Source organism: Vicia villosa, unplaced genomic scaffold, assembly GCF_029867415.1.
Source record: "Vicia villosa cultivar HV-30 ecotype Madison, WI unplaced genomic scaffold, Vvil1.0 ctg.001404F_1_1, whole genome shotgun sequence".
NCBI classification, from domain to species: Eukaryota; Viridiplantae; Streptophyta; class Magnoliopsida; order Fabales; family Fabaceae; genus Vicia; species Vicia villosa.
The window spans coordinates 374,793-446,881 of NW_026705605.1; the positions used below are offsets into that span (position 1 = coordinate 374,793).

At 38.7% G+C, this 72,089-nt stretch overlaps 2 protein-coding genes across 11 annotated transcripts; both read left to right on the forward strand.

The window, feature by feature from the left end:
* Positions 1-22,186: 22,186 nt before the first annotated feature.
* LOC131634974 (uncharacterized) lies at positions 22,187-25,173 on the forward strand. Of its 8 annotated transcripts, none has more exons than XM_058905598.1 (6): positions 22,187-22,425; positions 22,848-23,394; positions 23,736-23,762; positions 23,922-24,156; positions 24,285-24,310; positions 25,003-25,173. In XM_058905598.1, coding segments are annotated over exons 2-6 (390 nt in total). In that variant the 5' UTR covers positions 22,187-22,425; positions 22,848-23,294; the 3' UTR covers positions 25,005-25,173. The 8 variants fall into 8 exon arrangements, 6 of the variants coding, with proteins under 6 accessions (XP_058761581.1, XP_058761584.1, XP_058761582.1 ...); XM_058905601.1 differs by having other exon boundaries at positions 22,848-23,236; XM_058905599.1 differs by having other exon boundaries at positions 23,166-23,394.
* Positions 25,174-27,118: 1,945 nt separating this feature from the next.
* On the forward strand, positions 27,119-28,688 carry LOC131634978 (uncharacterized). Of its 3 annotated transcripts, XM_058905609.1 has the most exons (4): positions 27,119-27,290; positions 27,450-27,684; positions 27,813-27,838; positions 28,531-28,680. In XM_058905609.1, coding segments are annotated over exons 1-4 (375 nt in total). In that variant the 5' UTR covers positions 27,119-27,178; the 3' UTR covers positions 28,533-28,680. The 3 variants fall into 3 exon arrangements, with proteins under 3 accessions (XP_058761592.1, XP_058761593.1, XP_058761591.1); XM_058905610.1 differs by lacking the exon at positions 27,813-27,838 and having other exon boundaries at positions 28,531-28,688; XM_058905608.1 differs by lacking the exon at positions 28,531-28,680 and having other exon boundaries at positions 27,813-28,524.
* Positions 28,689-72,089: the final 43,401 nt, after the last annotated feature.

Below are 72,089 nucleotides of genomic sequence, written 5' to 3' on the forward strand. Positions count from 1 at the left end.
AAAAGTCCTCCTCTCAAACTCTCGCTCTATTGACTTAGACTGCGATCCTAACTCATAATGTACGCTCTCGCTGTCCCATTAGATTTAGAAATTCTTTTTGAAAACAACAGAATTAATAAAATGCCTTTTTCATGTAAATATTATTTAATTAAAAACCCTCGTCTCAAACTCTCGCTCTGTTGACTTAGATTATGCTAATATTCCCTAACGTACGCTCTCGCTGTCCCGCCGAGTTTAAAAACACTTTTTGAAAATAAATAAATATCTAATCAGTTTTAATACGCTCTCGCTGTCCTTGAAACTAATGTCAAGTGTCTACTATCCGGTTAAATATCTCAAACTCTCGTTCTGTTGATTTTTAACCTTAGTCCAATTCTAAAATCTCAAACTTTCGCTCTGTTGATTTTATAAACTTTTATAAATTCAATTAGACACTAAAACCAGAAAAAGGTGATTTTCAATAAAACATTATTTAGGCCAGTTTATTTCGGATCCCTTCGGTTAGATTAATTTACATATCGATACCAAATTGATTTAACTAAACATACTCATTAAATCAAACATGCATAAATGATAAGTGCCAAATTGTAGTTATTTTGTGTATGTAAGTAGTGGCACTTATCGATACTTTTTGTAATACCGTTTGAATAATTCCCCGTTTTTGTGTATATTTGTATCGTTTGTGTTTTGTTACGTTTTCGTGTAAATATATACCGTTTGATAGTTTTGTTGTCTTTTTGTAGGTATTTATGTCTGTTCGAAGCTTTGAGGAATAAAGTATCGAAGACACGGCGGCAAACGCGTTTTTGAAGAAATAAAAGTTGTTGTTCTGTTGAGCCCGCTTAACGCACTTTTTTGGCGCTAAGCGCGGTCTGGAAATTTTGAAGACCAAGTCTGGCAGAAAGTAGGGTGCTTAGCGCGGGTATGTGGCGCTAAGCGCGCTCAGGAGGTTTAAGAAAAATAAAGGACAGCGCGCTAAGCGCGGTAGGCGTGCTTAGCGCGGTCTGCGATTTTGTTAGCTGAAGATTTCGTTTAGGAAGAATATCCTTTGAAGAATTACAATTCGAAGGAAGATGGTTACTGATGACCATTTCTGATTTTAAAAATGGCTACTGATGGCCATGTTTCGAGAATGTTGGTTTGAGTTGGAGTAAAGATGGTTAGACTTGGAGCTAATTCGAAGAAGGTTATCTTTAAAGACTTAAACATTTTTGCGAAATACGTAAAGTACTGAAGCTTGACGTGTTTTCGTGGCTTTCTCAATTCTGATCATGTTGCCACGCGTCGAAAGAGGATTCAGGCGGGAGGATTTGAATTTCGAAGTAGTTTGTGTAACTGCACAAAGACAGATGGCATCCCAGGGATTCTTGTAGGCAACGTGGCATCAGATTAGTGTAGGACCGTTAGGGTCGAATTTAGTATAAATAAGGATCTTAATGTTAGAATTCCGGGTGTTCATTTTGTACAAATCACTCACAAACCACTCAAGTATCAAGTGTTTAGAGAACGAGTTCGCTGAGAAATGTACGTATGACACCAACGCCAGTTTAATACATTTGTATTTCTTTTTATTCAAGAATCTTTTCATTATTACTGCTTTCATTTACTTCCTGTTATTTACATTCCTGCACTTCTTTATTTTGTCCAACTTTCATTTCGAAGCACTTTGTATTTCTGCATTTTACATTCTTGCACGTTACATTCCTGCACTTTACATTTCTGCAGTTTATACGCTTTTATTTATATTTCTTTGTCGAAAGACATACTTATGTGTATAACAAGTGTTATTTTAAGTAAACATTCACATGATCATATCATAAACAAGTTTTCTCGAAGCCAGAACAAACAAGCATGAATCAAATCATATCGAAAGACAATTGTTTGACTATGTCCTAGGATCAATCTAGTCGATCCTGCGAGTAACCAAAGTATACTTTATAGTTTGGAGGACTAGCAGTTGTTTACCGGAAATCACCGTAAACAAATTGGCACGCCCAGTGGGACAGTGTCAAACAGATTGTTATTAATTGATTGTTTTGTTTTGTCTAGAAAATATCAAGACCTTGTATGAAACTTAGGAACGGTAAGTCAACCAACAGTGCACAACTGATTCCTAAACGAAGGTACAACAAGAAAATGGTCAATGCGGCCAGTGGAGGGGAAGATCAGGATCCCCCACAAGGGTCAGGAACAGTAGCAGCAAATTCTACACATGTTTCGACTTCTACTCAAGAGGCGCAGGCTATACCGGTTTCAACAGGATCTGAACCTATAGGTAGTTCCCAGGCGATACCCGAAAATACTACAGGGATGACAGGGACTGTGCCAGTTTCGAGTTCGACCACCGCGCCTCCATTCATCAGCGCGAGCGAGATACCACCTTTCTCGACAAACGCTGCAAGTCAATTATTTTCCCCAGGACCATCATCCACCTTCGAAGGATGGAGACCCAACAATCCATATGGAATGCCATATTCATATATGACAGGTTTACGAGGACCAGGGCCTACATACACTACAACTAACCCGGCGGCATTTTCGCCGAATGTCAGTTCGATAGGTCGAAGCGCACAGAATACCGGTTTCTCTGCCAAAATACCCCCTTTCACTACAAATAGTCAAGCAGCATTTCGACAAGAAATGGATGCAAGTAACCATGATATGTTAGGAACCCTTGCTAAAGAATTGGGGTCGATTTTGAATCCATTAGCAACAAACATTGCCAGGACTAACCAGGATAATGTGGAAACTTTCCAGAAAATATCATCTCAAATAAATCAAATGGCGGATTTTTTAGGAGTTCCACAAAATAGGCGAAGAAACAACCAATCAACCTATCAGGAAGGGGAACCTATTCTAGAACCAGTTTGAACCGCAATACAGCCACCTAGGCCAACACCTGTCGAACGAAACCAAGTGATAGATTTAGAAACTCGAAGTCAAACGACTAACGTTGGCCAACAAGCAGTTGCCCAGCAACAGCCTAATCTAGTTGTAGTGAGAAGGAACGAACATCCTGACGAAGTTGTGCATAGGGTTAGGAGAGACAATTTGGCAACAGAGAACAATCTCACTGCCATGATAGAGAGAATAATGGCTAACAATGGCCTCAATACTGGACTCCGACGTCCAAATTATACATCCCCCATAGCAGAATATGTTATGCAAACAGAATTGCCAAGGGGTACCAAAGTACCAAAATTCACTAAATTTTCAGGGGACACAAATGAATCAACGGTGGAACACATAGCCAGATATCTAACAGAAGCAGGGGATCTAGCAGGGAACGAAGATTTGAGAATTAAATACTTCCCTAGTTCGCTAACAAAGAATGCTTTTGTTTGGTTCACCACCTTACCCCCAAATTCCATAGATGCATGGGCACAATTGGAGAGATTATTCCATGAACAGTTTTACATGGGTCAAACCAAGATAAGTCTGAAAGAATTGGCTAGCATCAAGAGGAAGTTCACGGAGAATATAGATGATTACTTAAATAGGTTCCATTTGTTAAAATCAAGATGCTTCACGACTGTCCCAGAGCATGAATTAGTCGAAATGGCTGCAGGCGGTTTAGATTATTCAATTCGAAAGAAATTGGATACTCAATACCTAAGGGACATGGCCCAATTGGCAGACAGGGTTCGACAAGTCGAACGACTTAAAGCAGAAAAGGCCAGAGCAAATAAAAGTTACAAGAAAGAAAAAATAGCATACGTTGAGGCTGAAGACGTCGACGGTGAATCTTTCGAAGATTCATACAGCATGGAAGAGGTCGAAATAGACCTAGCGCAGTTAAAAGAAGCGCCACCTTATTCTTGCAAATTGCTCACACCGGCCAATGGAAAAAATCCAGTAGAGAATGATAAAAACGATAGATTTCCGAAGAAAACTTATACATTTGACGTCACTAAATGTGACGAAATATTTGATTTGTTAGTAAAAGATGGTCAGATGATAGTGCCTCCTAATTCCAAAGTTCCTCCGTTAGAACAACGGAAGAAACGAGGCTTTTGCAAATATCATGGTTTTTTAGGCCATAAAACCTCACAATGTTTTCTTTTCAGGGTTAATTCAAAATGCTATCAAGGACGGACGTCTGAAATTCGCTGACAAAACCAAGAGTCATATGAAGGTTGACACAGACCCTTTGAATGTTGCTGGCACTAACCTGTGTGAACCACTTGACGTCAACATGGTGGAAATGTCTGAAGTAGATGTTGTTGAATCGGAGACAATTTCAACTGGAAAGCAGGCTACTGAAAGCCTAAATGACAACAAAGTCTTCAATACTAATGTTGAAGAATCTTTCGATGCAGCTATAACTGAAGATCTAAAAGGAAAAACTAGTGAGGCCACTGAAGACCTCAGGATGAAACTTCAGCAGATACAGATTTCTGAAGCTCCTCCGGCAGTTTTTAACATGGTCAATGTTAGGCGTCCTTTGTCTGAAATAGAAGAACTAGAAAAATGGCTGATAAGTGTTACGACCGACTTTAAATTATAAGTTATAAAACTTAACCTACAGAGTCGCCACCTACGTTTTATTTTATCCTAAGGATAAGGGTAAACATGGAAAAAAACCTAATTATAGAGAAATTGGGTAAGTTGAGAAATTAGGGTTGAGGGAAGGTGTTAGGCACCCTTAACCCTTCCTTAAGGTTTTCTATATGTCTCTAAGGTTTGTAAGAGTATTACAGTAAGGTTTATGGTCTATAAAAAATTAAGGTTAAAAGTAGGGCAGAGAATAAGATCTCAAACCTACTTAATTTTAGAGAAAGGGGACTCGTTCCGGTTGCCCGGATGCCTACGTACCTCCTTAATAGAGGATCAGAGTCAACGTAGTTCGTAGGGGGTTTGTTGGTGTTTTTTATGGGATTGTACGTTATTTTGTATGTTGAGTGTATTTTACGTAGTTCGCAGTTTTACCGTAGTTCGTAGTTATGAAAAAAAATTGGTGTACAATCCCTTTTTCGTAATTTTGTATATTTAAATAATTATGTTAAATGTGTTAATTTGAATCGAAATAATTTAAGTATTTTAAAGGTTGATTAAAATAATTATAATTAAATAAATTGAATATTTAAATTGATTTACGCATTCTTAGCGACATGCATTCGATTATCACTAAAGGCATTAACCGATTGCGCATGATTTTAATTGTGTTTTGCGTAATTGATTGGTACGACATTAGCAGTCGATCAATTCGAAGACGTAATGAAATTATCATTCACCCGCCGTTTTATTCATGATAAGGGTTAAAATATTTTTGATTGAAAATGTTGTTTTTGTTATTTTTTGAATATTTTGAACCTATATACAAATCGAGAATTATCTACGAGTAGTATAAACTTTAGATTTTAATCGGAGAATTAGAAATATTTACAAGCTAATGATTTAATTCAAAGACTTAGAATCTATTTTTTTGTATTTTATTTATCTTGTATTGTTTTTGGTGTTTTAAATTAAAATAAGTGTATTATTTACTAATTTGATTTAATACAAATTCTTGTTCTTCAAAAGAAAAGCTAAAAGACAAATTGAAAAATAAATAAATAAAAAAAGAAAAAAAGAAAAATTCTAAACAACACAAAGTGAGTATGATAGACATTTAGGTGCAAAACCAACTTCTTCCACGTTGCAGCAAAACTCATTACTAAATAATATAATAATAATAATTATATATGTAATGGATGATGATAAATAAGGATAAGAACAAAATGTATCTCTCTTTTTATATCTGTGAGAGCACCAGATCAGAAAACCAAAATCCATTTTTTGCTCTTATAAGTTCTCTTGGTTCTATTTATTTTGTCTATCCACACAATCAAAACAACCAAGCAAATTTCATGAATAAAGAAAAATCAAATAGTGTAAGAACCTGAATGCTATGGCTGACTCGAATGGAGGCACAAGATATTCCGACTGGGAATGGTGGTGGTTGCCTGCGGTGCTGTTGCGTCGGAGCTACAGAGTCAAGTTCTTTTCGGTGTTTTTCTTTTCGTGTTTTCTTCCGTTTTTCCTCCCCCCTTTACTAATGATTTCTTTTGTTTTTATACAAAAAAAAAAAAAAAATGCCTTCAAATTCATTAGTGATCAATTTCCATTAGTGTGAATTGATTTCATGTCGGATGATCAATTGTGAATTTGGAAACATTTCGATTTTATATTTTTTGTAATTACTCTGTTCATAAAGAGTTGATTTTTATTATTTTTTTTATACCGAATCCGATCCTTGTTTATGTACGTGACGAGGTGATGGAACTTTCTCTTTTTGTTTTGATCTAATTTTTAATGCTTACGGAATATCTTTTGTTGCTAATTTTTTCTATTCTTTTGACCCATTCTTTGATGATACTGAGGCCAATTGGTAACAAGAGTGGTATTAAAATAATAATAATAAAACCAATAATATTTGTTAATAACAATGAAAAAGACTAATAATAATTTAAACTTGTTAATTAATACTACAATCTACCATTTCTATTCCTGACAGTGAGAGCTATAACAAGAAATATAGTTTTTTTTTTAATGATTTTTTTAATTAAAAAGGGTGATAAATGATATATATAAAAAAAATAGTGCAATATTTTTTTCTTTTGATAATAATAATGATAAAACTATACAATCTTATAAATAACTCCTAAAAATTAGAATTAATATTTTTTATTTTCATTTTAGTAGTAACAGTAACGTGAGCATAAAACTCTATCTAATACTAGCCTTTAAAATAATCTTATACTTCAAACAAAAACAAATAATTATTTAAGAAAATTTATTCAATAATAACAATAATAATATAAAAATCTAACTTCTAATATATAAATTAAACTGTTAGTATAAATCAAAAATAACTCAAAGAAATTTATAACACCCAATTTTGAAAATCATTTGATTCCTTTGAAAATAAAGCGGTCAAATTTGGGGTATGACAATAAGGGAGAAAGGAAACATTGAAATCCCACCAAGAGGGGAAAGATTGAAAGATTATCTCTGGAATTGTCATGAGAAAAACGGTGGAAAAATGCTGATGTGCCCGAGATGTTCAATCATGCTGAATCAAAGGGTTCAGGCTAATTTTGAAAGGGCCTTACGAGAAAGATTGGAACAACCCGGGAGAGGAGGAAACCCATTGCTGAAGGTGTATCCAAGGATGGAAGAAAGCTTGGTGGGTTTCTTGGTCAAGTGTCATAAGGAAAATACTGAGATTGCATTGTGTCCCAGATGTGGAGCAGTCTATGACGAATTGCTAGCACGATCATTCGAAAGGGTTTATTTCTACATGGGTCAAGAAACCCAGGGGCTTCGTCCCAACCTGTATGGGTTCGACATATGGACCCCATCGAAGAGGCCTGACAGCCCACATCCTAGAGCTCGAAGGGTCACGTTCAAAGTCCCCGCAGACATACCCAGGGATAGATGGATGCAAGCTGATGCGAGAACCAACAAATGGCGAAGTTGGGACCAAGGGGGAAGGACTGCAATGGCATACAGGAAGCAATTTCACACCTCAAATCGAGAGATGTACAGGTTGGAGAATTACAAAGGCAAAAATCCTATGTCCAGATCTCAATGGAGAAGGCATCAGAGGATGAAGAAGGCCCAAGGAGAATACAAACCAAGGGAGATTGGAGAGTCTAGTAGCAACCAATTCCAAACCCAGGGGGCAAGGATAAGTAAACCTCCAGTAGAACGCAAATTGTTCGACTCTGAAAATGAGAAGGAAGAGGAGAAGATGCATTCCAGCCCTTGGAAAGAGGACGATAGAATGACAAACGATTTCGACTCAGATGGAGTATCGTCCATAAACCTCAATTGCAATGTTGTGTCAGTGCTTCCCCACGAGTTTAATCAAGAAACAGAAGCTGAAGATTGTGAGGAAGCTGATATGGAAGAGATGGCAAGGCACAAGCCTGTGTGTTATTATGTGCTAAACAACGGGGCAGTTGAAGAGCAGAATGCATTCTTCGAGAGGCCAAATGAAGGTATGAGAAATCATCTAAAACCAGTCTTCATAAGGGCTAAGATTGAAAATGTTGGAATTAACAAAGTCCTGGTAGATGGAGGGGCAGCAGTGAACCTAATGCCCCAGTACTGATATAAGGCCACATAATATGGTCTTGTCTAACTACGAAGGCAAAATCGGGCAAACTCTTGGTGTCATTCAAGTGAATTTAACTGTGGGTTCGGTCACTAGACCAACGATGTTCATGGTGATACCATCGAAGGCAAACTACAATCTTTTGCTAGGAAGAGAGTGGATCCATGGAATTGCTGCGGTGCCTTCGACAATGCATCAAAGATTAACCATTTGGAGGGAAGATGGTATAGTAGAGAACATTGAAGGGGATCAGAGTTACTACATGGCTGAAGTTAACCAAGTCAATAAAACCAGTTTTGACAGGAATTTGGCAAACATAGTGTAGCAACCTGCCCTAAAAATTAAATTTAGAGTCGCCACCTATTCTGAAGGGCGAATAGGAAACCCTACGCAGTTTAGAGATCGGGGTAAGTTATTATAATCAGGTTGAGGGGAGGAAGTATGCACCCTCAACCCTTTCTTAAAGGCTGCATTATAACATTAAAGGTTTATGGCAGTATTCAAGGTTAATAGCTAAGGAATTGAAAAGGGTTAAAAATTAAGGTAAAAAGATGAATTGAAATTATAGGGGGGGAGACTTGCCTTGTTACCAAGTGCCTACGTACCTCCTTATGGAGGATCAGAGTCAACGTAGTTCTGGCACAGGGTTGTACGCCTTAGAATTAGAAATTGTGGTTTGACATTGTTTAAAGGCTTTTTGAATGGCCTATCGTAGTTTTGAAATTTGTTTTGAAAGGTGAAAATGTTTTGAGGTTTGGCATACAACCCTGATTTGATTTGGCACCGTTAGATGCGGTGACCAATAGGTTTGGTCAGTATAGCTAACGGATTACGGGGCATTGTTGATTACTCAGATCGATAGATTGATCGTCGCGGGCAGCAAATTAAAATCTATTTTAATTTTATGTATTTTTTATCTCTCGTCTAATGCGACTAATAGCTTTAGTCGGGTCGAGGAGAGAACTAATTAATCAAATTATTATTACCGAATAAATTACTTCTCGTCTAATGCGACTAATAGGTTTAGTCGGTTCGAGGAGAAAATTAAAATTAAGTTATATAAAAAAATCAATTAAATAATTTAAAATAATTTTATTAAAAATTAACTATGGTTTTTTTGAAAGGGGGGTGTATTTTGCAATCAGAGATAGAAACTATGGGTGTCCTAAGAGCAAAGGGCCAGGCCCATTAGCATTAAGGATCCGTTGGATCCAATGTTGCGCAGGTGTGGTGTTAGGGTGTGTCTAAGAGGTTGTAATCGTTGGATCTAGAGCCAAGCTAATCCTATGGCTTGCATGTGTTTGGCGTTGGGGGAGCATGGAAAAGGAAGCACACTGAATCATGTTCAGTGATGCTTGCCAAGTGTCCATGGAAGGACAAGTGGCGATGATTCGATGGTGGGCAAAGGATGCATCACAAGCAAAACCAAAGAATTCCCTCATTATCCCCGATTCCCTCTCTTTCGTCTCATTCTCTCTCTCGTTGGCTCTCTCTCTTCTTTCAAAACCGAAACCCAGAAAAACAAACACAATCCCCCCACCGGCCACCGTAGAACCCAGATTCCGATGAAGATCCTCATGATCTTCATCGTCCCAAACCCAAACCTTCAATACTTTTACCCAGAAAAATCCAGAATTAAGAACAATCGGCACCCTAACCCAGATAAGCGTAAACCCCGATCCTAGACTCGAACCAAAATCCCCAGCAATTTAAATTAGATGCATGCAATCACATATTCATAAGCTAAGTCTGGATTTAGGGTTACCTTACTTTCTTCAATTTTTGGATCGTGTTAGCTCCAAATCCTCCTCTAATCTCCTTCTTCTCTGTGTGCAGGTACGGAGACGAAAGTGAAGCGGCGGCGCAAAGGTTTTGTTCACGGAGGCGCTCAATCTCTCTTCCCAGCAAAAAAATTCCGACCCTGCTCTGTTCTTCTTCTTCTATTCTTATAGCTTTAGGGTTTAGTTAAGTTAGGAAAAATTAGATTCAGATTTGATTCGTTTTTTAGGTTAGAGATTGATTCGTTTGTAAATTAGTTTGTAAAATTATCAATAAGAATTATTTAATTTGATTCTCTTCTGTTAATATTTGATTCAATTTGCGTTATTGTTTGATCCGAGATTTGATTGAAGATTGTTTTCTTAAGATTCATTTGCATTTGCGTTTTGATTCGTGGGCTTGGGCGAAGATTGAAGCTAGGGTTTGTGTGTTGGCCGCCGCTGGTAATGCAAGTTGGGGAGCTAGGGTTTACGCTGGGGAAGGGACAATGAATAGGAACCGGGTTCGATTTGACCCGACTCGTATCTTGCTCCGTGGCCCATAATCTGATCCGTGGCCCCAAGACTCCTAATCCGGCCCATTTACTTGCAAAAACGTGTTGGACAAAAAACAGACCAAAAAAACTCAGCAAAATCCACATAACTCATTTACTTAATTGACTAATTAACTAATAAACACAATAAAACTAATTAATAATATTCTAATAACAGTAATTAGCACCAATTAATTATATTAGTATTAAAAATAAAACTTGATTAATCTTAATAACCCAATATTAATTTTAAAGCTAGTATTATGAATTAATAAATTATGATTAATAATAATGTAAATGGTTAAATGGTGATAAACAAATGGGCCTATTGGGCCCCAAATTTTCTATTTCTAGCAAGACACCCCTCTACTTTTTCCTACGAAATCAAAAAAGAAGAAAGAAAAAAACCCAAGTGCCAATTGATTTTAGAGATTTTTGCTATTTACACCCTCTTTTTTCTTTGATCAATTTATTAAGGGAATTTTATAAGAGAGCGAGTTTAATAATAGGTATATTAAACCCTATGGCTCTTAATTTTTAACACCCTTAACAAATTAAAAAAGCGAATTATAACGGGTAAATTTTGGGGTATGACAGCTGCCCCTATTTAATTATCTTGGATTGAATGGTGTGAGAATACGCAAGTCTCACGCTTTTCGAATCGAAGAGTTATTAAATAATGGAAGACCCCTAAATTTACCTCGTGCTTGAGTGCGAGGGAAAGAATCGTCCTGCTAAAGCCTGAATCTTACATAGCAAGGACTCGTAGCTGGCTGCGTAGAAAGTGGTTACCTTGCTATAGTGCTAGAAAGGGTTTGCAGTTCGTAGGTAACCCACTTACTATAGTCCTAGTAAGTCGTCGCGGTTGGTATACCCACTCCCTATCGTAGTTTGAATAAGCTTATCGTAGATGGTAGGGGCCCACTTACTATTATGCTAGTAAGTCGTCGCAGTTTTGCCATACCTGCTTACTATCGTAGCTGGAGTGAGTTTATCGTAGATGGTATGACCCACTTACTATCATCCTAGTAAGTCGTCGCACTCAATCATACCTACTCATTATCGTAGTTGGAGTAAGCTTATCGTAGGTGGTATGACACACTTACTATTATGCTAGTAAGTCGTCGCAGTTTGCCATACCTGCTTACTATCGTAGCTGGAGTGAGTTTATCGTAGGTGGTATGACCCGCTTACTATCATCCTAGTAAGTCTTCGCAGTCAGTCATACCTACTCACTATCGTAGTTGGAGTAAGCTTATCGTAGGTGGTATGACACACTTACTATTATGCTAGTAAGTCGTCGCAGTTTGCCATACCTGCTTACTATCGTGGCTCGAGCGAGTTTATCGTAGATGGTATGACCCACTTACTATCATCCTAGTAAGTCGTCGCAGTCAGTCATACCTACTCACTATCGTAGTTGGAGTAAGCTTATCGTAGGTGGTATGACACACTTACTATTATGCTAGTAAGTCGTCGCAGTTTGCCATACCTGCTTACTATCGTGGTTTTGATTAATCCCAGAAGGGCTACTTGCTATAGCTCTAGCAAATGCTCACCCAGGCCAAAAAAGATTCACTTGCCTTGATACGGACAAGTTTACCTGCATAGAAGGTTACTTTACAAATGCATTATGCGTATGCTTATGATCTTGTTGTTTGTATGATGTGACCGTATGAATGTTTGCGTGCGGATGTTGTGTGTATGAATGTTGGTGTGCCAACGGTGTTTGTGTGTAAATGAATGTGTATATGCGATGACTTTAACGTTTTTATCTCTTTGTCACCCATTGAGTTTGTTTAACCCCTTTTGAAATGTTCGTGAATCTCGATTTGGATTGCATTTGAATGATCCATTGATATTATCCTTCATGAAAGAGTTGTATTAGATCAGAATGATCGCAGCGTAGGGTGTATGTAGCCTTTCGGAGATTTCGTGGTTTTATCCTATTGCTTTTGTATTAAAAGTTTGTAAGCTTCTCATGTTAAATCCGAGTTAAAGCTTATGAAAATAATTTATCCTTTGCAAATGGTATTGAAATGAGAAAGAAAGCGTAGGATGCAAGAAAAAAAGACTTTTATTGATATTGCCTTGAATTGGCGAGTGTACAAAAATGCGAAAAAAGGAAATGACAAATAGAAATGATATTAATACTGATGCTGCTCCTTTGTTATCGAGGGTCCGAGTAATCCTTCGACCTTAGAAGTAGATGATTGCACGAATCCTTATCCTTCGTAGTTTGCCTTTGGCTTATATCTGGTAATCCTGCCTTTGTTAGGCATAATACTTCTTGACCGCATCAGAGTTGATGGGGTGCGGTAGCTCGTCCCCATCCATTGTAGTGAGAACTAATGCTCCTCCTGAGAACACTGTCTTTACAATATATGGACCTTCGTAGTTAGGTGTCCATTTTCCACGGGCGTCAAGTCGTGGTAATAGTATTTTCTTGAGATTAATATCACCTTCTTTGTAAGTTCGAGGCCGGACCTTTTTATCGAACGCCTTTTTCATCCTTTTCTAATAGCGTTTCCCGTGACACAAAGCCGTCAGCCGCTTTTCTTCAACGAGATTAAGCTGATCAAAACAAATTTTTACCCATTCCGATTCTTCTAACTTCGTGTCGGCTAGGACTCTTAATGAAGGAATTTCCACTTCGATAGGGAGGACTGCTTCCATACCGTAAACCAAAGAGAATGGTGTTGCTCCTGTAGATGTGCGCACCGAGGTTCTATAACCGTGTAGGGCGAAGGGAAGCATTTCGTGCCAATCCTTGTATGTTTTCACCATATTTTGTATTATCTTTTTGATATTTTTATTCGCGGCTTCGACAACGCCGTTCATTTTAGGCCTGTATGGTGAAGAATTGTGGTGTTCAATCTTGAACTCCTCGCACAGCTCCCTCATCATGTTGTTGTTTAGATTCGACCCGTTGTCGGTGATAATCCTGTTTGGAACCCCATACCGACATATGATGTTATGCTTGATGAACCGAGTGACTACTTGTCTCGTCACGTTGGTGTAAGAGGCAGCTTCGACCCATTTGGTGAAGTAGTCTATGGCAACTAATATGAATCGATGTCCATTTGAAGCTTTTGGTTCGATCATCCCTATCATGTCAATCCCCCACATTGCGAATGGCCACGGTGAACTCAAAACGTTCAACGGATTTGGCGGTACATGTACTTTGTCAGCGTAAATTTGGAACTTGTGACATGTTCTTGCATATTGGAAACAGTCAACTTCTATTGTCAACGAGTAGTACCCCGCTCGCAGTATTTTTCTTGCCATTGAGTGTCCATTTGCATGAGTTCCGAAGGTTCCTTCGTGTACTTCTCTGATAATCTCCCTGGCCTCATTTTTATCCACACACCTTAGTAACACCGAGTCGTAATTTCGTTTGTATAGGATATTCCCGCTCAGGAAGAACTTAGCTGCCAATCTCCTTAGTGTCTTTTTATCAATCGTAGAGGCGTTCTCCGGGTATTCTTGTTTCTCCAAGTACCTTTTGATATCATGGTACCATGGTTTGTTGTCAGGTTGCTCCTCGATTGTGAGACAATAAGCGGGCTCATCAAAGTGCCTAACCGTTATATGTGGTTCATGGTTTGGCCAGGTCACTTTGAACATAGAGGAAAGTGTCGCTAATGCGTCAGCCATTTGATTTTCCTCCCTTGGGATATGAGTAAAAGTGATTGTCTCAAACTCAGCCATTAACTCCAGTATAAGGTCTCGATATGGGATTAGCTTTGCATCTCGAGTATCCCATTCTTTATTGACTTGGTGGATTACCAGCGCTGAATCCCCATACACCTCAAGTAGTTTGATCCTTAGATTGATTGCAGCTTCTAACCCCAATACGCATGCTTCATATTCTGCAATGTTGTTGGTGCAGTCAAAGCATAGTCTTGCAGTGAAGGGTAAGTGCCGATTGTCAGGAGATGTCAAGACTGCCCCTATACCATGTCCTAGTGCATTTGAGGCACCGTCGAACATAAGTGTCCACATTGCCCCTGGTTTAGGTCCTTCGTCGGGGCCTGGTATTTCGTAGTCCCTTACCACCATGATATCTTCGTCAGGAAAGTCGAACTTCATAGATTGGTATTCTTCTAGGGGTTGATGAGCGAGATGTTCTGCCAGTACACTCCCTTTTATCGCCTTTTGGGTGACGTATTGTATGTCGTATTCTGACAGTAACATTTGCCATCTTGCAATTCTACCTGTGAGAGCCTGTTTTTCGAACACGTATTTCAAAGGATCCATTCTCGATATCAGCCATGTGGAATGGTTCAGCATATATTGCCTTAGACGTTTGGAGGCCCATGCTAGGGAACAACATGTCTTTTCCAATGGTGAATATCGAGATTCGCAATCCGTGAATTTCTTGCTTAGATAGTAGATAGCGTGTTCTTTCCTGCCTGTTTCATCCTGTTGCCCCAGTACGCACCCCATAGACCTCTCGAGAACTGTGAGGTACATGATCAGTGGTCTCCCTGGTACAGGAGGTAAAAGTATCGGTGGTTCTTGCAAGTAGTTCTTTATAGTTTCGAAGGCTACCTGACAATCGTTATTCCACTTGATAGGTTGATCTTTCCTGAGCAGCTTGAATATAGGCTCACATGTAGCCGTTAGATGTGAAATAAACCTTGAGATGTAATTCAATCGACCCAAGAACCCACGAACCTCTTTTTCTGTCTTTGGAACATGCATTGCTTGTATTGCTTTTACCTTGTCGAGATCAACCTCTATGCCTCGTTGGCTCACAATGAATCCCAATAGCTTTCCTGACCTTACGCCAAATGTACACTTGTTCGGGTTTAACCTCAGCTTGAACTTCTTTAAGCGCTCGAACAACTTGTGTAGGTGTGTGATATGCTCTTCTTCTATGCAAGACTTGGCAATCATATCGTCTACATATACTTTGACCTCCTTGTGAATCATGTCATGGAACAGTGTGACCATGGCTCTTTGATATGTTGCCCCTGCGTTTCGCAACCCAAAAGGCATTACTTTGTAGCAGAAAGTGCCCCAGGATGTCATGAAGGTTGTCTTCTCCATATCCTCGGGAGCCATCTTGATCTGGTTATACCCGGAGAACCCATCCAAGAAGGAAAACACCGAAGCTTGCACTGTATTATCCACCAAGACATCTATGTGTGGTAGTGGAAAATCGTCTTTTGGACTTGCTTTGTTTAGATCCCTGTAATCCACACACATGCGTACCTTCCCGTCTTTCTTAGGAACTGGTACTATATTGGCAATCCATGGTGGATAGTCAACAACGGCAAGAAACCCGGCGTCGAACTGTTTGAGTACTTCTTCCCTGATTTTGCTATCCATATCCGGTCGAACTCTTCTGCGCTTTTGCATGACAGGTGCACATCCTTCTTTGAGTGGTAACCTATGTACAACGATATCAGTATCCAACCTAGGCATGTCACCGTATGACCAAGCAAATATCTCTGCATACTCGTAGAGGAGCTTGATTAGCGTCGCTTTCACGTCCTCGTTCAGTGTTGCCCCAATTTTGATGTTCTTGGGTTCTTCGTCTGTACCTAAATTTATGGTTTCGATAGCCTCTTGAGGAGGGAGCATGCTTTTGGATTCCTTATCCATTAACCTTGACAACTCCTCCAGAAGTTCATCGTCTTCCTCATCCCCTTCTTCGGACTGATTAGCGAGAGCCTCGAGTTTGTACAGAGTTTCAGCAGTATTATTGTCGGTAGTGTTAGAAGGTGATCTGCACACGTTTTATGTTTTGTTTTTAGTATGCAGATATGAACGTGCTTTTTTTGTGCAAGGAATTTTATTTGTCATTTTGAAAGGAAAAGAAATAAAATGCGAGAAAAGATGATATTTTCAAAACCAAATGCAAAGACAAATTTTATTAATAAACTTTAACTTTGAAAGTAAATGGGGCCCTTACAAACCAACTCTATGCTTTGGGCGAGGCATAAGCGTTATTGTTTTTCTCTATTCGAAAGGGAAATAAGACACACAAAAGCAAATTACTTTGAAATAAAAACTATCTCCGGTATCTCCAGGCTTGTCCAATTCTGAAGCTGTTCTCCTGGTCTGATCTCTCGGATGAAGTTGGACGTTCCCTCCTTAGAATCCTTGTTGGATACCATAGCCACATGTTCATATCCACCTGTTACGAAAGTCTGCATGATCGGGGGGAATTGTTGCTCCTCTTTCACAGGGCTTGTGACCTTTGATGGTTGGTACCCCAGCCCTAGGCGATCCTTCTTCTCCAAGATCTCTGGTACTTTGCCCCAGCCTTCCATATTTAGGTTTTGTAGATCCCTCCAGGATGTTACCGCCCTTCGCATTTTCTCCACAGGTAGTGTGACAGCAGTTGCAATCTCCAATGCCTGGAATGCAGTCTCCAGTGCCCCTTCTCCAACCTCAATGTATCTGTATGAATCCAGGTTCCTGACAAATATATCTTCTTCTCCGTTGATAGTCACTATAAAATTCCCATCCACAAATTTTATCTTCTGATGGAGGGTGGAGGTCACTGCTCCAGCTGCGTGAATCCAAGGACGTCCTAGTAGGCAGGTATAAGCTGGTTCAATCTCCATCACTTGGAAATTGATGCAGAAGGTATGAGGACCAACTATGACAGGAAGATCTACTACTCCAAATACCGGACTCTGCGATCCATCGAAAGCTTTAACCACCAGACGACTTGGTCTAACCACAAGACCCTCCAAAGCTATTTTATCTAGTGTAGCCTTTGGCATCACATTCAGTGATGAGCCTGTGTCAATCAGAACTCTGGCCAAATGAGCTTTTCCACATTGTATGGAGATGTGTAAGGCTTTATTGTGCGCCTTTCCCTGTGGAGGTAACTCATGATCACTGAAACCCAAGCATGCCCCAGCAGTTAAGTTAGCCACTATTCTGTCAAACTGATTGACTGTGATATCTTTAGTTACATGGGCAGCATTTAAAATCTTCATCAGGGTGTCTCGATGGCTCTCGGAATGTATCATCAATGATAAGAGTGATATCTTAGAAGGTGTCTGTTGTAACTGGTCCACCACCCTATAGTCGCTCTTCTTGATTAAAGCAAGAAACTCTTCAGCATCCTTATTACTAGCTTCTTTATCCTTGGGCTCAGCCTCGTTATTTGGTCTCACAACAGCTTGATCGCCAGACTGCGTCAAGTTTTCGTTAGACGTTGGTTGAGCTTGTGCAGTTTTGAATATACGACCACTACGGGTCATGCCCCCAGGTCCCACAATGCTTGATACAGCAGGATTGATACCAGAATTGTACTCCCAAGGCACCAGTTTAATTTTGTCCAAAGGATATGGATCCTTGATTGGGATTATCCTAGTATGCTCTTGCGTTGGTATCATCAATGGTGGTCTCGCACATGGGATAATTAACGGCTTTCTTGCCCTTTAACTGGGTATTATCAACGGCTCGTTCCTCTCCACCATAGCCACATACTCTTCCTCAGAATGTTCCTTCAGCTGAATCAATCCCTGATCCGCGAGTCTCTGCAGAGTGTCTTTAAAAGCCTCGTTGTGTTCTAAGACGAAGCCCTTTATAAATAGATACCTCTTAAGGGCGTCTATGGGGGAGCTTCTTTGTTGAACCAACTCTTGCTCAGTAACGACCTCAATTTCATTGACTGTGCCGTCATGATGTGGCATAGGATTTGTTTTCACATTGGGTTTGTCGAAAGCGATTGCCCCTGACTCTATCAAATCCTAAACCTTGTGTCTGAAAGCCCAGCACTTTTCCAATGTGTGTCCGGGGGAATTAGCATGAAATTCACATCTTTCATTAGGATTGAACCTGGGTGAAGCTTTTCCGGGAAGCGGAAGTGGCATAGGTCTGAGCTCTACCAATGACTCGCTCAGCAAGTATTTTAGTATTTCACTTCTGGAAGTAGGCAAAGGATCGAATTTCCTTGGAGGACCTTGGAACCTGTTTTGCTGAGGTGAGAACGACATAGGAGGTCTCGATTCTTGGTGCACAACTGCGTTGGTCTCTCCTTCCTTCTTTTTAGCGAAGGTTGAGGTGGGCCTCTTTGAGTGATAAGAGTTAGCTGATGCTCCTTGTATCTTCCCATCTTTGATTTCGTCCTCAATTCTTTCTCCGATGACCACTAGATCTGAGAATCCTGAGGATACACTTCCGATCATCTTATCGTAATATGGTCCTTGTAGAGTTCTCATAAACATGTCAACCAGCTCCTTTTCTAGCAACGGAGGTTGGATTCGGGACGCCATTTCTCGCCATCTTTGGGCGTATTCCTTGAATGATTCTTCCTTCTTTTGGGACAAATTTTGTAATTGCATTCGATTGGGTGCCATGTCCAGATTGTACTTGTACTGCTTTAGGAATGTATTAGCAAGGTCATTCCAGCTTCGGATATGTGTCTTTTCCAACTGCATGTACCATTCAACATATGCCCCACTTAGACTATCTTGGAAGAAATGCATCATTAGCTTTTGGTCATTGGCATAAGCAGCCATCTTCCTGACGTACATGCGTAGATGACTTCTCGGGCACGTAAGTCCTTTTTATTTTTCAAAGTTGGGTATCTTGAACTTATGAGGGATAGTCAAATCCGGAACCAAACTCATTTCATAGGTATCCACATCAAAGACGTCATATCCTTCTATTGCTTTCAGCCTTTCTTCTAGCGCTTTGATTTGTCCACTATTTCTAGCACTTTCTTCAGAGTCAGATTGGGTTTGCTTATGCTGGGGTTCCTGATTTGTTTCGTCCGCTTCCCCATATTGTAAATCCACGTAGTCCTCATCCTTAGGTGGATTGTTAGCAGGGATGTGAACAGTGCGAGGTGCCCCCTCTTTCTGAGTGGTGGGGATGAATCCTTCGTGGGAAGCTTCTCCCTCTTCATGGGTTCTAATAACTCTCTTAGAGGAGTGGGCATTTGACTTGTGAGGGTCAAAGCCTCGAGCAAATCCTAACAGCGGGTTGCCATCATTCGGTATTTCCTCATACTGATTCCGAGCTTCCCTAGCCCTTTCCTGTTCATCTCTAATGTCCTTCATGAAACTCAACATCTGAGCCATTCCTCCCTTAATCTCATCCACAGTGCCTTTCAACTGGGTCACTTCTTCGCGAAGGGCGGCTTGATTCTGCTCTAGTTGTTCCATAGCTTTCTTCTTCTGAGCTCTTGTTTGGTAGGGCGGTATGGTTGCAATGGCGTGACTGGAGATAAAGACAGTTTTTTCCTTTTAATGTTTGCAAAAGAAAGTGCAATGATATGCGTGCTATGAATGATATGCATATGCTATGTTCATGTCTTATCCACATCCTTATTATAATATATTTATAAATATATATATGTATTTATATATATATATATATATATATATATATATATATTTATATATATATATATTATTTTTCCCTTCTCTTTTTTTTTAAAAAAACTTCTCCCCTTTTTTTTTAATAATAATCCTTTTTGGCAAATATTGCGAAGAAATTAAATAATGCGGAAATAAACACAATTCATTAATTTAAAATACTTTGAAGAAAATACAATTTAAATTGTTCAACATTGCAAAAAGGAAATAAACACCAAGAGAAATAAAACTTATAAATAATAATAAAAATAAAAACTACGAATGACTAAGAACGCCTATGAATGTCCTCCTTGAATTTGTCTACCATGCCTCTACAAAGCTCCAAGAATTCCTTCACTTCTTCGGGAAGGATGATGGGAGAAGACTCCGCTCTTTCCAAGCTCTTCGGAATGTCTAAGATTAAATCATTGCACAAAAATATATTAGCTTGTCATAATTCTCACGACATTTCTCATATTCTTCAAGCATCTTGGGAACCATGCTCACATGCTCATTTGCCGTAGAAACAATTGTGTATTGTCTTTTCCAATAATCCCCTTCATCCCTTGCAGCCTCATAGATCTCCCTTTGCCTTATAAATACTTGCCTAAGCGAGGCCATAGCTTGAAGTGCCCTATTGTACTCACCGTAGTCAACCTCCTTGTGCGTTCTTCTTGTCCAGAATTGCGGGCTTCTTGAAGATCAAATTTGAGATTTCTTATTTCTACCTCTTGATCTTTAGTCCTATCCGTTAATTCAAAGACCACAGCTTCTAGATTTTTCTCGGATTCCGCTTTGTCATGGGAAGCCTTTTCATAACGCCTCCTCCACCTTGCAATTTCTATACCCGCTTGTTCCAACCTTTCATTATGTGTAATTAAATCAAAGTTGGCACTTAGGACTCCTTCGGTTGCACTCTTTCTTTTATTCCTTTGTCTATCATTCTCTTCCTTAGCGGCTTGAAGCTCTTGGCTCTTCTCCTTAAGATCGAAGCGTAGTTGGCTTTTTTCGTTGGAAAGTCGATGTATGTCAAGCTCTAATTTTTCCTTTTCCTTACGGGACGCCTCTAGGGCAGCCTTGATTCCTTCTATCTCTTCGATGGATAGAGACACAGGATTAGGAGAATCGGGCTTGTACGTGGGATCCACAACAAAAGGTAGCAAAATCTTTCCAACTCTCTTGAACCCATTTAGTGTAAGGTTCCTTAGCAACAATATTCTTCGGCCCATAGTTCTTTGTTTGAACATGCTTCCAAGCTTGAATTATTTTCTTTAATGTTCTTGGATCTCCTTTCCCATTGTCATGCAAAATTAATCCTTCCACTTGTTGATCGGAAGGCTCACAATCCATAGAATGACCCAATTGGCGCAATGCTAACACGGGGTTGTAATTAATGCAACCTAAAGTTCCCATTAAAGGCACATTGTTGAATTCCCCACATTTATAAATAATTCTCTCAGGATTTAATTTCCTTGCAAACCAAAAGATAGAATCCGCCTTGAGGGCTCTTAGTTTTTGAGACCATTCATGTCTAGTCAAATCTTTGATTAAATAGCTAGCCTTGTAAAGATGAGAAGTCAACCAAGAATACAATAAATGAAGACAACAAGATATCGCTCCCCTTTTCTTTTCATATCGATCATGGATAGTATAATAAATATTAGCAAGAATAGTAGGAGTTGGATCCTCATTTGAATTTCTGAAGGAGGTGAAGACATGAATAGCAGCATCATCAACATACTCCGCCTTATTAGGCAATAAGACAACACCAAAAATTAAAAGAGCTAAAAAATGTCCACAAATGTCCCATTGTTTCTTTTGAGCATAAGACATAGCTTGAGCTTCTAAATAAGTTCTTTTAATTCCTTGTATTCTTCCATCAGTTTTGTGACTAGCTTCTAAATCCGCAACGGGCACTTCCAAAGCTTTGGCCAAATCAGGCATCTCAACTCTTTTTCCAGCACCTGTATAGAATCCTTTTTTTACTCTTGAAAACCCAAGCATAGCATCCATCTCTTCCAAGGTAGGAGCCAATAGAAAATCCTGAAAAGTGAAACATCTAAGCGGCGGATCATAGAACACTACAAGAAAAATGGCCTACGGCCACGCCAAATTGTTCCACAGCTCAAAAACTGTGGCTACATATATGCTTTGGCCGGAGTTTTTAAACCGTGGAAATATATTTTGAAATATTGAACCCAGATCGTGAAACGGTGGCATTTTCTTAAATTCCCACGTTTACAAAATGACATTTATATTTACACCACAGTTAATAACCGCGGCTTGTAAATTTAGCTTCAAAGTGTGGCTGAAGCCCATATTTTATACCCCGCCAAACTTTCCCTCTTTTATTTTCGCCAAACTTTCCCTCTTTTATTTTTCAATTTCCCTCTTTTTCATTATTATATCTTTTCTAATTGTTTTTTATTAAAAAAAGGAAAAAAAACATTCCCTTATGTTTCCAAAAACATTTCCCTTCCTTAATCTTCCTTAACCAGAGCGGGTTGTATAAGCACAAACCCTAATTCCTTTTCTCTCTTCCGCCTCCACGATCTCTCTTCTCCCTCGTCATCCCCGTCTCTCCCGTTCGCAAAGGTAACGCCGCCGTCGGTGTTTGCGGGTACCGATAACGTTGTTCTCGGCGTCGAGAAGAAATCCACCGCCAAACTCCAAGACTCTAGGTTTCACTCTTTGTCAATTTTATTTTATGCTAAATCGAAATTAATCTCGGTTTTCCATGATTTTGTTTGAATTTGAAGCTAGATTTAGGATCCTAGGGTTTATGATTATGTTTGAATTGGAACCTAGATTTAGGATCTTAGGGTTTAAAGCTTAAAGCGTCATCGGTACTTTTCGGAGTTTCTATCCCCTGGTAATGTTGTTTGTTTTTACTGTTGTTTTACTTTTGTTGTGAAGATCAGTGAGGAAGATTGTTGATGACAAAGAGTATGTAGTTGAAATAGTGTTTGTTTATTTGTGAATCAGTGTTTGTCTAACATACATCTTGGTGAAAATTTTGTTTCCATTGCAAACTAGATAGATTTTTATTGTTTTCTATGTTTCTGATATAAAAGATCATATTTTTGTCGCTTTCTTTGATCAGATCCTTACAATTCATACTCTACAAATCCAAATCCTAAAGACTCAAGCGTTTTGCAGTACAGATCCATCCAAATTCTACTTTACATGGAATCCAGAAATGTGACATCCTTTTGAGTTCATAATCGGTTCAGCTCAGTTTGTGTTTGGTTCATGTGTAGAAAATTTATCTTTAAATATGCAGAAAATACAACTTTTAGTCTTGTCTGCAAGATGTTCGATAGAATGCTTCAGCTAATTTTGTCGCTTCTTTTTGCTTCAATTATTTCACTTAATGATGTTGAATTGTTGTTGTTATTGTTGATAATTGTTGTTGTTGCAGGTTGTGGTTTATGAATCGTTGTCGATTTGTTGATGTTACCACCGTAAAGCAACTTGCGTGCCAAGTGTTCGGTAAATTGCCGCAACCAAATTACTTTCCTCCTTTAGCTTCTGTTTTGATGTGAATTATATGTTGGTTGCTTATCTTGCATGTGATGTCGGTTCAATGGTGGCGCTTGAGTTCTTTTATTGGGCAATTGGGTATCCGAAGTTTCGATATTTTATTAGATGTATGTGTTGGGTAAAATTGTATGTTTGTTTATCAGTTAATGTTTTTAAGTAGTTTATTTGTAATTGACTTGTGTTATATGTCAATTATGTTAATTTGGTTTTGAAATTGAGAACTATAGTTTTCAAAATATAACTTATGAGTATAAGTTTGCTGTTTCGCTTTATATGAAAACTACTATTGCAATAAGAATTAAATGTAACTGTGCTTTATGATGCTATATACCTTCTCAATTTCCTTCAGGATGATGAATTGAAATGCACTTTCTAAATTTTGTCTTCAAACAACAATTTTTAAAATGTAAATTTACAATGGTTCTCTTGTGCGTGTGTGTTTTTCCAGTGAGGTGTGCTTTGAAGATTTCCTGTGGTAAGTACTTCTAGTGAACTTGTCCCTGGTATTGACTTTTGCAATCATGGAAAGATGTTGCTTGAAGCTCTAACATTTCACTTCACTATGTGCTTTTAAAATAATTTCCTTGTTAATCTTTTTCATTGATTGGGATCTGATTTTTACATGACCAATCAGATTTGAAGTCAATAGCAACATGGGAAGTTGATGGAATTGGCTTAGCAACAGGAGTTCTTGTCTCCATGTATCTTCTTTTTGCCTTTCCGGTAACATCTGTTTTGTGTATTCTCAACTGGTTTGATATTCCCCTCTTGTCTCTTGTCTCAAAGTTGTATGAGATCTGTGCTGCAAATCATTGGAAGCCTCCTGTGTTTGAATGTTGTAAAGAGGAAGGACCATGTCATTGCAGAATGTAAGTCTTCTTGCAAATGAATGATTCTATTTTCTGAATAATTGGAAAATAATGTGTTAATATTCATGGAAATGAAGTTTGATATACGTTCCATATTTCTTTCCGACTCTTTATGATATTTGCTTCAGGACTTTGAAGCTCGCCACACCTACATGTAAATTTCTTAACTTTTGCTTTAATTTTGATGTCATTAATTGTTGCAGATTATTTTTAAGGTCTATGATGTATGAGATGGAATGTAAATTCATTGTTTTTTAGTTTAGATATGAAGATTAGCTTAATTGTTATAGATTAGAATGTTATGATGGTTGTAGTGGCTAAGTTGTTAGAAAATAGAAGCGTCTTTGTAAACCAATTCGCTACGCTCTTTGTCAAAGATAGGATTAAGTTGGTTTCATTGTGATGTTTACTTTTATTTTTTCTTTCTATAGAAATTGAAGGGTGTTTCCGTAGAGTGTCGTGTCAAGAACATTTTTATCCATATGTATTCATAACTCCACAATCCTTCTAATAAGTGAAATTTGATTCTATTATGTCTTATGAAGTTATTTTTATCTATATGGCCTGAAAACAATTGATATTTTATTTTTAATTTCAAATATATGCTTAGATATATTGGTTTATGAGTATATGAAGAATGGTAGTTTAGGTGATGTTTTGCATTGGGAAAAGTGTGGTGAGTTGTTTATTTGGCTGAAGAGATTTGGAATTGCTCTTGGTGTTACTTAAGGCTTGGCTTATTTATACTATAATTGTGTTCTTACCGTTGTTCATATTGCTTGATCATGATTTTGGATAATTGAGGTTTAAGAACCTAAGTTAATTGTTAAATTTAATTTCTTGCAGGATACTTGCTAACTAAAAGCCTTGTGTGAAGTGCAAGTGACATTTCGCAGCAATTATACGTATTTCTCAATAATTTTTGTCGCTGCGAAAATTTAATTTTCTTGTAGTGTGTTGTAAAAAAATAATTATTTGTAATGATTTTGATTGATCACTCATTTGAGCAGCAACCCTTTGGCATAGTTCTTATTTTAATATGCATTGATCACTCGATTTATGTTTGATTCTGGTTTTTAGATTTCACGGTTCAGAAGTTGGTTTGAGTTAGTTTCATGTTTTCGATTCTGTTTCAGTTTGAGTTCAAAATATAACCGTGGCAAGATTAATGGTTTAGAACATACAAAATATAACCATGGTTTTAAATTTGTGGTCATAACCAAACCGTGGCTATATCTTGAACTAATACTGTGTCGTAAACGTTAAAATGAAACCGTGGCTTTACAATATAGCCACAGTTATTAAGTCATGGAAAATACAAACCGCGGCCTTAATCAAGCTACCTAAACTGTGGCCTAAAAATGCCACGGTTGTAAAAATGGCGTGGTCTATACCAAAAAACCGTTGACTTTACTTTTGGCCACGGCCGTATACTCCACCGTTGGATTTCCGTGGCTGAACCGTGGCCTCAGCGTTACGCCACGGTTATTTTGCATAAAGCCTCGGTTTTCTGGGCGTGGTAGGAGGCCTTTTTTTCTGTAGTGGAACTAGATCAAAGCGGTGATTGCTTCTTCTTGAACCTTAACCTTGAGCAAGTCCAGAATATCATCATAACGGCCTTCAAACCTGTTCAAAGAAGTTGATGACATTTTATCTCTAATATTTATCGATTTCTTGATGTCAGGCACTGAGACGGTAAGGTGGACAATAGACTTCTTAGCATTCATTTTTCCTGAATTTTCACCAAAAAGAATTATTATTATTTTTATTCTTCTTTTTTTCCTTTTTTTTTTACCTGCGGATAAGACATGATAAAAAAATGCATATGATGTATGATGCATGCAAATAGTTATACACAAAAAAACACAATATAACAATAATAATAATAATAATAATAAGCACATATTCAGCATATAATCACATAGGCCCTAAGTTCATAGGTTCGACGTAACCTGGCTCGGGAGCCTACCCTTCCCATGGGAATGTTCTAGAAGGTCTCATGGGATCATTTGTAGCCTCCGAGACTTTTTGTCTCTTTGGATTTTGGAACAACTCATTGGTCCATGAGGTTCGAATTTTAGGGGTTGGTTCCCAGAGAGATCAGCTAAATACCCAGTCCAGCCCTCAACAAGGTCGAGCCTCGTATCAGACCTTTCCGAATATTTAACCCACTCTAAGTGGAATTATAACAAGACTCGTAGGCGATGTAGTTCCCCTCTGGTCTTAATTATAATTCCCACGCTTAGGCTTAACAGCAATAATATATAACCCAACAGTGCAAATTATATAACAATTAAGCATTTTATGAAAATATGGCAAATAAACATTCAATGAAAATAAAAACAATAAATAAATAAAGAATTAAAAATTTATTATTAAAAAGATAAACCTTCCCCCAAACCCTAAAAGTGGCAAGTTTGCCAAACCCTAAAACGCGCCATTAAAGGTTTATGGCAGTATTCAAGGTTAATAGCTAAGGAGTTGAAAATGGTTAAAAATTAAGGTAAAAAGATGAATTGAAATTATAGGGGGGGAGACTTGCCTTGTTACCAAGTGCCTACGTACCTCCTTATGGAGGATCAGAGTCAACGTAGTTCTGGCACAGGGTTGTACGCCTTAGAATTAGAAATTGTGGTTTGACATTGTTTAAAGGCTTTTTGGATGACCTATCGTAGTTTTGAAATTTGTTTTGAAAGGTGAAAATGTTTTGAGGTTTGGCATACAACCCTGATTTGATTTGGCACCGTTAGATGCGGTGACCAATAGGTTTGGTCAGTATAGCTAACGGATTACGGGGCATTGCTGATTACTCAGATCGATAGATTGATCGTCGTGGGCAGCAAATTAAAATGTATTTTAATTTTATGTATTTTTTATCTCTCGTCTAATGCGACTAATAGCTTTAGTCGGGTCGAGGAGAGAATTAATTAATCAAATTATTATTACCGAATAAATTATTAAATGTAACTGTGCTTTATGATGCTATATACCTTCTCAATTTCCTTCAGGATGATGAATTGAAATGCACTTTCTAAATTTTGTCTTCAAACAACAATTTTTAAAATGTAAATTTACAATGGTTCTCTTGTGCGTGTGTGTTTTTCCAGTGAGGTGTGCTTTGAAGATTTCCTGTGGTAAGTACTTCTAGTGAACTTGTCCCTGGTATTGACTTTTGCAATCATGGAAAGATGTTGCTTGAAGCTCTAACATTTCACTTCACTATGTGCTTTTAAAATAATTTCCTTGTTAATCTTTTTCATTGATTGGGATCTGATTTTTACATGACCAATCAGATTTGAAGTCAATAGCAACATGGGAAGTTGATGGAATTGGCTTAGCAACAGGAGTTCTTGTCTCCATGTATCTTCTTTTTGCCTTTCCGGTAACATCTGTTTTGTGTATTCTCAACTGGTTTGATATTCCCCTCTTGTCTCTTGTCTCAAAGTTGTATGAGATCTGTGCTGCAAATCATTGGAAGCCTCCTGTGTTTGAATGTTGTAAAGAGGAAGGACCATGTCATTGCAGAATGTAAGTCTTCTTGCAAATGAATGATTCTATTTTCTGAATAATTGGAAAATAATGTGTTAATATTCATGGAAATGAAGTTTGATATAAGTTCCATATTTCTTTCCGACTCTTTATGATATTTGCTTCAGGACTTTGAAGCTCGCCACACCTACATGTAAATTTCTTAACTTTTGCTTTAATTTTGATGTCATTAATTGTTGCAGATTATTTTTAAGGTCTATGATGTATGAGATGGAATGTAAATTCATTGTTTTTTAGTTTAGATATGAAGATTAGCTTAATTGTTATAGATTAGAATGTTATGATGGTTGTAGTGGCTAAGTTGTTAGAAAATAGAAGCGTCTTTGTAAACCAATTCGCTACGCTCTTTGTCAAAGATAGGATTAAGTTGGTTTCATTGTGATGTTTACTTTTATTTTTTCTTTCTATAGAAATTGAAGGGTGTTTCCGTAGAGTGTCGTGTCAAGAACATTTTTATCCATATGTATTCATAACTCCACAATCCTTCTAATAAGTGAAATTTGATTCTATTATGTCTTATGAAGTTATTTTTATCTATATGGCCTGAAAACAATTGATATTTTATTTTTAATTTCAAATATATGCTTAGATATATTGGTTTATGAGTATATGAAGAATGGTAGTTTAGGTGATGTTTTGCATTGGGAAAAGTGTGGTGAGTTGTTTATTTGGCTGAAGAGATTTGGAATTGCTCTTGGTGTTACTTAAGGCTTGGCTTATTTATACTATAATTGTGTTCTTACCGTTGTTCATATTGCTTGATCATGATTTTGGATAATTGAGGTTTAAGAACCTAAGTTAATTGTTAAATTTAATTTCTTGCAGGATACTTGCTAACTAAAAGCCTTGTGTGAAGTGCAAGTGACATTTCGCAGCAATTATACGTATTTCTCAATAATTTTTGTCGCTGCGAAAATTTAATTTTCTTGTAGTGTGTTGTAAAAAAATAATTATTTGTAATGATTTTGATTGATCACTCATTTGAGCAGCAACCCTTTGGCATAGTTCTTATTTTAATATGCATTGATCACTCGATTTATGTTTGATTCTGGTTTTTAGATTTCACGGTTCAGAAGTTGGTTTGAGTTAGTTTCATGTTTTCGATTCTGTTTCAGTTTGAGTTCAAAATATAACCGTGGCAAGATTAATGGTTTAGAACATACAAAATATAACCATGGTTTTAAATTTGTGGTCATAACCAAACCGTGGCTATATCTTGAACTAATACTGTGTCGTAAACGTTAAAATGAAACCGTGGCTTTACAATATAGCCACAGTTATTAAGTCATGGAAAATACAAACCGCGGCCTTAATCAAGCTACCTAAACTGTGGCCTAAAAATGCCACAGTTGTAAAAATGGCGTGGTCTATACCAAAAAACCGTTGACTTTACTTTTGGCCACGGCCGTATACTCCACCGTTGGATTTCCGTGGCTGAACCGTGGCCTCAGCGTTACGCCACGGTTATTTTGCATAAAGCCTCGGTTTTCTGGGCGTGGTAGGAGGCCTTTTTTTCTGTAGTGGAACTAGATCAAAGCGGTGATTGCTTCTTCTTGAACCTTAACCTTGAGCAAGTCCAGAATATCATCATAACGGCCTTCAAACCTGTTCAAAGAAGTTGATGACATTTTATCTCTAATATTTATCAATTTCTTGATGTCAGGCACTGAGACGGTAAGGTGGACAATAGACTTCTTAGCATTCATTTTTCCTGAATTTTCACCAAAAAGAATTATTATTATTTTTATTCTTCTTTTTTTCCTTTTTTTTTTACCTGCGGATAAGACATGATAAAAAAATGCATATGATGTATGATGCATGCAAATAGTTATACACAAAAAAACACAATATAACAATAATAATAATAATAATAATAAGCACATATTCAGCATATAATCACATAGGCCCTAAGTTCATAGGTTCGACGTAACCTGGCTCGGGAGCCTACCCTTCCCATGGGAATGTTCTAGAAGGTCTCATGGGATCATTTGTAGCCTCCGAGACTTTTTGTCTCTTTGGATTTTGGAACAACTCATTGGTCCATGAGGTTCGAATTTTAGGGGTTGGTTCCCAGAGAGATCAGCTAAATACCCAGTCCAGCCCTCAACAAGGTCGAGCCTCGTATCAGACCTTTCCGAATATTTAACCCACTCTAAGTGGAATTATAACAAGACTCGTAGGCGATGTAGTTCCCCTCTGGTCTTAATTATAATTCCCACGCTTAGGCTTAACAGCAATAATATATAACCCAACAGTGCAAATTATATAACAATTAAGCATTTTATGAAAATATGGCAAATAAACATTCAATGAAAATAAAAACAATAAATAAATAAAGAATTAAAAATTTATTATTAAAAAGATAAACCTTCCCCCAAACCCTAAAAGTGGCAAGTTTGCCAAACCCTAAAACGCGCCATTAAAGGTTTAAGGCAGTATTCAAGGTTAATAGCTAAGGAGTTGAAAATGGTTAAAAATTAAGGTAAAAAGATGAATTGAAATTATAGGGGGGGAGACTTGCCTTGTTACCAAGTGCCTACGTACCTCCTTATGGAGGATCAGAGTCAACGTAGTTCTGGCACAGGGTTGTACGCCTTAGAATTAGAAATTGTGGTTTGACATTGTTTAAAGGCTTTTTGGATGACCTATCGTAGTTTTGAAATTTGTTTTGAAAGGTGAAAATGTTTTGAGGTTTGGCATACAACCCTGATTTGATTTGGCACCGTTAGATGCGGTGACCAATAGGTTTGGTCAGTATAGCTAACGGATTACGGGGCATTGCTGATTACTCAGATCGATAGATTGATCGTCGTGGGCAGCAAATTAAAATGTATTTTAATTTTATGTATTTTTTATCTCTCGTCTAATGCGACTAATAGCTTTAGTCGGGTCGAGGAGAGAATTAATTAATCAAATTATTATTACCGAATAAATTACTTCTCGTCTAATGCGACTAATAGGTTTAGTCGGTTCGAGGAGAAAATTAAAATTAAGTTATATAAAAAAATCAATTAAATAATTTAAAATAATTTTATTAAAAATTAACTATGGTTTTTTTTGAAAGGGGGGTGTATTTTGCAATGAGAGATAGAAACTATGGGTGTGCTAAGAGCAAAGGGCCATGCCCATTAGCATTAAGGATCCGTTGGATCCAATGTTGCGCAGGTGTGGTGTTAGGGTGTGTCTAAGAGGTTGTAATCGTTGGATCTAGAGCCAAGCTAATCCTATGGCTTGCATGTGTTTGACGTTGTGGGAGCATGGAAAAGGAAGCACACTGAATCATGTTCAGTGATGCTTGCCAAGTGTCCATGGAAGGACAAGTGGCGATGATTCGATGGTGGGAAAAGGATGCATCACATGCAAAACCAAAGAATTCCCTCATGATCCCCGATTCGCTCTCTTTCGTCTCATTCTCTCTCTCGTTGGCTCTCTCTCTTCTTTCAAAACCGAAACCCAGAAAAACAAACACAATCCCCCCACCGGCCACCGTAGAACCCAGATTCCGATGAAGATCCTCATGATCTTCATCGTCCCAAACCCAAACCTTCAATACTTTTACCCAGAAAAACCCAGAAAAATCCAGAATTAAGAACAATCGGCACCCTAACCCAGATAAGCGTAAACCCCGATCCTAGACTCGAACCAAAATCCCCAGCAATTTAAATCAAATGCATGCAATCACATATTCATAAGCTAAGTCCGGATTTAGGGTTACCTTACTTTCTTCAATTTCTGGATCGTGTTAGCTTCAAATCCTCCTCTAATCTCCTTCTTCTCAGTGTGCAGGTACAGAGACGAAAGTGAAGCGGCGGCGCAAAGGTTTTGTTCACGGCGGCGCTCAATCTCTCTTCCCAGCAAAAAAATTCCGACCCTGCTCTGTTCTTCTTCTTCTATTCTTATAGCTTTAGGGTTTAGTTAAGTTAGGAAAAATTAGATTCAGATTTGATTCGTTTTTTAGGTTAGAGATTGATTCGTTTGTAAATTAGTTTGTAAAATTATCAATAAGAATTATTTGATTTGATTCTCTTCTGTTAATATTTGATTCAATTTGCGTTATTGTTTGATCCGAGATTTGATTGAAGATTGTTTTCTTAAGATTCATTTGCATTTGCGTTTTGATTCGTGGGCTTGGGCGAAGATTGAAGCTAGGGTTTGTGTGTTGGCCGCCGCTGGTAATGCAAGTTGGGGAGCTAGGGTTTACGCTGGGGAAGGGACAATGAACAGGAACCGGGTTCGGTTTGACCCGACTCGTATCTTGCTCTGTGGCCCATAATCTGATACGTGGCCCCAAGACTCCTAATCCGGCCCATTTACTTGCAAAAACGTGTTGGACAAAAAACAGACCAAAAAAACTCAGCAAAATCCACATAACTCATTTACTTAATTGACTAATTAACTAATAAACACAATAAAACTAATTAATAATATTCTAATAACAGTAATTAGCTCCAATTAATTATATTAGTATTAATAATAAAACTTGATTAATCTTAATAACCCAATATTAATTTTAAAACTAGTATTATGAATTAATAAATTATGATTAATAATAATGTAAATGGTTAAATGGTGATAAACAAATGGGCCTATTGGGCCCCAAATTTTCTATTTCTAGCAAGACACCCCTCTACTTTTTCCTACGAAATCAAAAAAGGAGAAAGAAAAAAACCCAAGTGCCAATTGATTTTAGAGATTTTTGCTATTTACACCCTCTTTTTTCTTTGATCAATTTATTAAGGGAATTTTATAAGAGAGCGAGTTTAATAATAGGTATATTAAACCCTATGGCTCTTAATTTTTAACACCCTTAACAAATTAAAAAAGCGAATTATAACGGGTAAATTTTGGGGTATGACACATAGGGCCTTGCCATGCTGCACAAGATATATACACCCCAAATAAGAATGCTTTATACTATTTGTCTTTGCATCCAAATGGGTTCCAATGGAATAGAGAAATAATGGACGGTCCAGAAGATACCGCACCAATAGAGCATTTTCCAACAATACGGCCAACAAGCTGGGACGACGATGTTGATGATGCCTGAATCATCCTTCTTCGAAAAGATTTCGGCTTACATAGCCGAGAACAAAAGAAAGACGGCTCTCGAAGCCGAATTATCAAACATGATTGTTGATACAATTTCAAGAAAGGAAGAAACGATAGATGCTGGTATGCGTTCGAGCCCTCAATTCCTTGAAGATACAGTTCAAGGTGGAAAGATTTCAGAGGAAGAGTTGAGTCAAAGGATGGATGCAATCTACGACGAAGAACCTTTGGGATTCGAGAAAGACCCAATGGGGGAAAATATCAAAATGTTAGCCCAAGATCCACTCGAAGAAGTAAATCTTGGAGACGAAGATCAGAAGAGGGTAACATATGTCAGTGCAAAATTAGAGCCAGCATTGAAATCGAGAGTCATTAAGTTATTGAAAGAAAACAAAGATTGCTTTGCATGGGATTACGACGAGATGCCTGGTTTAGGAAGAGACTTGGTCGAATTAAAGCTGCCCATAAAAGAGGGGAAAAAGCCCATCAAACAGACTCCTAGGAGGTTCGCACCAGAAATTTATTCGAAGATCAAAGCAGAAGTCGAGAGACTTTTACGGTGCAAATTCATCAGAACCACAAGGCTGGAGATTTCCTGGGCTTCGTGGTCCATAAGAAGGGAATAGAAATAAATCAAAATAAAACAAAAGCTATTATGGAAACAAAGCCTCCATCCACGAAGAAAGAGTTACAGTCTTTACTGGGAAAGATAAACTTCTTAAGAAGATTTATCTCAAACTTGAGTGGACGCACGCAAGCCTTTTCCCCCTTATTGCGGCTCAAGCAAGGAAAATTTGAATGGCGTGCTGAACACCAAGAAGCCTTTGAAAAAATCAAGCAATACTTGATGCATCCACCAATATTGTCTCCCCCAGATGGGAAGAAGCATATGCGCCTGTATATCTCAGCTTCAGATAATACAATAGGCAGCATGCTAGCACAAGAAGATGACAATGGTGTTGAAAGAGCTATCTATTATTTAAGTAGAGTACTCAATGATGCAGAGACTAGGTATAGCGCAATAGAAAAACTCTGCCTTTGTTTATATTTCTCTTGTATTAAACTCAAGTATTATATAAAGTCAGTTGATGTTTATGTTTCGTCTCATTGTGATGTTATTAAACATATGCTATCAAAGCCAATATTGCATAGTCAAATTGTAAAATGGGCTTTAGCCCTTACGGAGTACTCTTTGATGTTTTAACCACTTAAAGCAATGAAAGGGCAGATCGTATCAGATTTCATTATTGACCATGCAGTGGTTAAGCACCCTCAGCAATATGTAGACTTGAAGCCTTGGAAGTTATACTTTGATGGTTCGACTCATAAAGAAGGAACCGGCGTTGGAATACTGATAATTTCTCCTGATGGAATTCCAACAAAGCTCAAGTACAAGATTGAAGGTCCCTTATGCTCCAACAACGAAGCTGAATACGAAGCACTGATCGCTGGACTTGAAGCTTTGTTAGAATTGGGGGCAACTAGAGTCGAAATTAAAGGAGACTTTGAACTAGTGATTAAGCAATTGACGAAAGAATACAAATGTATCAAAGAAAATTTGATCATGTATTTTGTCATAGCAAATAGGCTGCTTAAAAAATTCGAGTATGTGGATTTAAGTCACGTTTCAAGATTGAATAATCAAGAAGCAAATGATTTGGCACAGTTAGCCTCAGGATACAGAGTATCAAAAGAAAAACTAGAAGAGCTGATCGAAGTAAGAGGCAAAGCAATAGCCACCAACCTCTCCCCAAGTGATCTGGAGAATTCACAATTAGGTTTTGCTAACAAAGAGGAGTTCGAAGTTTTAAATATAGACTCTTTAGCAGACACAGATTGGAGGAGTCCAATTGTAAATTATTTAAAAGATCCTTCGACAGACACGGATAGAAAGGTAAAGTATCGAGCCTTATCATATTTCTTGATGGGAAATGAATAGTTTAAGAAGACTCCTGAAGAAGTTTTGCTAAAGTGTCTGGGTGAAACTGAAGCATATTTGGCTCTCTCGAATGTACATAGTGGAGCATGTGGTTCACATCAAGCGGGGCACAAAATGAAATGGATTTTGTTTAGGTACGGAATATATTGGCCCTTTATGTTAAAAGATTGCATAGAATTCGCTAAAGGATGTTGTCATACCCTAATTTTTGACCCCCCCTGAGATGGCATATCTTCAGGATTTTTCATCAGGTCAAGACAAGTACCCAGAGCAGTCATTTCTCCATCTGGTACCTAATCGAGGATGCTCAAAGACAAGAAAGCTCAGGCAAAGGATCAATCAATACAAAGATTAGTCTCTAATACAATCATGGGGCTCAAAAACTTCACTTTTCTCATCTATGATTGATTAGACATCCAATCATATGAGTACAGGTTTACTCAGGTCACCAGACTAGGGTTTTGAGCCTATCAAGGACTAAAATCAGGGATCACATTTGGGAAACCCTAAAAAACCTCAGAGGGTCATTCAAAGACATCAATCATCTTCAAATAACTCATATGACAAGATCTACTAGACATCACACTTCAATTCAAAGTCTACAGTCATTATTTTCACATGGTCGACAAATTAGGGTTTTGACCTAATTCACCAAGATAGTTGACTTCTGATCAGGGCATGAATCCAAAACTCAAGACATGATTCAAGGATCTCTACTACCTCCATATAATCCATTTATATCATCCATTTGGGGAGAAGATCTTATTTCTACACAAAAGCCCAAAAATTCACTTTGTCAGGAAAAAGTCAACTGTGAAGGATCATCATTGACTTTTAAGGTTTTTGGTCAAAAAATGACTTTCAAAGATCAATATCATCAATATATGGATGTCAAAGTCATTTGGCCAAAGAAATTCAAAGAAATTCATCAAGGAGCGAAAAGTCGGGAATTAGGGTTTTTGAAGGCATGGTGAGATCTCAAAATTTCACCTACACAACTCAAAAAACTTCCAACATGAAAGTTGTAGATCTTGCCAAATAAAACAACATCTTACAAGGGAACTTTTTTCAAAAGATCAACCATTTATGAAGTTTTGGAAATTTTGAAGTTTAGGTCATAAACACTTAGAAATTTTTCTAAGTGTTTTAACCTAGTTTTCTTCCAACTTTGGCCTCATTTTTCACAAATTTCCCAAAGGATTCTGAAGAAGAAATAAACTAATGATTTAAAGTAGATGTTTAGGGCTTTCCAAATTGTGTTCAACCTTCTCAAAATTCAATTTGAGCTAAGAGTTATGCTTGTTCAAAGTTGGCCTCATGAAGTGAAATTATAGGTCATGCATCATTTTGGAACTTTGAAGTTTTGTGCACATGACCTCAAATACAGATGCTACATGACCCATAATACATCTGCAAACATGCCATGCATTCATTTTCACCATGCCATGATAATTGAAGAAGATTCCTAAAACAAGAACATGTGATTATGTAATGATTACATTTGAGAATTTATGGCAAATTGATGAATCACCCAAGGAATCTTCTCACCAACCAATTAGAGCTCACTTTGCATCTGAATTGTCCCCTAAGATCAGATAGAATCAATGGATAGGGGAGGTGGCTCGAAAATGCAATGATCACATTTGGATATTCTTTGAAATTTCTTCATGGCTAAGAAACCAAACTTACTTCACTAAGCAAGCTCACTCTCCCAATCAGTACTGAGACATTTGCCTATAAATAGAGGCCTCATTCTCATTCAAAAAACACACCAAAGCAACCATATTACTTGCTTTCTCTTTCTCTTCTCTTGTTCATTGTTTTTCAAAGTTCTTTGGCAAGAAGAATCGATTTCTTTAAACCAGAGCTTATCTTTGGGAAGTGAGCATTCTAACATCTCAAGGGAGGTCATTTGAGGTGATCCAAGCACCTGGATCACTTCTGTAAGTGGAGGAACACCATTGTTGCTCTCACTTTGGAGCATCTGCAGTTGTAGGTCCATGGAGTGATTCAGAAGGTTTCAAGGCAAGCCAATCATCCAGGCACACTCCTCAGGTCATAGTGAAGCTAACCAGATGGCTGCAGCTCATCTGTAACTCGAGAATCAACACCCTCCATGTTCACTTGAAGCTGAAATCGAGGGAGGTCCATAGAACAATTCAGGAGGTTTGAGGTCATTACAAGCATTCAGTTAGCATCACTGAGCCACAAGGAAGCTTTTGGGATCATTCATACAAGCCTAGTTGCTCTCCATCATCCTCACGATCTCCGTTTTCAGAGGTAAGTTTCTGAACTCCCTCTCTTTAATTTAAGAACTCTTTGTGAAATAGCTCGATTCTATCTTGTTCAGCATCATCAGAGGATTGAAAACCCTCTATCATCATCCATTTATCTTTCAGTATAGTCATTTAATTTAATTTTGAAATTTTAGGGTTCTTCACGATTTCTGGTAAATTAGTTAGATGTAGTTAATGATAGTTCATGTTAGTTACATATTTAGAATCGTGAGTGAATTTAGAGCAAGTTTCATGTTTACATCGTTGCAAATGGTTGAGAAACGAGTAAGCTCAGAAATTCAAAAATGGAGAGCTTGAGGTTGAAGATGAAGATGGTGGTGGCGCGCAAATTTGAATTCTCAGGGGAGAGTTTATTTTATTTTGAATGGTGTGCGTTTTATTAACGACTGAACAACTTGCCCCAGTGGCCACCTATACCCCCTTAGTATCATCATGCCTCAAGTCTGGGGTTCGAATCCCCCTCGCCCCAGACTTTTTGATTCTTTTATTTTTTAAGGATTTACAACTTGTTTTGAAACATGACCAAATGAAGGCAAGTCACTATCACCACACGCGCGTTGGCTCAGTGGTATAGTTTTGAGGAAATGACCTCAAGGGCGTGGGTTCAAACCCTCCAAGGGCCAAAACTTATTTTTTAAACAATAATTTCTTTCATTTTTCTTCACAACTTCACATATTTATTTAACCTATCAAATTAATTTATTTTCACTTCATTTTTCACACACTTATCATTTAATATACCTATTTTGTGAATAATCAAAAAATCATAAAAAATATTATGTATTTCTTGAATTTTAATTAGGTTTAAAATAGTATGTTTTTAAGTGTTTTCTTAAATACTTTAAATATATATATATTATCATTTTAACCTAACCAATTTGTGAATAATTTTATGATAAAACCCTAATTGTTTAGGTCTTAATTAGTTAAAAGTTCTTTATTTTTACCTTAATTAATTTGACTTTTGTCAATATTCAAATTTGTTTTCAATCTCTAATTAAACGGATGATTAAGGTTTTCAAACAACAAAACCTTGTATCATTCCAAATCATTTTTCAAATTGCTTTTACACCAGTACTGTAAAGTACTGGGCCTCTAATAGAGTGTAAGTCCCAAAAACCTTCTCTTCTTAGCTTGTTTTTCAAAACTGTATTTTCAAAATCTTCTTTCTGTTTTCAAAACATTCTTCTGGTATTTGAAGGGCATTATTCCCGGTGAAACTCTTCAGATACCTATGTGACCTTTGTCCATCTTCACTTCTTCTGTTTTCAAAAACCATTAACTGTTTATCATATACATTCAACTGTTATCAACAAAACAACAAAAATTACTGTTGAGGCTCTGTACATACTTCTTCAATGGCCTCCACTCCATCCAGGTTAGGCTTTACAAGCTTTCAATTTACAGTCTTTATTTAAATTACTGTCAAATATAAACTGTACATATATTTGTTTAGAACTACGTTTGAGTGTAAACCCTAGGACAGTTAAACTATATATATATTATAGGAATATGACCTAGGATTGAGAATGTCTTCCCGGTGAAGGCTCTTTCCTAATTAGAGATCTGTAGTTCAAACCCCCAAGATGAATTATTCCCGGTGAAACATCTTGGCAAAAACCTTAGAATCCAAAAATATAGGACACATCCACCCAAAGAGGAATTATTCCCGGTGAAACCTCTTACCCATTTGCTTAGAGCCAAAATAAGTTCAAAAACTACATAGCTTTCTCTTGTGCTATAACAAGGACCCTCGTAGCCTCCTCTTGGGCTTTGTACAAGGACCCACAGGCTTCTTAAAAGCATTTCCAGCTTCCTCTTGAGCTTGTATACAAGGACCCATCAGGTTTCTTATAAACATAGGAACAGGTCTTTAGTCACCTTTTAGCCTACCCTGGTGAGTTTCTTCCAATTTAAACCAAACCTTAAACAAGCTAAGTTTGTCTCAATTTTGCATAGAGTGCACTTTTTGGAATGAGAGACATGGACAGTCTCTGTCACCTTTATCTTCATCAATCTTCCTTAGCAGAGTCTAGGATCCATGTTTGGTCATCCTCAGCATTGAGTCAGCCTTCATCTTGGGCTTTAAACAAGAAGTCTCCACTAGATAATCTTTCTGCCATTCATATCAATCAAAACCCCTGGAAAGGGTTAGCCTCCAACATCTGTCTAAAATGTCAAAACCCCTGGAAAGGGTTAGCCTCCAACATCTGTCTAAAAATGTCAAAACCCCTGGAAAGGGTTAGCCTCCAACATCTGTCAAAAATGTCAAAACCCCTGGAAAGGGTTAGCCTCCAACATCTGTCAAAAATGTCAAAACCCCTAGAAAGGGTTAGCCTCCAACATCTGTCTAAAGAGTCAAAACCCCTGGAAAGGGTTAGCCTCCAACATCTGTCTAAAATGTCAAAACCCCTGGAAAGGGTTAGCCTCCAAAGTCAATTAATAATTAATTTCATTCTCTTAGGAGATAATTTCCCCAAAAGAGTCAAAATCCCTGGAAAGGGGCAGCCTCCAAAAAACATGATAAGTCAGTCTTTTAACAGACAAATTCACCAGCTGAGTCAAAATCCCTGGAAAGGGTTAGCTTCCAAAGAAAAACAGTCTTTTAATAAATAAAATCTCCTCAGTAGAGTCAAAACCAACAAAAATAGTTAGCCTCAACCTTGGGCTTCATACAAGGCACCCAAACAATAAAACTCCCCTGTCAAGAGTCAGCCTCAACCTTGGGCATTGTACAAGGCAGATAATAGAGTCTCCCCAGTGAGTTCTTCATCATTCAGTAGCCACAACCTTGGGCTTTGTACAAGGCAGATAAACCATATTTTTCATGTGTCAAAGATTCCTAACACTTAGGATCTTTCCCCATATAGTCATCCATACTTAATTCATTTAAGAAGTCCGCCACAACCTTGGGCTTTGTACAAGGCAGAAAATAATGTTTTCCCTAGCAACAGTCAGCCACAACCTTGGGCTTTGTACAAGGCACACAAATAGAGTCTCCCTAAGTAGAGTCAGCCTCAATTCTGGGCTTTGTACAGAACACAAAAAATACCCTGTAATTAACCCCCAGTGGAGCCATCTCCCAGAGTCAATAATATTTAATCAATCAAAAGCCTCAAGCTTGGGCCTCATACAAGCCAGCTAAAGTCAAATCTTTTATACAGTAGATAGACATAGCTTATCTCTATAGAGAGATATTTTTACTACTCTACCACATTCAAACAAACAAACATTTCATTTCAATTTTAATCAAGTCTCCCATTTAGGATTTTGAAAGGCATGAGCTGGCAGTAAAACCCAGACATGTGGTAACTTTCCCTAATTTGGATGAGCATCCTTCTTTCATTTAAGAGGCATTTGACTGGTATACTTGCACATACACAAGTAAGGTCCCCCTCTTGAATGAAATGAATTCAGTTATTCTGTCACTCTTTAAATGTTTGTGGTAGAATAGTACAAATACCTCTCTGTAGAGATAATTTCATGTCTCTTTACTGTAAACAGAGATTTAATTCCAAGCTTCAACCTTGAGCTTCAAGCAAGGCACCAAAAAATAATTAATTTCCCTAGTTAGTTCCCCGAACTACATTAAGCTCTGACTTCCACTAGGGATATGTAGGCATGTGTCATACCCTAATTTTTGACCCCCCTGAGATGACATATCTTCAGGATTTTTTTATCAGGTCAAGACAAGTACCCAGAGCAGTCATTTCTCCATCTGATACCTAATCGAGGATGCTCAAAGACAAGAAAGCTCAGGCAAAGGATCAATCAATACAAAGACTGGTCTCTAATACAATCATGGGGCTCAAAAACTTCACTTTTCTCATCTATGATTGATTAGACATCCAGTCATATGAGTACAGGTTTACTCAGGTCACCAGACTAGGGTTTTGAGCCTATCAAGGACTGAAATCAGGGATCACATTTGGGAAACCCTAAAAAGCCCCAGGGAACCATTCAAAGACATCAATCATCTTCAAATAACTCATATTACAAGATCTACTGGACATCACACTTCAATTCAAAGTCTACAGTCATTATTTTCACATGGTCGACAAATTAGGGTTTTGACCTAATTCACCAAGATAGTTGACTTTTAATCAGGGCATGGATCCAAAACTCAAGACATGATTCAAGAATCTCTACTACCTCAATATAATCCATTTACATCATTCATTTGAGGAAAAGATCTTGTTTCTACACAAAAGCCCAAAAATTCACTTTGTCAGGAAAAAGTCAACTGTGAAGGATCATCATTGACTTTTAAGGTTTTTGGTCAAAAAAATGACTTTCAAAGATCAATATCATCAATATATGGATGTCAAAGTCATTTGGCCAAAGAAATTCAAAGAAATTCATCAAGGAGCGAAAAGTCGGGAATTAGGGTTTTTGAAGGCATGGTGAGAACTCAAAATTTCACCTACACAACTCAAAAAACTTCCAACATGAAAGTTGTAGATCTTGCAAAATAAAACAACATCTTACAAAGGAACTTTTTTCAAAAGATCAACCATTTATGAAGTTTTGGAAATTTTGAAGTTTAGGTCATAAACACTTAGAAATTTTTCTAAGTGTTTTAACCTAGTTTTCATCCAACTTTGGGCTCATTTTTCACAAATTTCCCAAATGATTCTGAAGAAGACATAAACTAATGAATTGAAGTAGATTTTTAGGGCTTTCCAAATTGTGTTCAACCTTCTCCAAATTCAATTTGAGCTAAGAGTTATGCTTGTTCAAAGTTGGCCTCATGAAGTAAAATTATAGGTCATGTGCAAATTGGACTTTGCAAATTTTGTGCAAATAACCTCTCTTATGGATGCTACACGACCCATAACACATCTGAAACCATGCCATACATCCATTTTCATCATTGCATAAGGATTAGAGAAGATTCCAAAAAAACAAAGGCATGTGATTATGTAATGATTGCATTTTTGAATTTATGACAAATTGGTGATTCATCAAAGGAATCTTCTCCCAACCAATTGGAGCTCATTTCTGCAGCAATTTGGTCCCCTAAGATCAAGCAAAACCGATGGCTAGGGAGTGGTATCAAAGAGCTCATCATTGCACTTGGGATATTCTTTGAATTTCTTCATGGCTAAGAAACCAAACTCACTACACTAAGCAAGCTTACCATACTCAATTGCTCTGAATCAATTGCCTATAAATAGGGGCCTCTTTCTCATTCAGAAAACACACCAAAGCAACCATATTACTTGCTTTCTCTTTCTCTTCTCTTGTTCATTGTTTTTCAAAGTTCTTTGGCAAGAAGAATCGATTTCTTCAAACCAGAGCTTATCTTTGGGAAGTGAGCATTCTAACATCTCAAGGGAGGTCATTTGAGGTGATCCAAGCACCTGGATCACTTCTGTAAGTGGAGGAACACCATTGTTGCTCTCACTTTGGAGCATTTGCAGTTGGAGGTCCATGGAGTGATTCAGGAGGTTTCAAGCCAAACCAATCATCCAGACACACTCCTCAGGTCATAGTGAAACTAACCAGATGGCTGCAGCTCATCTGTAACTCCAAATTCAACAACCTCCATGTTCACTTGAAGCTGAAATCGAGGGAGGTCCATAGAACAATTCAGAAGGATTCAGGCTACAATAAGCATCCAGTTAGCATCATTGAGTCTCAGGGAAGCTATTGAGATCATTCATTCAAGCTCAGTTGCTCTCAATCATCCTCACGACCTTCAGTTTCAGAGGTAAGTTTCTGAACTCCCTCTCTTTAATTTAAGTACTCTTTGTGAAATAGCTCGATTCTATCTTGTTCAGCATCATCAGAGGATTGAAAACCCTCTATCATCATCCATTTATCTTTCAGTATAGTCATTTAATTTAATTTTGAAATTTTAGGGTTCTTCACGATTTCTGGTAAATTAGTTAGATGTAGTTAATGATAGTTCATGTTAGTTACATATTTAGAATCGTGAGTGAATTTAGAGCAAGTTTCATGTTTACATCATTGCAAATGGTTGAGAAACGAGTGAGTTCAGAAATTCAAAATCATGGAGCTTGAGGTTGAAGACGAAGATGGTGGTGGCGCGCAAATTTGAATTCTCAGGGGAGAGTTTATTTTATTTTGAATGGTATGCGTATTATTAACGACTGAACAACTTGCCCTAGTGGCCACACATGCGCTCTTAGTCTCCTCATGCCACAAGTCTGGGGTTCGAATCCCCCTCGCCCCAGACTTTTTGTTCCTTTTATTTTTTCATGGTTTTACTACTTGTTTGAAAATATAATGAATTGAATGCAAGTTACTAACACTGAGCGCGCGCTGGCCCAGTGGTTTGGTTTTGGGTATGTGACCTAAAGGGCGTGAGTTCAACCCCTCTAGGTGACAAAATCATATTTTTTATCACTTTTCACACTAAATTTCTTCACAACTTCACACAATTATTTAACCTATCAAATTAAATCATTTTCACTTCATTTTTCACACACTTGTTATTTAATATACCTATTTTATGTATAATCAAAAAAATCATAAAAATATTATTTAATTCATGTATTTTTATTAGGTATAAAATAGTATGTTTTAAGTGTTTTATTAAATACTTTAAATATATGTTTCCATTTTGTTTTAACCTAATTATTTGTGTGAATAATTTTATGATAAAACCCTAATTGTTTAGGTCTTAATTAAGTAAAAATCTTTATTTTTACTTTAATTAAGTTGACTTTTGTCAATTCTCAAAACTGTTTTCAATCTCTGATGAAATCAAATGATTAAGGTTTTCAAACAACAAAACCTCATATCATTCCAAATCATTTTCAAATTTCTGTTATAGCCAGTACTGTAAAGTACTGGGCCTCTAATAGAGTGTAAGTCCCAAAAACCTTCTCTTCTTAGCTTGTTTTCAAAACTGTATTTTCAAAATCTTCTTTCTGTTTTCAAAACATTCTTCTGGTATTTGAAGGGCATTATTCCCGGTGAAACTCTTCAGATACCTATGTGACCTTTGTCCATCTTCACTTCTTCTGTTTTCAAAAACCATTAACTGTTTATCATATATATTCAACTGTTATCAACAAAACAACAAAAATACTGTTGAGGCTCTGTACATACTTCTTCAATGGCCTCCACTCCATCCAGGTTAGGCTTTACAAGCTTTCAATTTACAGTCTTTATTTAAATTACTGTCAAATATAAACTATGCATATATTTAGTTTAGAACTACGTTTGAGTATAAACCTTAGGACAGTTAAACTATATATATATATTATAGGAATATGGCCTAGGATTGAGAATGTCTTCCCGGTGAAGGCTCTTTCCTAATTAGAGATCTGTAGTTCAAACCCCCAAGATGAATTATTCCCGGTGAAACATCTTGGCAAAAACCTTAGAATCCAAATAAATAGGACACATCCACCCAAAGAGGAATTATTCCCGGTGAAACCTCTTACCCATTTGCTTAGAGCCAAAATAAGTTCAAAACTACATAGCTTTCTCTTGTGCTATAACAAGGACCCTCGATTAGCCTCCTCTTGGGCTTTGTACAAGGACCCACAGGCTTCTTAAAAGCATTTCCAGCTTCCTCTTGAGCTTGTATACAAGGACCCATCAGGTTTCTTATAAACATAGGAACAGGTCTCTAGTCACCTTTTAGCCTACCCTGGTGAGTTTCTTCCAATTTAAACCAGACTTTAAACAAGCTAAGTTTGTCTCAATTTTGCATTGAGTACATTTTTGGAATGAGAGACATGGACAGTCTCTGTCACCCTTATCTTCATCAATCTTTCTTAGCAGAGTCTAGGATCCATGTTTGATCATCCTCAGCATTGAGTCAGCCTTCATCTTGGGCTTTAAACAAGAAGTCTCACTAGATAATCTTTCTGCCATTCATATTAACAAAAATCCCTGGAAAGGGTTAGCCTCCAAAGTCAATTTAAAATCAATCCATCATTTCAATAAAACCCCTGGAAAGGGTTAGCCTCCAACATCTGTCTAAATAAAATCCCTGGAAAGGGTTAGCTTCCACACATTCCTTCATTCTAAAATGTCAAAACCCCTGGAAAGGGTTAGCCTCCAAAATTAATTAATAAATAATTTCATTCTCTTAGGAGACAATTTCCCCAAAGAGTCAAAATCCCTGGAAAGGGTCAGCCTCCAAAAAACATGATAAAGTCAGTCTTTTAACAGACAAATTCACCAGCTGAGTCAAAATCCCTGGAAAAGGTTGGCTACCAAAGAAAAACAGTCTTTTAATAAATAAAACCTCTTCAGTAGAGTCAAAACCAACAAAAACAGTTAGCCACAACCTTGGGCTTCATACAAGGCACCCAAACAATAAAACTCCCCTGTCAAGAGTCAGCCTCAACCTTGGGCATTGTACAAGGCAGATAATAGAGTCTCCCCAGTGAGTCCTTCATCACTCAGTAGCCACAACCTTGGGCTTTGTACAAGGCAGATAAACCATATCTTTCATGTGTCAAAGATTCCTAACACTTAGGATCTTTCCCCATATAGTCATCCATACTTAATTCATTTAAGAGTCCGCCACAACCTTGGGCTTTGTACAAGGCAGAAAATAATGTTTTTTCCTAGCTAGAGTCAGCCACAACCTTGGGCTTTGTACAAGGCACATAAAATAGAGTCATTCATTCAATTATCCTCCACAGTTAGCCACAACCTTGGGCTTTGTACAAGGCACACAAATAGAGTCTCCCTAAGTAGAGTCAGCCTCAATTCTGGGCTTTGTACAGAACACAAAAATACCCTGTAATTAATCCTCAATGGAGTCATCTCCCAGAGTCAATAATATCAATTAATCAATCAAAAAGCCTCAAGCTTGGGCCTCATACAAGCCAGCTAAAGTCAAATCTTTTATACAGTAGATAGACATAGCTTATCTCTATAGAGAGATATTTTTACTACTCTACCACATTCAAATAAACAAACATTTCAATTTCAATTTCAATCAAAGTCTCCCATTTAGGACTCTGAAAGACATGCTCTGGCACATCCCCAGACTTGTACACTTTCCCTAATTTGGACGAGCATCTTTCTTTCATTTAAGAGGCATCTGACTGGCATACTTGCACACACACAAGTAAGGTCCCCCTCTTGAATGAAATGAATCCAGTTATTCTGTCACTCTTTCAAAATGTTTGTGGTAGAATAGTACAAATACCTCTCTGTAGAGATGATTTCATGTCTCTTTACTATAAACAGAGATTTAATTCAAAGCTTCAACCTTGAGCTTCAAGCAAGGCACCAAAAAATCATTAATTTCCCTAGTTAGTTCCCCGAACTACATTAAGCTCTGACTTCCACTAGGGATATGTAGGCATGAGGTTCACAAGGAATCTCAGCGAGCTAATAAAATACCAAAAATAGTCAGTCTGTCTATCTGTCTGTCTCTTCAAATCAATTCAATTCTCTCTCCTAACACAAAGGAGAAACTTTCCCAATCATTAGCAGCAAACACAATCACAATGACACAGAGAAGGTTCCTGTAGAGTACTACAGATATGTAGGGTGTTTAAACACTTCCCTATGTATAACCGACTTCCCGGACTCCAGAATTTCTAGTCTAGGTGTAAATCCCCACACTTAGCAAACTCCTAGGGTTTAGTTGAGATCTTTTTTCCCCTTTCCTACTCGTAGGACCAATAAGAAAGTTCGTGTGATATCGTAGGAAGAACTGAAATAAAATTCATCCCACCACGGGCGCATTCTCCTTCCAAATTTCGCGTGAAGGGTTTAGCGTGCCGTCCTCCCAAGTGAAACGGGGAGGTAAAAGAAAACGACACCACAGAAAAATGGCGACTCTGCTGGGGATATAAGTGTTCAAAACCTTGGTTTTTCATCCAAACCAATGGTTGACCTGTTGCTGGTCCAGCCCCAATGAGGAATTAGGGATGCCAAATTCCCCCTCAAACAAGAGAGGTCCTGCCTAACCTCTGTGTCATTTCATGTGATTGTTGCATATATATTTGTTTATTTTGTTTATTCTGTATCGGGAAAGGGCTTGATTCCCCCTTGTGGTGAGAAATCCTATACCCGGATTTGAGTGCAACATAAGATAGGATGGAGGATGTCTTCCCGGTGAAGGCCCTCTAATCTTGGTTTCCAAGTCTACTCTTGGGATTTGCCTGGCTGGTTGTGATTAACTGCGCCACTGCATTCCGAGACTGATTTGTACCAGGAGGACCTAGAAACACATTAACCCCACTTAAAGCCTTTTTTTAGGACGTAGAGCGGTGATTACGGAAGTAATTGTCACGCAGATACTACACTCAGAGAAAACTCTCTTATAGATACCAATCAACGTATCTTTAAGGTTGAGCAAAAACTCTGAGACCCCTAGAACCCGTTCTACAGGTACAAAAATCCTTAACCTTAGTTTACCATTGGGGCGGGGATTGCGTTTTGACTTCATGACCACTATACCCTTCAACGCCATGTTTGTTTAAAACTCTTGTGTGTGCATTCATGCATTCATGCATCATTCATTAATAAACAACTAAAAACAAAAAAAGTCTTTTTCGAGTCGTTTTTCAAGGAAACTAAATAACGAACGTTTTGAACTTCAGAGAGAAAGAGAGAAACGGAGAAAGGACTTAAGGATCTATACTATGGATTATGGGAGAAAGAGAGCTAGGAAATACACCTTCAAGATTCCCCAGGTCGAGGAACTGGGAAAGCTCGGAAAACTGGTGGTCAACCCCCAGGCTTTCAAGGAGAAGTATGGAAAACTTCTGCCTTTGCTCAATACCAACATGGTGGATGGAATCCTTCCCACCTTGGTACAGTTTTACGATCCAACGTATCACTGCTTCACCTTTCCAGATTATCAGCTCATGCCTACGTTGGAGGAGTACTCTCGTCTGATTGGAATACCCGTGTACGCGCAAGATCCGTACTCCGGTTTGGAAAAGAATCCTGACGACATTATCATTGCTGCAACTACTCCTTTGAACGTAGTCGACATCAGAACTCATATGGTGAGTAGAGGAGGAATTCAAGGATTGCCCTCCAAATTCCTGTTTGATCAAGCTCGGTACTTCGTCAGCATCCAAGATATGAGCGCTTTTGATGAAGTCTTGGCTTTGCTTATCTACGGATTGTTTTTGTTCCCTAACATTAATGATTTCGTCGACATCAATGCAATTAAGATCTTCTTAATTGGAAATCCAGTTCCAACCTTGCTTGCGGATGCTTATCACTCTGTGCATTCAAGAAACCTGCAGCGAGGAGGATTAATCACATGCTGCGTACCGTTGTTATACGAATGGTTCGTTTCACACCTGCCAAAGTCTAGCACTTTCTGGAACATGAGGGATGGCCTTTACTGGTCACAGAAAATCATGTCTCTCACTCATACAGACATTGATTGGTGTAGTCCTGACAACGACGAAACCAAGATCATCTTCAGTTGCGGAAGTTTTCCCAACATACCCCTTATTGGAACTAAGGGAGGAATTAGTTACAATCCAGCTTTAGCCCGTCGTCAATACGGCTATCCCATGAAAAATATACCAAGTAACATTCAATTGGAAGGTCTGTTCTTCAAGAACATCGACGATCATGGCAACATGCTGAAGAAGGAAATTGTCCAAGCCTGGCGTCTTGTTCACAGCAAAGGGAGAAGATTATTAGGAAAACATCTTTGCATCTCCCTGGATCCTTACCTTCAATGGGTACGCGTCAGAGCATTCAAGCTCAGGATGCCATATCAACGTCAAGAACCTATTCCCCTAAGGGAACCAATTTACCTTTTCTCCACCGATGTTGAAAAATTGCAAGCGGCATTAAACAAGGTATGCCAAGAAAGGAATGCTTGGAGGAACAAGTATCGAATTGTCAACACGGAAAATGTTGAGATTCATAACATCCTAAGAAGGAAGGATGAGTTACTTGAAGTACTCGATCGACAAGTGACACAATCATCACTTTCTCATCATATCCCTCCTGCTTCCTGGATCATCGATCAGCTCACGTCAGAGAACGCTCAGCTCAAGAAACAGAAGAAGATGTTAGAACGTGAAGTCGGCTCTTCATCAAAATTTTAGAGTCCTTTCTCTCAGTTTCTCTGTATTTCCATTTTCAAAGTGTGTAAAACGGCGTTTTCGCTTAATTAATAAAAGTTTGATGTTTCATAACGTAATTATGGTGTTTCCTTGAAAAATATTAACTTAATTGCATATCATACATCGCTTTAGTCGTACGCACTGACACGAGAATTGTCGCGGATCTAATAGTCACTTTCCTTTCTCCAGAAAGAGAGGAGGAGAAGGAGGTGAACCAAGACTTTCAAGCTGTCTCATCCATACAACACTCGTTCAAGTCGCAAGAAAAGAATGGAAGACTTTGAGCAAGAGAATGAAGAACTCAGAGAAGAGATTAATACTCTCAAAGGTACTGTTGAAAGACTCAATAGTATGGTAGAAGCCCTGGTAGTTGCGCAGAATCGACCAACGCCAGAAGAACCGCAAAGGACTGTGGTTTCCGAGATTGTTTCTACTCCTATTCCTCAGTATACCATGCCGCCTGATCGACCTTGGGGCATGCCGTATAACTTTACTCCAGAAGGGTACATACCTCCAGCTTCTGAAGCTCCAAAAGTCACCATGGATATGCGTCCACCGGAGGGTTACAAACCTCTGGAAATTGAAGTTCCAAGAGCAACGGCAATGGGTTTCGCACAACAGAATGCTGAGATTCCAAGATCTGCTGTCATGACTTCTCCACAGCCCATTATGCATACTTTTCCCCCGCATGGCGGACAAGTATATCATCACGCTCCCAGTGAGGACGCTGGCGTGTATGAAAGATTGGACGAGTTCCAAGAACAGTTTCTGCAAATGCAGAAGGAACTCAAGACTCTCCGAGGACAAGATCTATTTGGAAAGAATGCTGCAGACCTCTGTCTGGTTCCAAATGTTAAGATTCCTCACAAATTCAAAGTACCAGAATTCGAGAAGTACAAAGGGAATTCATGCCCACAAAGTCATCTTGTGATGTACGCTCGAAGAATGTCAACTCAGACTGATAATCAACAATTACTCATTCATTATTTTCAAGACAGCCTGACTGGTGCTGCACTCAAATGGTACATGAACTTGGACAGTTCAGAGATTCGTACTTTTCGAGACCTCGGAGAGGCCTTCGTCAAACAGTATAAGTACAATTTGGATATGGCTCCCGACAGAGATCAACTCCGGGCCATGACTCAAAAGGATAGAGAAAGCTTCAAGGAATACGCTCAGAGATGGCGTGAAGTTGCTGCTCAAATTTGTCCACCACTTGAAGAGAAAGAAATGACAAAAATCTATCTCAAAACTTTGAGTCCATTTTACTACGGACGAATGGTTGCAAGTGCACCAAGTGACTTTACTGAGATGGTAAACATGGGTGTACGTTTAGAAGAAGCAGTTCGGGAGGGACGCCTGAACAAAGAACCAGAATCTTCTATTGGTCCAAGGAAGTATGGAAGTTCTTTCCAGAAGAAAAAGGATCAAGATGTCAGCAATGTTTTGCACAAAATCAAGAAGAAATTCCAACCTCAAGTTGCAGCAATAACTCCGGTTGTTAACTCAGCGCCAGCTTATCAACCTCAGGTCTCGCAACAACAAATTCAACAAAGGTCGCAGCAACCTCAGCAGCAGGTTCGACCTCCAAATTACAACAATCGGGCTCCAAGGTATCTTGCCTTTGACCCCGTACCAATGCCGTATGCAGAATTGTTTCCAACATTACTGGCAAAAGGACTCATTCAGACAAAGAGTCCTCCAAATCCTACAAACAGTTCCTCACCATGGTATAAGGCTGACCAATCTTGTCCCTATCATCAGGGGGCACCAGGTCACAATATTGAGAACTGTTTCTCTTTCAAGATTGACGTCCAACGATTAGTGAAGAGCGGAATGCTATCCTTCAAAGATACTAATCCAAACGTCCAAGCAAATCCTTTGCCGCAGCATAAAGAAGCTTCAGTAAATCTGATAGATCAGCACCCCAACGTCATTCAAATCTACGACATTCGTCAGATAGGGGAAAATCTTGTCAAGATGCACGCTAAACAAGCTGGGTACGGTCATGTACCACCTCACAACTACTTCACATGTGAAATTTGTCCAAAGAATAATCAAGGATGTGCCGTAGTTCAAGCTGCATTACAAGAACAAATGGACTTAGGATGGATTCAACATATCCGAGTCAGAACTGAACATGACATCAACATGGTTCAAGGATGTCCAGGAGAATACAAAATCTACAAAGTTGAAGACCTTGAAGGATCAGTAGTCAGGTTCCACAAAACTTTAAATGGACTTGCCTACTTTGGAACAGATTTCCACGCCTACAGTAGATGCAGAATCTGCCGAAGGGATTCACAAGGATGTTTACGTGTTCGCAACGATATTCAAAAGCTGATGGATGACAATACCATTACTGTTCTTGCCAACAGAGAAGATGATGAAGTTTTTACCGTATCTCCTCAAATTAATCAAGTTGAACCTATGCAAGTTAAGTATGATAGCAGGAAAACAGCAGTTGCACTGCTAGTCATCTACTTACCAGGTCCTGTACCGTATGAGTCCAGCAAGGCTATACCATACCAGTACAATGCTACATTCATTGAAAATGGTAAGGAAATACTGTTACCGTCTGTTGTCAACATTGCTGATGTTAGTCGAGTCACCAGAAGTGGACGAGTCTTCAACAGAACAACAGAAAATGTGGAGAAACCTTCGGAGGAAGTACCACATAGTCAAGACAATTACCCGACCAATGCTGTTCAAGCGAAAGAAAATGATGAGATCTTGAAGTTAATCCAGAGGAGTGAATACAACATTGTAGATCAATTACTACATACTCCGTCTAGGATTTCTGTTCTTTCCCTGCTATTGAGTTCTGAAGCTCATAGGGAAGCTCTACAGAAAGTTTTGGAACAAGCTTTCGTAGAACCAAGTGTTACAATAAGCCAATTCAACAACATCGTTGCCAACATCTCCGCGGGAACTAGCCTAAGTTTCTGTGACGAAGATCTTCCTGAAGAAGGAGTGGACCACAATCTTCCACTTCACATCTCAGTTGGCTGCATGGGTGATGTACTCACAGGAGTCCTAATAGACAATGGATCCTCTCTCAACGTCATGCCTAAATCAACATTATCAAGATTATCCTTCGAAGATTATCCTCTAAGAAAAAGTCATGTCATCGTCAAAGCCTTTGATGGATCAAGGAAGTCAGTTTTCGGAGAAGTAGATCTTCCCATAACTATTGGACCTCAGACGTTCAAAATCACTTTCCAAGTTATGGATATTCCAGCACAATATAGTTGTTTGCTAGGTCGCCCATGGATTCATGAGGCTGGGGCAATTACTTCAACACTTCATCAGAAACTGAAGTTCATAAAGAATGACAAATTGGTAACCGTATGTGGAGAACGAGCTCTGATCGTCAGCAACCTGTCATCATTCTCCGACATAGAACCAAAAGAAGTTGTTGGAACTAAATTCCAAGCACTTTCATTAGACAAAGGAAAGGAGAAAGCAGCGTCCATCTCTTCATACAAAGATGCAATCCAAGTTGTAAAAGATGGCACTACCAGTGGTTGGGGACACATTAATATTCCTACCAACAACAAGAACAGAACGGGAATTGGATTCTTTCCGACATCATCAAAAGCTATCCCAGGGATTGAAGTAGTTCTCCCTATTCAAGAAACTTTCTGCAGTGGAGGTTTTCTTCAACCTGTTCAACAAACAGTCAATACCATCGGTACGGAAAACACCGATGAAGAGGAGTGGTTATCCTATCTTAACAGAGCAGGATATATCTCCCTACCAGAGTCTGATCCACCTTGCTGTTATCCGACTAAAGGATCTGAAAGTAAGACTCAACCAAGCAGTGATGAAGTTACTGACAGCTTCACCACCAGAAGTCATGGTTCATCAGAAGAAGTTCCTGTTAGAACAAGATTTGTTCTTATCAATTATCTTAGTTTTGATGATAACAATAATATGAATTTTGCTTAAGATAATATGGTACTCTAATCCAATGCAATTTCCCTTTCAGGAAATATATAAAGAGTACGCATAATTCAGCGCTCAGAAGATGTGTCTCAAATGGTTCAGCATGCAACATCAGAACATGGTCTGGCAAGACATCAGAAGATGGTCGAAGCAGAATCAGAACATGGGTCTATGGAAGCATCAGAAGAACATGAGATCAGAAGCACTGAAGATCAGAAGATGGTATCACGTTCAGAAGCACTTCAAGGTCAGAAGATCAGAAGATGCTTTGCACCAAGCTGTTTGACTCTGATGATATTCAAACGTCGTATTCACAAACATCAGATCAGAAGGAAGTACACGTGGCAGACTACGCTGACTGACAAAAGGAACGTTAAAGCTACTAAAGGCTACGTCAGTAGACACAGCGTGAACAAGGCTCGAGGTAGTTGACAAAAGCGAATAACATTAAATGCAAAGCTGTACGGAACACGCAAAGCATTAAATGCATTCAACGGTCATCTTCTCAACGCCTATAAATATGAAGTTCTGATGAGAAGCAAGGTTAACGATCCTGAACAAAGACAATTCAAATTAACTTGCTGAAACGCTGTTCAAATCAAAAGCTCAGAATCTTCATCTTCATCAAAGCTCACTACATTGCTGTTGTAATATCTTAGTGAAATTAAGCTTAAACTGTAAGAGAAATATCACAGTTGTGATTATCGCTTTTAAGAAGCATTTGTAAACTCTTGAATAGATTACATTAAGTTGTAAGGAACTAGAGTGATCAGTTGATCAGTATACTCTAGGAAGTCTTGGCAGTTGGCTGAGCAGGAAGTCTTGGCAGTTGGCTGAGCAGGAAGTCTTGGCAGTTGGCTGAGCAGGAAGTCTTGGCAGTTGGCTGAGCAGGAAGTCTTGGCAGTTGGCTGAGCAGGAAGTCTTGGCAGTTGGCTGAGCAGAAAAGTCTTAGGAGTGAACTAAGCCTAGAGTGATCGTGTTGATCAGTAGACTCTAGAAAAAGTCTTAGGAGTGAACTAAGCAGTTGTTCCCGGAGTGATCAGGTTGTGATCAGAAGACTCTGGAAGACTTAGTTGCGGCTAAGTGGAAAACCATTGTAATCCGTGCGATTAGTGGATTAAATCCTCAGTTGAGGTAAATCATCTCTGCGGGGGTGGACTGGAGTAGCTTCGTTAACAGCGAACCAGGATAAAAATAATTGTGCATTTTATTTTTATCGCTCAAGATTTAAAGTCACACTTATTCAATCCCCCCCTTTCTAAGTGTTTTTCTATCCTTCAATTGGTATCAGAGCGCCGGTTCTAAGGTGCAAGCACTTAACCGTGTTTAGAAAAGATTCAGGAAGAGAAAAACGCTTCATTTAAAAGATGGTTGATGAAAGTGAAAGGACTATACCTACACCTGCATCTACATCTGGCTCTGCTGAGCAATACAACGGTAACAATGGTTATACTAGACCGCCGGTATTTGATGGTGAAAACTTTGAATACTGGAAAGATAAACTGGAAAGTTACTTTCTGGGTCTAGATGGTGATCTATGGGATCTTCTGATGGATGGTTACAAACATCCTGTAAATGCCAGAGGCGTAAAGCTGTCAAGGCAAGAAATGAATGATGATCAAAAGAAGCTTTTCAGGAATCATCATAAATGTAGAACTGTTTTGCTGAATGCTATCTCTCATGCTGAGTATGAGAAGATATCTAACAGGGAAACGGCCTATGACATATATGAGTCCTTGAAAATGACTCATGAAGGAAATGCTCAAGTCAAGGAGACAAAAGCTCTTGCCTTAATCCAGAAGTATGAAGCCTTCAAGATGGAGGATGATGAAGACATTGAAAAGATGTTTTCGAGATTTCAAACTCTTACTGCTGGATTGAGAGTTCTTGACAAAGGATACACCAAGGCTGATCATGTGAAGAAGATCATCAGAAGCTTACCCAGAAGATGGGGTCCGATGGTGACTGCATTCAAGATTGCGAAGAATCTGAATGAAGTTTCTCTGGAAGAGCTTATCAGTGCCTTGAGAAGCCATGAGATTGAGCTGGACGCAAATGAGCCTCAAAAGAAAGGTAAGTCTATTGCATTAAAATCAAATATCAAGAAATGCACTAACGCTTTTCAGGCTAGAGAAGAAGATCCTGAAGAATCAGAATCTGAAGAAGAAGATGAACTGTCCATGATTTCCAGAAGGCTAAATCAACTCTGGAAGACCAAGCAAAGGAAGTTCAGAGGCTTCAGAAGTTCAAGGAAATTTGAACGTGGAGAATCTTCTGATGAAAGAAGATTTGACAAGAAGAAGGTCATGTGCTATGAATGCAATGAGCCTGGACACTACAAGAATGAATGTCCAAATCTTCAGAAGGAAAGTCCCCAGAAAAAGTTTCATAAGAAGAAAGGTCTTATGGCAACCTGGGATGAGTCAGAAGATGATTCAGAAGATGAGCAGGCCAACTGTGCGCTGATGGCGACAGAAGATGACGGATCAGAATCTACATCAGAATCAGATTCTGAAGAGGTATTTTCTGAACTTACTAGAGATGAGTTAGTTTCCGGTCTAACTGAACTTCTGGAACTCAAGTCTCAGATTAGTCTCAAATACAAAAAGCTGAAAAAGCAATTTGAATTTGAAACAAAGAAGCTTGAGTTGGAGAATTCTGAATTAAAAGAAAAACTTTTAAAATTATCCAATAATGTTGGATCTCCTTCTGATTCAGAAAAATCCACTCCTAGTCTGAACCATATTCTGAAAGAATATGATTTAAGTTTCAGAAAGTTCTTATCTAGAAGTATTGGCAGAAGTCAGCTAGCTTCTATGATATATGCTGTGTCTGGAAACAAAAGAGTTGGCATTGGTTATGAGGGTGAAACCCCATACAAACTTGAACCTGTTGATGAAATGAAAATTACATACAAGCCATTGTATGATCAGTTCAAGTATGGCCACTCTCATGATATTAGGCACACCTCACATGCACAAAGTTTTCACATAACACACACTAAGAAGCATGTGACACAACCTAGGAAATATCATGAAACTCACATTAAGAATTATCATGCTGTTCCTTCTATTGCTTACAATGTTAAACCCAAGTTCAATCAGAACTTGAGAAAATCTAACAAGAAAGGACCCAAAAAGATGTGGGTACCTAAGGATAAGATTATTCCTATTGCAGATATCCTTGGCTGCAAGAAGGACAAAGCACAACATGTCATGGTACCTGGACTCTGGATGCTCGCGACACATGACAGGAAGAAGGTCTATGTTCCAAGACCTGGTGCTTAAGTCTGGAGGAGAAGTCAAGTTCGGAGGAGATCAGAAGGGCAAGATAATTGGCTCTGGAACTATAAAGTCTGGTAACTCTCCTTCCATTTCTAATGTACTTCTTGTAGAAGGATTAACACATAACCTTTTATCTATCAGTCAATTAAGTGACAATGGTTATGATATAATCTTTAATCAAGAGTCTTGCAAGGCTGTAAATCAGAAGGATGGCTCAATCCTATTTACAGGCAAGAGGAAGAACAACATTTATAAGACAGATCTGCAAGATCTTATGAGTCAGAAGGTGACTTGTCTTATGTCTGTTTCTGAAGAGCAGTGGGTCTGGCACAGAAGATTAGGTCATGCTAGTTTGAGAAAGATCTCTCAGATTAACAAACTGAATCTTGTCAGAGGACTCCCTAATTTGAAATTCCAATCAGATGCTCTTTGTGAAGCATGTCAGAAGGGCAAGTTCTCCAAACCTGCATTCAAGTCTAAGAATGTTGTTTCTACCTCTAGGCCATTAGAACTCTTGCACATTGATCTGTTTGGCCCAGTCAAAACAGCATCTGTCAGAGGAAAGAAATATGGATTAGTCATCGTAGATGATTATAGTCGCTGGACATGGGTAAAATTCTTGAAACACAAGGATGAGACTCATTCAGTGTTCTTTGATTTCTGCATTCAGATTCAATCTGAAAAAGAGTGTAAAATCATAAAGGTCAGAAGTGATCATGGTGGTGAATTTGAGAACAGATCCTTTGAAGAATTCTTCAAAGAAAATGGTATTGCCCATGATTTCTCTTGTCCTAGAACTCCACAGCAAAATGGGGTTGTAGAACGAAAGAATAGGACTCTTCAAGAAATGGCCAGAACCATGATCAATGAAACCAATATGGCTAAGCATTTCTGGGCAGAAGCAATAAACACTGCATGTTATATTCAGAATAGAATCTCTATCAGACCTATTCTTAATAAGACTCCCTATGAATTGTGGAAGAATAAAAAGCCCAACATTTCATATTTCCATCCTTTTGGATGTGTATGCTTTATTCTGAACACTAAAGATCATCTTGGTAAGTTTGATTCCAAAGCTCAAAAGTGTTTCCTTCTTGGATATTCTGAACGCTCAAAAGGCTACAGAGTATACAATACTGAAACATTGGTTGTAGAAGAATCAATCAATATCAGGTTTGATGATAAGCTTGGTTCTGAAAAACCAAAGCAAGTTGATAATTTTGCAGGTTGTGATATTGACATATCAGAAGCTGTTGAGCCAAGAAGCAACGCATCAGAAGCAGAGCTTCTCAGAAGCAAAGAATCTGAAGATCAAGTATCAGCTTCTCTGGAGGATCTAAGTATTTCTGAAGAACCATCTGTCAGAAGATCATCCAGACTCATCTCTGGTCATTCAGAAGATGTCATTCTTGGAAAGAAGGATGATCCGATCAGAACAAGAGCATTCCTTAGAAACAATGCAGACTGTCAATTAGGTCTTGTATCTTTGATCGAGCCAACTTCTGTTGATCATGCTCTAGAAGATCCAGACTGGATAATTGCTATGCAAGAAGAACTAAATCAGTTTACAAGGAATGATGTTTGGGATCTTGTTCCTAGACCAGATGGATTCAATATAATTGGTACAAATTGGGTCTTCAGAAACAAGCTCAGAATGAGAAGATGAGAAATTCTCACGTATGAGTATCCTTTGATATGAAATTTTTTTTAAGTTCTGATAGAAATCAATTAGAAATTGTGATTCAGTTATTACTAACGTTTCAGTGTTTAAGTTGATTCAGAATCTCTCTAAAAGCAAAACAGCTGTAACTGGCTATCCAGATGGTAAACACGTGTTCACTATTCCTGGACAAGCGTGCGTGCAGTTGAGGGGACGTCTACTTAGGTAACTGTGCAAATCACGTCTTTTGTCATTATTATCTCTCCTCATGTCACGTAACATTAAATGCTTTTCATCATTTACTCTCTTCAGTTTTCTTTTTATACTCTTCAAACGTTTCTTTTCCCTCTCATATTTCTCTCTCTCTCTGCATTCGGTTTCTTTTTCATCTCTCTCTCTTTTCATATCATAAACCCTAGCAGTTTCCATTATCTGAAAGTTCATCATGAATCCATCGTCAAGCTCTGGGAATCAAGACAATGATAGGAAACAAAAGAGAAAGGCATCTGCTGAATCAGAAACCAAACCTAAAAGAGTTAGGATCTCCTATGACCCTCTCAAAGTGTATCAACCTTTTGACGGTTCCCGTCAATCACCTCCCTCTTCAAAGACCTCCACCACCTCTTCCTCCTCATTCATCCTCTCGGAACCACCTTTTTCACCATCTTATATCTCCTCTCCTTTAACCCTTCCATCAGATATTTCTTCATCCCTCTCATACCCTTTTCCCACCAGAACACCTAATCCCTATAGTGTTGTTCTTCCCGACTCAAGGTTCACTGTCAACCCTCCAACCCCTACCACTCAAACATATCTGGAGCTTTTACATGCTGATGTAAATGGCTGGTTGGAGATTCTTGGTGCTGCTCACCTTAATCATCTGGATGAGTATGCTACAAACAACCTCTGGAATACCTTTCGTCAGGATCTTCTGGAGAAGGCTACAGACACTCAGAAAAGGATTATGTCTGAAGCTCCTGGTGTTCGTGGTCTCCGGTTGGAAGTTGGTGAGAGCAGCCACCACTGTCTCATCAGGAACAGAAGTGTTCTTGAAGAGAAGATACCTGCAGATGAGTTGGAAGAAGAAAATCTCTGCAGAGATATCGTGGTATGGAAACCCCGGTCTTCTGTGCTCTGGTTTCCTGTGCTGACTGGAGATTTTCAGTGGCTGTTCAACTGGTTCAGAATGAACCCTTCTGAAAAAGCACCTCACATGGTCTTTCCAGTAGTGGTTTATCGTGCTGAAGTTGCTGGTCCTACTCCTCCAACAAACCTTGCAGCTATTCTTCAAGCATTGGAAGATGGAACTTCTGAGCTGCCTGAACCAGAATATGCTAAGGCTCCTTCTGAGTCAGACTCAGATGAGGAAATGGGAGATGCACAAGCTGAAGATCTTCCAGAAGATCACCCTGCTGAGATTGCTGTTCCTCTGGGCAGAAATATTGGTGCCTCTTCTTCCGGTGAAACCTCAGCTCTGATGGAGACCTTGGAAACTCTTCATCAGAATCAAGCTATGCTGGCTTCTCGTTTGGACGCGCAAGAAGCAGCCAATGCTGAGTTTCGTTCCTTCATGACAAGGCAAGCTACAAGCACTGACGGGATTCATGATGTTCTGGCGCGGATTTTGCGTAGGCTAGGATCTTAGTCTTTTGGTCTTTGTAGTTTCCTTTCCTTGTTGCATCTGTTTTCCTGCATTCTTCTTGTAATCCTCTTTTGATTATCAATGAAAAAGTTTCTTTGTGTTTTACATTCCAGTAAATGTTTTCTTTTGTCGTTTTATACATCTGAATCTTTTTATATATTCTTTTTGATGTTATGACAAAAAGGGGGAGAAGATAAATGATAAATGATTTGATTAAATCTATCAGTTGCTGGGTAAAGGCTCCCACACATTCACTAACAAGAACTGCAAGTTCTATATGGTTTAAGTGTTTTGCAGGTACAGAGAAGTGAAGTGAATCTTCAAAGCAAACACTAGAAGCAAAACCATGGAAACTGAAGCAAGCTGAGTGCTGTCAAGCTTCAGAGATCAGAAGCAAGAAAGAAGAATGAATCAGAAGCACTGATAATAGAATTTGAATATCATTGTCTATCCTGTTATGACAAAATTCTATTTGCCCTGATACATATAATGTTATGGCTCTGATACATTATTTGCTCTGATACATGTTTTTAGCCTAAATGCTCTGATACATTTGGCTCTGATACATATCATGTATTTGAATATACATTTTATGTTCTAACTCGTTCATGCTGACTTTTGTCGTTTAGTTTTTGTTCTGTAACATTTCAGGATGTAGAGATGCTCAGATGATGCTCTGGTACATTCAACAATGTTCTGATACAAATCTAGCATGAAGTGATGTTGGTAGACATTCAAAGTTCTGAAGCTATCCGAGGGAAGCAGAAATCAGAAGATGTGAATGTTCTAGAAGATCCAGGAAATTCAAGTTCTGAAGCTGTCCTAAATGGAAGCAGAAATCAGAAGCTGTGAATGTTCTGAAGATCAAAGAAACTCAAGTTCTGAAGCTGTCCTGAATGGAAGCAGAAGTCAGAAGCTGTGAGTGTTCTAAGGATCTAAAGAAATTCAAGTTCTGAAGCTGTCCAATGGAAGCAGAAGTCAGAAGCTATGAATTCTCTGAAGGCAGAAGCTTATATGATCGTCTCTACCGAAATAATCAGGGAAGTCTTTTATCAAAGTTCTTCGAGTATTTATTTCAGGGGGAGATTATTTATCTCAGGGGGAGATTGTTAATCTCAGGGGGAGACATATTCATATGCTTATGCTATAGCTGTGTAATTTGTCTTTTGCCGTCTATTCTTTCTGATCGCAAATTCATATCATTTATATATGTTTTTGTCATCATCAAAAAGGGGGAGATTGTTAGAACAAGATTTGTTCTTATCAATTATCTTAGTTTTGATGATAACAATAATATGAATTTTGCTTAAGATAATATGGTACTCTAATCCAATGCAATTTCCCTTTCAGGAAATATATAAAGAGTACGCATAATTCAGCGCTCAGAAGATGTGTCTCAAATGGTTCAGCATGCAACATCAGAACATGGTCTGGCAAGACATCAGAAGATGGTCGAAGCAGAATCAGAACATGGGTCTATGGAAGCATCAGAAGAACATGAGATCAGAAGCACTGAAGATCAGAAGATGGTATCACGTTCAGAAGCACTTCAAGGTCAGAAGATCAGAAGATGCTTTGCACCAAGCTGTTTGACTCTGATGATATTCAAACGTCGTATTCACAAACATCAGATCAGAAGGAAGTACACGTGGCAGACTACGCTGACTGACAAAAGGAACGTTAAAGCTACTAAAGGCTACGTCAGTAGACACAGCGTGAACAAGGCTCGAGGTAGTTGACAAAAGCGTATAACATTAAATGCAAAGCTGTACGGAACACGCAAAGCATTAAATGCATTCAACGGTCATCTTCTCAACGCCTATAAATATGAAGTTCTGATGAGAAGCAAGGTTAACGATCCTGAACAAAGACAATTCAAATTAACTTGCTGAAACGCTGTTCAAATCAAAAGCTCAGAATCTTCATCTTCATCAAAGCTCACTACATTGCTGTTGTAATATCTTAGTGAGATTAAGCTTAAACTGTAAGAGAAATATCACAGTTGTGATTATCGCTTTTAAGAAGCATTTGTAAACTCTTGAATAGATTACATTAAGTTGTAAGGAACTAGAGTGATCAGTTGATCAGTATACTCTAGGAAGTCTTGGCAGTTGGCTGAGCAGGAAGTCTTGGCAGTTGGCTGAGCAGGAAGTCTTGGCAGTTGGCTGAGCAGGAAGTCTTGGCAGTTGGCTGAGCAGGAAGTCTTGGCAGTTGGCTGAGCAGGAAGTCTTGGCAGTTGGCTGAGCAGAAAAGTCTTAGGAGTGAACTAAGCCTAGAGTGATCGTGTTGATCAGTAGACTCTAGAAAAAGTCTTAGGAGTGAACTAAGCAGTTGTTCCCGGAGTGATCAGGTTGTGATCAGAAGACTCTGGAAGACTTAGTTGCGGCTAAGTGGAAAACCATTGTAATCCGTGCGATTAGTGGATTAAATCCTCAGTTGAGGTAAATCATCTCTGCGGGGGTGGACTGGAGTAGCTTCGTTAACAGCGAACCAGGATAAAAATAATTGTGCATTTTATTTTTATCGCTCAAGATTTAAAGTCACACTTATTCAATCCCCCCCTTTCTAAGTGTTTTTCTATCCTTCAGTTCCTCCTATCCCCGAAGAGACTTGGGATACATTAGGAGAACCAAGCGGAAAATTCGACTACATGGTGAAATACTCCGCTCCTGAAAGTTCAAGAATCTCTCTTGAAGATATTGTTCCAACTGGATGGAACAGTGATTTTGAGTACCTCTCTCAGCCAAAAGAGATGTATAACCCTTGCTATTCATCATCACCGACTGGTGAGGTCATCATTGAGGATTATATCCCCAAGTCACCTTCCGAGGCTAAGGATCTAGAGTTCACATATCTAGTCAATGCCATCTTGGGAGAAGAGCAAGACCAAAATACAGAAGAGGATGATCTCGAAAGTGTCTCCGACAACGAGTCTCTCCATTCAGAAGATTGGAAGTTTCCTCAAAAGAAAAACCGACATACTCCACTCGGAAATGGGTATACTCACACCGCTCAGTCTGCTGAAGAAGAAGAAGATCGTCTGAGTGTTGCAAAGACAGTGGTTGGTAAATCAAGACCTACCACAGGCCAGCTTAAGCCTAAGGTTCCAGATTACTTAGTGCACAATGGGGTTCGCCACTACTGGACAGCTGTTGAAGTTTCAACTGTTGTTCGCACTCCTAAGTAGGAATTTTCACCGTTATTTTGTCCTTTCACCATAGCCCAGGGTGAAGAGATGTTTCATAGGGCTTTGCATTTTACTATTTCTTAGTTAAATGTCCCTCTTTGCTTCGCCCAAAGCAATAGAGTTTTGTTTTATAGGGTCTTTGTTTCAAGAAATGACTGTCCATAAATAAAAATATCATTCAGTTCCTTCGTTTAGTTTTCCCTTTTCTTTTTTCGGAAATTGGTAATCCTAAAAAACACCCTTAAAAAACATCAAAAATTATTAACTGCATACACCGAGTCTTCCCTCGTTGTCTAAATAAAACTTATCACACATATGCAGATTAATCATAAAATACCCCGTTGAAACGTGCGACCGTATGACTTCTCCAAGCTTTGAGTTTCCTGTATTCGAGGCAGAGGAAGAAGAAGACGAAGAAATATCAAAGGAAATTTCACGGTTACTTCAACAAAAGGAAGAGGCCATTCAGCCATACAATGAGCCTCTAGAGATCATTAACCTTGGTTCCGATGGAAACAGAAGAGAGGTTAAGATTGGAGCTTCGCTCAGTTCAGAGATCAGAGAGAGTTTGATACAGCTACTCAAAGAATTCTCAGATGTCTTCGCTTGGTCTTATCAAGATATGCCAGGGTTGGATACCAGTATAGTGGAGCATCACTTGCCGTTAAAAGCAGAATGCCCTCCGGTCAAGCAAAAATTGAGAAGAACTCACCCGGAGATGGCCATGAAAATCAAAGAGGAAGTTCAAAAGCAGATCAACGCAGGTTTCCTCGTCACTTCAGAATACCCTCAGTGGTTAGCTAACATTGTTCCCGTTCCTAAGAAAGACGGAAAAGTCCGCATGTGCGTCGACTACAGAGATTTGAACAAAGCTAGCCCTAAGGATGATTTTCCTTTACCACATATTGATATGTTGGTAGACAGTACAGCAAAATCCAAAGTTTTCTCATTCATGGACGGATTTTCAGGATACAACCAAATCAAAATGGCACCTGAAGACATGGAAAAAACAGCTTTCATCACCCCCTGGGGCACATTCTGCTACCGTGTTATGCCTTTTGGACTAAAAAACGCAGGGGCAACTTATCAAAGGGCCATGACTACGCTTTTCCACGACATGATGCATAAGGAAGTGGAAGTCTATGTGGACGACATGATTGCCAAATCAGAAAATGAAGAAGATCACATACAGGATTTGACAAAGTTATTTCGACGCTTACGGAAGTTTCAGCTTCGCCTGAACCCCAACAAGTGTACCTTTGGTGTCTACTCAGGAAAACTCCTTGGTTTCATTGTCAGCAAACGAGGAATTGAAGTAGATCCAGACAAAGTCAAGGCAATTCAAGAAATGCCTTCACCTAGAACCGAGAAACAAGTTAGAGGATTTCTTGGACGTCTGAATTACTTCTCGAGATTCATATATCTCATGACTGCAACTTGTGCTCCTATTTTCAAACTTCTACGGAAAAATCAAAGTTGCGTCTGGACAGACGATTGTCAGAAGGCGTTCGACAGCATTAAGGAATATCTGCTCGAACCACCCATCTTGTCTCCTCCAGTGGAAGGAAGACCTTTGATAATGTACTTAACCGTCTTAGAAGACTCCATGGGTTGTGTCCTTGGACAGCAAGACGAGACAAAGAGAAAAGAGCATGCCATCTACTACCTGAGCAAGAAATTCACTGACTGTGAATCCCGCTACTCCATGCTCGAGAAGACGTGTTGTGCTTTGGCCTGGGCTGCCAAGCGTCTCCGCCAGTACATGATTCGACATACTACTTGTTTGATCTCTCATATGGATCCAATCAAGTACATCTTTGAGAAGCCTGCTTTAACTGGGAGAATCGCCCGTTGGCAGATGTTGTTATCAGAATATGACATTGAGTATCACGCACAGAAAGCCGTGAAAGGAAGCATTCTAGCTGAGCACCTGGCTCACCACCCACTCAATGGTCACGAATCAACCAGTTTCGATTTTCCGGACGAGGACGTCATGTACCTCAAGATGAAAGATTACGACGAGCCACTACCAGACGAAGGACCTGAGATAGGATCCCAGTGGGGCTTAATCTTTGATGGAGCTGTCAATGCTTATGGACGAGGAATTGGGGCAATCATTGTTACACCTCAGGGTACCCATATTCCATTTACTGCCAGATTAACTTTCAAATGCACAAACAATGAGGCCGAATATGAAGCTTGCATCATGGGTCTCGAAGAAGCCATGGATCTAAGAATCAAACACTTGGATGTATATGGAGATTCTGCTTTGGTCATCAATCAAATCAAAGGAGAATGGGAAACACGCCAACCAGGGCTAATTCCTTACAAAGACTACGCAAGAAGATTGTTACCATTCTTCGACAGGGTAGATTTTCATCACATTCCTCGTGAAGAAAACAACTTGGCTGATGCATTAGCCACACTCTCTTCCATGATTAGGATAAATCATTGGAATGACATTCCTCGGATCGATGTTATGCGCCTGGATAGGCCCGCTCATGTGTTCACAGTAGAAGCAATCATCGACGACAAACCGTGGTACTACGACATCAAGAACTTTCTTCAAAAGCAAGAGTACCCTCTTGGGGCGTCAAAGAAAGATAGAAAGACTTTGAGAAAGTTAGCTTGTAGATTCTTCCTGAATGAAGATGTTCTGTACAAGAGAAACTTCGACATGGTTCTGCACAGATGCGTTGACAGAAAAGAAGCAGAAGTACTCATGAGAGAAATACATGAAGGTTCCTTTGGTACTCACACCAATGGACATACCATGACAAGGAAAATACTGAGAGCAGGATATTATTGGCTGACGATGGAGTCAGATTGCTACCAGTACGCAAAGAGGTGTCACAAATGTCAGGTCTACGCCGATAGAATTCATGTGCCACCATCTCTTCTCAACATACTCTCTTCCCCTTGGCCTTTCTCCATGTGGGGAATCGACATGATTGGAATGATCGAACCAAAAGCGTCCAACGGACATCGCTTCATCTTGGTAGCCATAGACTATTTCACCAAATGGGTTGAAGCAGCTTCATATGCAAACGTTACAAGACAAGTTGTCGTCAGGTTTATCAAGAATCACATCATCTGTCGCTACGGCATTCCTAGCAAGATAATCACTGACAATGGGTCAAATTTGAATAACAAAATGATGAAGGAGCTTTGTGAAGAATTCAAGATCGAACATCACAACTCATCTCCTTACAGACCAAAGATGAATGGAGCTGTAGAAGCAGCTAACAAAAACATCAAGAAAATCATTCAGAAGATGGTCATCACTTACAAAGATTGGCATGAAATGCTCCCGTTTGCTCTTCACGGTTACCGTACATCAGTACGTACTTCGACTGGGGCAACTCCTTTCTCCCTTGTATATGGCATGGAGGCAGTCCTACCTATAGAGGTTGAGATTCCATCAATGAGAGTTTTGATGGAGGCAAAATTAATAGAAGCCGAGTGGTGTCAAAGCAGATTCGATGAATTGAACTTAATCGAAGAAAAGCGCATGACAGCTTTATGCCACGGACAGCTATACCAACAAAGAATGAAGAAAGCTTTCGACAAAAAGGTTCGACCTCGCACAATCAAAGAAGGCGACCTTGTACTAAAAAAGATTCAATCTTTTCTCACAGATTCGAGAGGGAAATGGACTCCCAATTATGACGGCCCCTACGTGGTCAAGAGAGCTTTCTCAGGAGGAGCCTTAATACTCACGACTATGGATGGAGAAGAATTCACCCGTCCTGTGAACGTCGACGCAGTCAAGAAATACTTCGCCTAAATAATTAAAATAACAGCTCGCTAAGTTGAAAACTCGCAAAGAGCGACTTAGGCAAAAAAGAGCGTCTCGGTGAATCGAAAACCCGAAAGGGCGATTCAGGCAAAAGTTAGAGACATAAAAAAAATAAAAAAAATAAGTAATCAATCCCGGTAAACTTAAAACCCGAAAGGGGTAGTTTACGCAAAAGTTAGGGATATATGGCAAGTAACTGTGTTCAGGACAAACTTGATCATTCAAAATCCATAGCGGAGTGTTCATCAGCAGTAGGTCATCTTCTACAAAGCACGAATACAGCGCAACTTGGAGTGGAAGGGAGAGATAACGGTCGTCACGTTTCATCGTAGCCCTTTTCCCGAAAATTACCAATTTCCAACTTTGTAAATACTCCATGGAATCAAGCATTTGGCTGATTACCATTCCATATATAATAATTTGAGCCTTGTGCTTTTCCTTTGCAATCTAGTCTTATTCAGTTTCTTGAAATGCATTTTAAATTTAAACAGTCAATTTCTTGAAACAAATGTTTTCATAAAATAAAAATGAATTTACTTACAAAAATAAGGGTGAAATTTCTTTCTAAGGTTTGCAAACAGTAGGAAGAATGCGAACAGTTGCTCCGAGAACGGTTGAGACTCCGGGAACCAAGATTTCCCCATGAGGTCGCTTTGCGAACATCTCCCGATGACGGATCTTCACTTCAATTCATATTATTTACTTCGGACAGCGGACAACTGGTAACCAGATATTCCCAACAGAGTTCGAACTCCAAGAAGAGGACATCTTCTGATCAACAAGAATTCAAGTCGTATCTTAGGATTTTACATCCGCGACAATTCTATTCACATTCACTTTACATTCTATAATTGTCATAATATTCATGCATACATTACATTACAACTGCATAGTCGAATTAGGCTTTTAATCATGAGAATGCCCGAGTCACGAGGGCATGAACTCAAGTTTCCCCTGCAAGTCCTGGAGAAACTTTTTCCTTCAAGACAACGATCCATGTAGAGAGGTTTCCCCAAGCAAGTCAATAAATGGTGGTCTCCCTCAAAGAGATAGTTTGTTCACTTTTGGAATCCCTCAACTGAGAATCTCCTGCAGAGCAACGCTCGACAATCTTCTTCAGATAAGATAGTCTGCTTCACATTTTGGAATTCCCTACAGGTTTGGTATTTCCCCAGCAGGGTCAAGAGGTGCCATTTCTTGTCAAAAAAAAAGAAATAATTCAGAATCTCCCAGCAGATCGACAAATGATTCCCCAACAAAGTCAGCAAATGGCAGTCTCTTTCAGCAGAAGACAGTTTGCTCACTTTCTATCACAACAAAGTCAGCAAATGGCAGTCTCTTTCAGCAGAAGACAGTTTGCTCACTTTCTATCACAACAAAGTCAGCAAATGGCAGTCTCTTTCAGCAGAAGACAGTTTGCTCACTTTCCATCACAACAAAGTCAGCAAATGGCAGTCTCTTTCAGCAGAAGACAGTTTGCTCACTTTCTATCATAACAAAGTCAGCAAATGGCAGTCTCTTTCAGCAGAAGACAGTTTGCTCACTTTCTTTCATGACAGGGTCGACAAATGGCAGTCTCTCCCAGTAGAAGACAGTTTGCTCCCCTAGCAATTGGCAAATGGCAGTCTTTTCCCAAGAAAAGACAGTTTGTCTGCTAAATACTCAAGAGATCGACAAATGGCAGTTTCTTCAAACAGTTTGTCTGTTTCTGGGATGCTTAACTCCCCACAGAGTCGATGAATGGCAGTTTTCCCCTTAAGAAAACAGTTTGTTGATTCCCCAGGCACCAATCGACGAATGGCAGTTTTCACCCCGAAAACAGTTCGTCCGCCTTCAAACAAAGTCATTAGCCCCTCAAAAGATCATGAGGCCATATGACATTCTTTCAAAGACGTCAAGTCAAAAGGAAAGATGGTGAAGTTTCTTTATTACCGTCAAATGGCATCTTATCTCCAAGCGCTGATAAGAAGTTTGACGAGGAAACAAACCTTTGAAGTTTCTTTACAGCCGTCAAATGGCATCTTATCTCCAAGCGCTGATAAGAAGTTTGACGAGGAAACAAACATTTGAAGTTTCTCTACAGCCGTCAAATGGCATCTTACCTCCAAGCGCTGGTAAGAAGTTTGGTGAGGAAACAGACCTTTGGAGATTTTCTCTTTATCTGAGATATTGTCCAAACGCAACCAAGACCAGTTTCGAGATTTGGACATCCGGAACGAGAGGAGGTTGTTTACCTTTTTCTAAGTATCAACACTTAGTTAAAGAAGATGGATTGCGCATCCTGCATTGCCATCCATTCTCCAGAATCCACATCAAGTATTTCTACAGGAGTTTGTCTCCTCATCCCCCGCCAAGTGCGACAACGGGATCAAATCATGCAAAGATTTTATCAATTACAACATCTCAGGAGCGCCCAAAATTCGGGCATTCTTTGATATTTAAGTCTCTTTTACGCAGGAGAGATCGAGATCTCAATCTCTCTCCCTCCAGATAAAAGAAACTTAAATAGGGGCATCTGTCATACCCTAATTTTTGACCCCCCTGAGATGACATATCTTCAGGATTTTTTTATCAGGTCAAGACAAGTACCCAGAGCAGTCATTTCTCCATCTGATACCTAATCGAGGATGCTCAAAGACAAGAAAGCTCAGGCAAAGGATCAATCAATACAAAGACTGGTCTCTAATACAATCATGGGGCTCAAAAACTTCACTTTTCTCATCTATGATTGATTAGACATCCAGTCATATGAGTACAGGTTTACTCAGGTCACCAGACTAGGGTTTTGAGCCTATCAAGGACTGAAATCAGGGATCACATTTGGGAAACCCTAAAAAGCCCCAGGGAACCATTCAAAGACATCAATCATCTTCAAATAACTCATATTACAAGATCTACTGGACATCACACTTCAATTCAAAGTCTACAGTCATTATTTTCACATGGTCGACAAATTAGGGTTTTGACCTAATTCACCAAGATAGTTGACTTTTAATCAGGGCATGGATCCAAAACTCAAGACATGATTCAAGAATCTCTACTACCTCAATATAATCCATTTACATCATTCATTTGAGGAAAAGATCTTGTTTCTACACAAAAGCCCAAAAATTCACTTTGTCAGGAAAAAGTCAACTGTGAAGGATCATCATTGACTTTTAAGGTTTTTGGTCAAAGAAATGACTTTCAAAGATCAATATCATCAATATATGGATGTCAAAGTCATTTGGCCAAAGAAATTCAAAGAAATTCATCAAGGAGCGAAAAGTCGGGAATTAGGGTTTTTGAAGGCATGGTGAGAACTCAAAATTTCACCTACACAACTCAAAAAACTTCCAACATGAAAGTTGTAGATCTTGCAAAATAAAACAACATCTTACAAAGGAACTTTTTTCAAAAGATCAACCATTTATGAAGTTTTGGAAATTTTGAAGTTTAGGTCATAAACACTTAGAAATTTTTCTAAGTGTTTTAACCTAGTTTTCATCCAACTTTGGGCTCATTTTTCACAAATTTCCCAAATGATTCTGAAGAAGACATAAACTAATGAATTGAAGTAGATGTTTAGGGCTTTCCAAATTGTGTTCAACCTTCTCCAAATTCAATTTGAGCTAAGAGTTATGCTTGTTCAAAGTTGGCCTCATGAAGTAAAATTATAGGTCATGTGCAAATTGGACTTTGCAAATTTTGTGCAAATAACCTCTCTTATGGATGCTACACGACCCATAACACATCTGAAACCATGCCATACATCCATTTTCATCATTGCATAAGGATTAGAGAAGATTCCAAAAACAAAGGCATGTGATTATGTAATGATTGCATTTTTGAATTTATGACAAATTGGTGATTCATCAAAGGAATCTTCTCCCAACCAATTGGAGCTCATTTCTGCAGCAATTTGGTCCCCTAAGATCAAGCAAAACCGATGGCTAGGGAGTGGTATCAAAGAGCTCATCATTGCACTTGGGATATTCTTTGAATTTCTTCATGGCTAAGAAACCAAACTCACTACACTAAGCAAGCTTACCATACTCAATTGCTCTGAATCAATTGCCTATAAATAGGGGCCTCTTTCTCATTCAGAAAACACACCAAAGCAACCATATTACTTGCTTTCTCTTTCTCTTCTCTTGTTCATTGTTTTTCAAAGTTCTTTGGCAAGAAGAATCGATTTCTTCAAACCAGAGCTTATCTTTGGGAAGTGAGCATTCTAACATCTCAAGGGAGGTCATTTGAGGTGATCCAAGCACCTGGATCACTTCTGTAAGTGGAGGAACACCATTGTTGCTCTCACTTTGGAGCATTTGCAGTTGGAGGTCCATGGAGTGATTCAGGAGGTTTCAAGCCAAGCCAATCATCCAGACACACTCCTCAGGTCATAGTGAAGCTAACCAGATGGCTGCAGCTCATCTGTAACTCCAAATTCAACAACCTCCATGTTCACTTGAAGCTGAAATCGAGGGAGGTCCATAGAACAATTCAGAAGGATTCAGGCTACAATAAGCATCCAGTTAGCATCATTGAGTCTCAGGGAAGCTATTGAGATCATTCATTCAAGCTCAGTTGCTCTCAATCATCCTCACGACCTTCAGTTTCAGAGGTAAGTTTCTGAACTCCCTCTCTTTAATTTAAGTACTCTTTGTGAAATAGCTCGATTCTATCTTGTTCAGCATCATCAGAGGATTGAAAACCCTCTATCATCATCCATTTATCTTTCAGTATAGTCATTTAATTTAATTTTGAAATTTTAGGGTTCTTCACGATTTCTGGTAAATTAGTTAGATGTAGTTAATGATAGTTCATGTTAGTTACATATTTAGAATCGTGAGTGAATTTAGAGCAAGTTTCATGTTTACATCATTGCAAATGGTTGAGAAACGAGTGAGTTCAGAAATTCAAAATCATGGAGCTTGAGGTTGAAGACGAAGATGGTGGTGGCGCGCAAATTTGAATTCTCAGGGGAGAGTTTATTTTATTTTGAATGGTATGCGTATTATTAACGACTGAACAACTTGCCCTAGTGGCCACACATGCGCTCTTAGTCTCCTCATGCCACAAGTCTGGGGTTCGAATCCCCCTCGCCCCAGACTTTTTGTTCCTTTTATTTTTTCATGGTTTTACTACTTGTTTGAAAATATAATGAATTGAATGCAAGTTACTAACACTGAGCGCGCGCTGGCCCAGTGGTTTGGTTTTGGGTATGTGACCTAAAGGGCGTGAGTTCAACCCCTCTAGGTGACAAAATCATATTTTTTTATCACTTTTCACACTAAATTTCTTCACAACTTCACACAATTATTTAACCTATCAAATTAAATCATTTTCACTTCATTTTTCACACACTTGTTATTTAATATACCTATTTTATGTATAATCAAAAAAATCATAAAAATATTATTTAATTCATGTATTTTTATTAGGTATAAAATAGTATGTTTTAAGTGTTTTATTAAATACTTTAAATATATGTTTCCATTTTGTTTTAACCTAATTATTTGTGTGAATAATTTTATGATAAAACCCTAATTG

What these genes read in the sequence shown, in the direction of transcription:
- LOC131634978 (XM_058905608.1), top strand. Translation starts at nt 27,179, where the DNA reads ATGCACTTTCTAAATTTTGTCTTCAAACAACAATTTTTAAAATGTAAA. An exon ending in TGCTTTGAAGATTTCCTGTG is followed by an intron (nt 27,291 to 27,449) that starts GTAAGTACTTCT and finishes ATGACCAATCAG; the next exon opens with ATTTGAAGTCAATAGCAACA. An exon ending in GGACCATGTCATTGCAGAAT is followed by an intron (nt 27,685 to 27,812) that starts GTAAGTCTTCTT and finishes TATTTGCTTCAG; the next exon opens with GACTTTGAAGCTCGCCACAC.
- LOC131634974 (XM_058905598.1), top strand. Translation starts at nt 23,295, where the DNA reads ATGTTGGTTGCTTATCTTGCATGTGATGTCGGTTCAATGGTGGCGCTT. An exon ending in TGCTTTGAAGATTTCCTGTG is followed by an intron (nt 23,763 to 23,921) that starts GTAAGTACTTCT and finishes ATGACCAATCAG; the next exon opens with ATTTGAAGTCAATAGCAACA. An exon ending in GGACCATGTCATTGCAGAAT is followed by an intron (nt 24,157 to 24,284) that starts GTAAGTCTTCTT and finishes TATTTGCTTCAG; the next exon opens with GACTTTGAAGCTCGCCACAC.